The sequence below is a fragment of the Porites lutea genome, chromosome 12, assembly GCF_958299795.1.
Source record: "Porites lutea chromosome 12, jaPorLute2.1, whole genome shotgun sequence".
Lineage (NCBI taxonomy): Eukaryota > Metazoa > Cnidaria > Anthozoa > Scleractinia > Poritidae > Porites > Porites lutea.
The window spans coordinates 13,913,100-13,970,599 of record NC_133212.1 but is presented as its reverse complement, the minus strand read 5'-3'; the positions used below and the strand labels follow the sequence as shown (position 1 = coordinate 13,970,599).

Here is a 57,500-nt window from a genome sequence, read left to right as displayed (position 1 = left end):
TATTCAGTGTACCCGATGCTCGTTTTGTGTTTTGTGAATTTTTGTCCTGAGTAGATGGATTCGGTTTGATTGAAATACATACATTTTCAGTTTGCATTTGGTGTTAATATCCTAACACAAGCTTATATACAAATAAATAGGTTCCTCCTGTCTTTTTTCAAGCCTTCCTCGTCTTCTGAATCCTTGTACATGTCCTCCTCAATCCTCCTCCTTCCCCAGGTAGTTATTCAGTTTGCAGTGCTGGGTGCAGTGCAGGTGCAGGTTTTTGCCTTGTAGTAAAGGCGTAGAGTAAAGCTTATAAATTTGCGCTTGCCGTTCGGCAACTTTTCCACAAATTGCATAGCTAGCACATTCGAATTACAAACGCAGCAGTTTAACATTTAGCTTGTATTTTTGCCTCCTACCGTTCAGTTTTTAGTCAGAAGTTCAGCTATTTCGACTTCAGATAGTTGTGAACGCCCTTTTTTATTTTATTTTTTACTATTTTCTTTTTCAGTTCACTCGTGAATAAACAGGTAAGGAGCCACGCCTGGAAACGACGTTGATCGATAGTCTATTACACATGCTGCCTCTTTTCCAATCAAACATACAATCGATCAACCTCGTTTCTTATCAAATATACCTTCGAATCGATAGTATATTGCTCGCATCTTCTAAGTTGGTAAGCACCAGTTGCTTATGAAGAATTAATTGGGGGATTAAAGCCAATCAGAAACTGCGAAATATTTTGAATGAATAAAAAAGAAATTAGAGGCCAGGCCCCGGTTGTTCAAACGTTGGATAGCGCTATCCACTGGATAAATCACTATCCAGTGGATAAGTACTAGGGAAACCAATTGCGTTATCCACTGGATAGACTTTTATCCGGTGGATAGCGCTATCCAGCGTTTGAACAACCGGGGCCAGATGGTCGATTTTCTAAGGTTGATTATTTTGTTACAATAGTTTGATCATTTATTTTCGCTGTTTTTCTGATACCGCTTTAACTCTTACAGTCCTTTTAAACGTCATATTAATTTTACCTGACGGAGCAATGCTTCCAAGGCGTGGATGTAATATTTCAGGCGGCTGAAACAAATAAAAGACACCAAGGGAGGTTTTGACAAATTAAATTCCTTTCATGAAAAAGTAATGATCAAAAATGTTATGAGCTAAAGTGGTTCTAAAATTTAAGAAACTATTAACTTTACACGTAGGTCTTAAGAAACATAATTCATATCTTCTTTGATGGGGCCATAAAAACAATTTCTTGGCAAACTGTAGTCGATATTTAGAGAGAACAAAGGACAAAATTCGGCAAATTTCCCCTGGGGGGGGGGTACTCCCTTGTATAAGCCATATAGGTATGTGCCGTCCCATCAGGTAGGGTTTTTGCGCCTTTTTGGTCTGAAAACGGGTATACACTTTTTCCATTTTGGTCTGGAATCGGGTTGGGTTTTCGAAGGAAATACGGGAGTGTATGAACATTCTTATCGTTTCAATTCCAAATGAGTAAGAACGAGAGAAATATGCGAATTCCAGGTTTGCGCCCTAATCTAAGTAATGATAACATAATTATGGATAATTATATTTTTTGGTCTGAAATCGGGTCAGGATTTGAAGAACCGGGCGGCACACCCCCACCAAGAATTCCCAAGAATTCGCTCTCATTTCCTTTTCACAGTACTGTAGGTCTTAACACAGGGAGCCCGAACGCTGTATTAGCTAATAGAAAAATCAGTTGTTATTTGTTATTTACCTGTGTTTCCTGAGCCTTTATGAGAAGTTTAAATTTTGGAAGAGGATTTCAATTCGATCATAGACGGTTAACATTGCCGGTATCAAATGTTTGCTTGTTTGGCGCATCGTAAATAGGACGCGACTGTTACGTCCCAAGTTAACTATTACATTCTCCTTAATAGTTTACTAGAAATACGTGAATCGCAGAGCCTTGCGAAGCAGAGGATAAGGGCCAGAAGTGGAAAGAAACGGAAAGAAGCCAATACGGGAAATAAACTATATTTATAAAAAAATACAAATAAGCCAACAAAACAAAACAACCGGAGGAAAACAAAAAAGAAAAAAAAAAGAAAGGATAGGCAATAGGGTTCGAAGCCCGAACCTTCGTCTAAACGCCGCTTCCCTATACCACTGGACTAATGAGGATGATTACCGATGTCAGGTGAAAATTTTTTAATTTAAAGCATTTTCCATGGAACTTCCGCCGGCAAATGCCCTTTAAAGCTGATCAAGCCATATTAAGCAGGAATTCAAAGGTATATTCATGAAAATAACCGGGCTACTTGACAGTAAAAAACCAATATAAGAAATATAAACGCATCTCATGGCAATGAAAGTACATATACCCAACAAAGCCGATTTAACTCGTCTTCTCTAAAACAGCTTTAACCTACTGATGCGTAGAGATAAAAATAAATTTGGTTTTCATTTGTATTTTTTTTTTTTATTTCACTCATCACCAGCTAAAGCTCATGCTTCGTGAAAACACTAGTTCGCTTACCTCTGAGGGTCTGGCCCTGGTGGTCCAGCAGTAGGAAAACCAGAGGGTTCTGGCCCACTGGTGGGGTATCCTGTAGGTAGTGGTCCCCGAGTGGGATATCCGGTAGGAAGTGGTCCACCCGTGGGGTATCTGGTAGGAAGTGGTCCACCCGTGGGATATTCTGTAGGTCCTGGTAAAAGGCAGGACATGCATGCAGTACAGTTGGAAAACGCAGTATAGTTGATAAGAGCGTCTAATCTAAATAGTTTTTCTCGACATAGACTGATAGGAGTGCTTCGATTTATAATCGTGTTTATCTGGAAATTATTTAAGGGAGGACCGTTTTTTATGTTATTTTTTTTTGCTTGTCCCTTCGTGTGTCTGTGAGTAGTCTGAATTGACAAGAAAGGCCTTGCCCCTTTTAGCACCATATGTATTAGAAGTTAGTTTGTGAACGGTCCCATATATTACGTGCAGTTTGCAAGGTCGATAGCTGAGTTGAAGACAATTATGTTGAAATTATGAACACACTAGACTAGCTCACCTCCTCCATTGCAGAGATCACTATCGCAGCAGTTTACTGAGCATGAGAACATGGTTCCATTTGATTGAGAAATGGAGCTGTTCACTTGGTTACAAATAAGGTTCGAGTCACACGTACTAGATATCGAGCAGTCCTTGACAGTTGTCGAGTACTGGTAGCCGTGCACCTCCCCTGTAACGATCGTAGTCATGCAAGAGTCCTAAAAGGAGTCGCATGAAATTATGGAGAGGCTGCTACATGTCTCGCTCGAACCTGGACATTCTGCGCATGAATAGCAGCTTATACCCAAAGTTGTTGGAAGACAGGCAACGAAACTGTACAGAACCTGCAACGTAATAAGATGAAGTCAGAGAGTTTCAAGTTAATCCCAACAAACAGCAACAAACACAGATCTTGCATTTGAGGTTAAGCACCAATTCCGCGAACCCTTATTTGCTTGACCTTTCATGTTATACAACTTATATACTCACTCCGACCAGAGCATTATTGATGTTAGGGCATGAAAGCTCTCGGAGTTCTCTACTTAGCAAAATATATCTGTAAAACTTGTACCCCATAAAAAAACCTCTGCCCCGTGTGTCCCGTTATAACGCTCGATGGTTACCTGATAATTATCTTAAAGCCGCTGACAAAACGGATGAACTGATGCAGGCTTTGAATGGATTAAGACCCTATATCCAGTGGCATTAACCAAGACAACTCCGGTAAGCCAAAAAATGCCTGGTCTGAATAGGGTTTAAAAAACGCCCTCGTCCGTATTAATCAGGTCATGTTATTTAAGTTAAAAAACATACCTTTATTTGAACAAAATACTACACATTTAAAATAAGACGTCGATCAACATCGCCAAGATTAAACATCTCTAACGTCCACAAAATCCGTCATTCCGAGGACTATATATGTCCATGGAAACACCACAAAGTTAGCCTGCGGAGCAGGCGCTTGGAAGTAGTGGGCGAAAGAGAGAACGGGCGCGCGCGAGGGAGACACGCGTGTCTTCTTCTCGCGCGCCCGTTTTTTCTTGTACTCACTACTTCCAAGCGCCTGCTACGCAGGCTGCCACAAAGTCGCCAATTTATACGTTACTCATCAATCAATAACCCAACTCTGCATACTTTGCTCATTAACTTAGCGTTTAGTGCCAAAATAGAGCGGTTTTCACTTGACTGTCGTAAAACCAAAACCAAAGTAAATACACTAGCCAACCAAAGGGCGTAGTAAAACCAAAACCGATCCCTTTCGACAGTCAAGTGAAAACCGCTCTAAACTGAGATTGACGTACCAGTAAAATTGATCCTATCCGGTGTGCTGCAACATTTGGAACTTCCGACATGTTGTCACCTAAAGCTTTTTTTTTTTTTAACTTCAAAAAGGAAATTTTATCGCAGCACACAGTTGCCAATGAAGTGTCCGTATTTAAGTGAGGTTGACTTTCTCTGACAAGTTGTTGATTGGACGAGAAACAAGAGTTCGTTTGTCCGTATTAACAGATCTCCACTTTAAGCGGGTTGAATTTAGAGAAAAAGCGTGAAGGTTTTACCAAGGGACAAGGAAAACTTTCTGTCATAACGAGTGTGATCAGACCCGTATTGAACAGGCGTCCATAAAGCGGGGTTCGACAGTGTGCTTCAATAGGCCAGTTGCACTAAGAGGTCACGTGACCAATGCTTCCTTTAAACGATGAGTTGAAATCTTGCTGATGCCAAGAATTGACAGAGCACATAAAAATTATCTTACACCCGAAATTTGAGAGGAAACGCATTTAAGGGAGATATTATATGGCACTTTGATTTTTCAACAAATTAGTATGATTTGTATTGGCCGCCATGTTGGAGGGCAAGAGTATGCCCTCCAACATGGCGGCCAAAACTACTTTTTGCTTATATCTTGTTAAACGTTTGATAATTACTCTCAGTTGTGCTGTAAATGATACCACATCATCTTTTCAACATTTCTCTTGATTGGCTTTAAGTGCAAAATTTGTGTTCAGAAAGAGGTAATTCATAATCTTAAAATCACATTTGGTCACGTGACCAGCTACGAACTTACTTATTTTAAGGAAATGGTGCGGGTTTGAAAAACCAAATCACTATTATTAAATTTGTTTAAGATATGACCCCCTAATCGTTTTTTGAAGGCAAAATCATATAAGTTTCATTTTCATAAAAACAATGTCCCATGACCTCTTAGTGCAAATGGCCTATTACAAAAATATGATGAACTTTCTTTTAAAAGATTTACGTTTCAGAGGCAAATAAGCATAAGTTATATAATCTGTTACCCACCAAAACTTGTATCATCTTCAGCGTTATTTAGCAGCGCTACGCTTTGCTCTGGTGAACAGTTTGTAAGAAATAAAGCTGAATCACTGATCACTAAGATATTACACAATTTATAGGGAACTTAATGACAATTTAGCCTTTGTATTTATTGAAAAGTGCAAATAATAAAGAAACATTCATTTTATGCTTAATTTTCAAAGTTTGTATTTGCTTCTCAAAAAAGATTAACCGTTGAACCAGATTAACGGAACATTACTTTCGCAAGAAATAATTAACAATTATTCCTCGAGCCCGAATGCGCTCTGAGTCAATAGCCCATGAGGCCGAATAAAATCCAACTAGTTGCAACCTCGTCCCCAGGGCGCTTTTCCCTGACTTTGGGGGCGTTTTAGCTAGGTAAAAGCTACTAGACTTTAATCCTTTTTTGTCGCCAAAATTCCCGCGTTTTTCGCCACTAGTGGGCTATAACATATAGCCTAGTAGTAGCTCAACCAATCAGAACGTAGCATTGATAATAGACCAGGCCACTAGTTGGATTTTACTAAAAGATAATGGGCTCCTCTTTGCATGAGTTGATCACGTTGTCAACTTTCGGTAAACACGAAAACAGTTCACTTAAAAAAAAAACTTGTTAGCACAAGCGAACTGTTTTCGAAAGTTTGACCACAGTCATGCAAAGAGCCTAAGTATTTGATTGTTCCTTATAATGCGAGAGGTAACCACTCCAGTTAAATTTTCTATTACCGTAAGTTAATAGAAAATAGGCAAAAAGCTAAAGATTCGGCATTTTTATTAACATTTATTTATTGGCTTTCCCTTTCTTATTTCGGCAAACTAACAAAAAGCTGAATAAATGAAGCTCACGGGTAATTATGTGCACTTGCTTGCCATTCAAATAAATACATGCCTGATTATCAACAACTAAAAAGTTATTACAGGTGCTGGTTAAAAAGTTGTTTAAATATAAAAGAAATTGCAATAACATTTGTCAACCACCGTAATTATGACTTGTTAATAGACGATATTCGTATTCCCCGACGCGTACGGCCCTGGGACGAGAGACTTCGCAGCATGATTGCGCGACTAAAGCAGGGAACTTTTTGTTAAAAACGCAAACAAACATTGGTTAGTCGCGGCTCAATCGCTGAAAAACGATAGAAATCAGCAAAAAACTGCAAGATTTAAGAGCTGAAACCTTACGGGTAAGCTAAAGGGATATCTGTTTCAAAAAACAAAACTGTGGGAAGAGCTGGTCGTACTAACAGCAAATGTTAAAAAGCCACCGAAGCCAAAAGAAGAAACAACTAAGTACTCAAGAAAATGGTGTATTGTGTCAAAATGTTAATACTCGAATCCTTTTTATATAATTTTATTCTTCTTATTATTCTTTTTCTCTTGTGTGTATCTGTAGTGTGGAGTTTAAACTGCTCAGTATTATCGTCTGCACCAAACTCTGTGTTCAACTACGTGCACGTTTTTGTACCCTCGCACAGTTGTTATCGAAGATAATGTAACTTAAATTTAAAAATAAACTTTACCTAGTCATCTTTGTTTAAACCGGTTTAACTTCACATGGACTGTGTGCAGAACGCTAAGTCCCGTCCTCATAAGTAATTATCCGCTGAATGAGTCGTTTGCTTTACTTCAAATACACATTCAAGATTTTGCATCCGCTCAGTTAGAAAATTTCAACTGCAAAGTAGGTGTGATAACATCACCGTTAACTTTATCGCAGGTTTTCGATAATTACGTCCATGTCAATGAAATATATTCTTCAAAAAGTTTAAAGGACACTGAAAATAACAATTAAAATGGTTTTGCGGATTTTAAGAACATCTCTGTTTATATTAAATTGAAACTCGCTCACAAAGCACTCTTCTCATCAATATAATTATGGTTAGGATCGCTGTTTTTCTTAGTAATGATGAGCAGATCCTACTTTTGTTGTTTGAAATAATGATCTCTCAAGTATGTAAGCCCTTAGGAACTTTACAATGTTAAATATTTTTCCTTAAATTCGGCAAACTCAGCCGCAGTTTTTTCATATTTGTTTCACGGTCCTCTTGGCGGGAAGGTCCCCGCATGAGCCTCGCATTCATGATGAAGGCTCACTCGTCCCAGGACTGTCGGAGAATACGAATTCTGTCTATTGAATTTCGATAATAAAGGGGAATTGATCATATGAAATTTTTTATAAGGGACCCCACGGCATAATCAACATTCACCATATATCACAAGGACCACAAGGTTGGACAATGTGTTCCAGATTTTAGGAATTTTCCTCTTGTATAAGCTCCCTTAAATGCAAAAAGGACTTTTAGATAGCGGATGTAAAAGTAAAACGTTGCGCCAATTTTCGTTTTGGGGTCCAAATCGACATCAACAACAAAAACAGACAACAACCACGACAACAAAAATACGTCCATGCATATTATATATACTAAAGTTAATGTTCATATAGTCCGTAGTCCCAAAGCATACTGAATCAGTGACGGGGTCAGGGCAGGCACGATTTGCACTAAGATGTATCGTCATAGTTCAATCCGTCTTTCTTGATAACTAAGGCAACTTGAAAAAAATAAATAAATAAAAAAATAAGGCCAAACTGATAATAAAAATATAATAATAGATAATAATAATCTTAACTCTAAACATAAATTGTCGGGGCAATTCATGAAAGATTTATTACTATATATATCTTTCTGGATTTGCTAAAAACGTGGCAAAAGAAATTTCAAGTGCATTCTTACAGTTTAACACCTAAGTTGAATGGAAACTTTGCCAATCGTGAGACATGTTCCTTCATGCCTTCCGGGAAACTTTGCTCAAGGCGGCCGAAAAAACTCTACAAGAGCCAAGTTCAGTCGAATACGCGCGCTGGTTTCAAACTGACTTACAGAGAGAATTATGGAAAGTTATAAAAAGTGCATTTTTTGGGGGGGGGGGGGGTGGGGATTTGGTTAATAGCCAGTTAGAAACTCATGATAGTCTATCTACTACAGCGTATTCAGTAAATATTCATTAAAAGAAATAATAAGAAGAAAGGAAAACAAACAAACAAACAAAATGCTCAACAAGACTCGGCAAAAGAATATGACAAAAGTTTCAATAGCCATGTTTTGCTAGCAAATTCAGTCAGACATTTATACCGAGAAATACTCACTAACAAACTGTTTCGTTGATTTTCATAATGTCGCAAAAGATGAGTTCTCGCCAACTAATCAATTAGGGCCTGTTTACCAGGAGGGAGGGTAAACCTGGTGCTAGGGTAGGGTTACCATGATACCACACAAAACCTCTATGCTGTGGTAAGAGTACAGTCGTCATCGGTAAATTTCCACAAAACGTGTTTTTCGGGTGAGAGTTTTTTGACTTCTCTAGCCCTGCCAATGGATACTCTCAGTGGAAAAATGTCTCCGCTACCTTGAACCATGCCTTTCCATCCTTTTGGGGGCGTTTCTGTCGCTTATTTTAACCTCAGTGAGAACTGGTTTTGGACTCGTTACCGTTCGTCATCCATTCTAGGACTGTCGGTCTCAACCGTGGTAAAAAAATGGGTTTACGGAATTTTTTTTTAATCCGCAAGGGGAGTTTTCTTTCTCTTTTGCTCGAAAGAGGGATTCTTTAAATACCACTTTATAAAAGGCACTAATACTGATGACTTGGAGATTGACACATATTTCGGAAAGAAACATTTTCTATGAAAGTTGGAAATTAATGGCGCCAATTCTAGAAGCGGACGGGCGTGTTTTACCATCATTTTTACAGCCTTGTCATTTATGCGTTGAATTGAATAAAGTTAAAAAGGGAAAAATATAGTTTAGTTTCCTTTCCTGGTTTTATTTTTGCATAGTAAAGCGTCAGCCCAGAACAGTCTTGTCTAGTATACTTTGTTTTTGAACATAGCTTATTTAAGCGGGCAATTCACTCAAATTTATTCATTTTCCGGAGAAAATGCAGATTCAGAACAAAAAATTAAAATTACTGGTAATTTCTGTATTACCTCATATCCTTGTACTCGTAGCTTCAAGCCCTAGTTCTCGGAAGGCGACGCTATTTTCTTTCATTTCATTTCAAGGTCATGTGCAACAGCACATGTTTTTGATCGTGTTTTTATTACCTGAAAGGGCATCACTCTCGAGTTGCAAGAACCGGAGTTAGAGTTGTAGGAGTAATTTTTGACGGCAGGAAACGAAATTCGGTTCGAGTTAGCTTGGAATTCGAATTATCGGAGTTGGAATTACCGGGGCTCTTCTGAGAGTTTCATTGAACATTGTCCTAAAGAAACTAGGACGGGTCTCGGAAGCTCTTCCATAACGAAAGCCAGGTCAAAACGGGTCAAGTCCCGTTTCCCTAGGTATAATAGTGTGTTTATCGCGGGAAATTGTGTTAGTGTGTGTGACTTGACTTTCCCCATGTTAATTATCCATGGATACTTAAAAAAAAAGAACATTAAAAAGAAAGCGTCCATGACATTTAATGTGGTAATTAGCAAGGGTTTTTTGCTGCCCACGGTAAGATAGCCAAACACGAATCTCAAGTTGACAAATAATTTTGTTCATCATCAAGGGCTTAATTAGCGCCTTTCTTTCCAACAACACCAGGGCCCAGCTGCTCGAAGCGTGGTTAGCGTTAACCACCGTTTAATACCTTGACAACGTATTGGTTTTGATACTGCTAAACCAATGGTTAAAGCTAACCATGCTTTGAGCAACTCAGCCCTGAAGAATAACTCTTTGCGATCTGTTTTGATGGCCGGATTTCGCACTATTCGGTAAGTTACTATTTCAAAATTGTCTTCAGAGAAACATTTGAAATCGTCGGCTTACACCCAGATAATTTGAGCAAACGTTGGTGTTATTATTACTTTTTTTGCAGGGCATTCACTCGCTTGTTCATCACTTGATTTTGAAATGTCAGAAATTCAACCTGGACAATCTGGGTTATGCTTTTATGATTATGATTATGATTATGATTATGATCAATATGATCATGATTATGATTATGATTATGATCAATATGATCATGATTATGATTATTATTCTTAATAATAATTTTTATCCTGGATATCAACCGTTTCAGTTGAAACCGAAAATCCAGTTGGCTCTGAATTCCTTCAAGTGTTTCAAAGGAAAATAATTGCGTGAAAACGGAAATCAACCGTGGTAAATAAATTTACGTGTAACCGCAAGTCACCTTGGTAAAATTTACCCAAATAAAAATTTACGGCGGCAAATTAACCACGGGAAAGACCTTTTATCATGGTGTGTGTAACGGCACCTATTGTTATGCATTTATTTATGTTATGTACCATTTTTGATAGGAAAACCGCTTGCAACCTTTTTCAAATCCTTTTCGCCCCCCTCCCCCGCCCCCCCCAAAAAAACCCACTCAGATTGAGATTTTTAAAAACCCGGATTTGGATTTGATTCGAAGAATCCGCCAAGAGAGTGGATTTTATGGATTCATGATCGGTTTTTGGATTTGCTCAAAAAGGCGAAAAATCCAGCTTTGGATTCGGAAATCCTGATTTTGATTTTCCCCCAAAAAAGTGCACACTAAGTATAGAAGATTCCGAGAAGGAAGTTTTGCTGCTCACAGTCAGTTTTATGTTTGATTTCCTCGTTTATTTGACTGTAACATTACAGTGGGTGCTGCTACCCCGCTTACATCTAAAAACAGTTTAGTCACCAAAAACGTTCACTGTTTTGGTGTTCTCCTTTCGCTATTTTGGTTAACAGAATCTAATGCTTCTATTACTGATTGGTCTCAATGCCTGTTCCATTCCGGTCCATGTTGTATTCTTCATCTTTTGCTGCAGTAAAAAATAAAAATCATAAATGAGATAGAAAGAAGGTAAAATCAATAATATCGGAATGATAAGTTATAATTATAATAACCTTTATTTATCCGTCTTTTAAAAATATATACAATGGATTCACACAGGATCAAGCCTATTCACAATACTATGAAATCAAGTGATTATTCTGATAAAAAGTAAGAAAATTAAGTAAGTAAGTAAGTAAAAATAACAGATCATTAAAGGAGTCTTGCAGCCCTTGCTATAAATGAATTTGCATGTCTTTGCGTCCCTGACTTTGGTACTGCTACTGAAACTGGTTTGGATCTTAAGTTATAGCCGTGGCTTTGATTTGACTGGTTAATATCATTCACAGTTCTTTCTGATTCGCTAGAATCTTTAATTTCTAATTCTAAGTTCGCTTTTTGTAGATCTCACTTTTAATTCGCGCCATGTATGGCAATCTGGATTCCGGAATATCCAGGAAACTTTTGTTCGTGGAATCTGGAATTCAGTTCGAGGAATCGGAAATCCCGCTGATGATTGGCATCCGGAATCCAAGTTTCACTCACAAGAAATCCAGAATCCAGTAACTACAATACGTAATCCTCAGCGTGAAATCCAGGAACCAAAACCATCTTTTATTACCTTAAATGGGTCGATTCAATGAAAATCTGTAAGCAGAATCAAAACTCCGTGAACGCGAACAAAACCAATTTAGAAAGAATGGAGTAAAATGAGGAAAAAGAAAAGAAACAGTCCTCTGTTTGCTTTGGAAGGAAAAAATTAAGATTCCAATTTAATCAAGGGTACTTTACTGACTGATAACTAATAGCTGTCGTCATTACCTAATGGATCTATTGTTTGTTTCTCGCCATTTTGCCGAAGGACTTGCTGACGATATCCATTGTATTCTTCATGATTAGCTGGCGTTTCTTCATCTGTTTCTTGGCTCCTCGTTTCTCTTGCAATTTTTTCAGAGAACGCTTTTTAATTTGGCCTAAAAGTGATGAAATAAAATGAGCTATTATCAGTGTTTGTTATTGACTGTTGACAAACTTCATCAGTTCATGGCACTTTGAATTGAGTGGAGTGCAGTGAAGGTCTGAATGTAGTTAGTTGAGGGGACTGGTTAGGAAAACCGGCAAACAATATAGTTGAAAACAACGGTGCTGTAGCTTATGTTAGAAGCTCCCTGACCGTGCACAATTCTTTGTTTTTCGTTTACAGATTGTGACTGAATAAATTAATGTGATGTTTCTATAGATGGCTTTCACTGTCACGCAACAAAGAAATAAATTGGAAACCGTCCAATGGAAGAGGCCAAGAAAATGAAATGTTATAAAAGAAGACTGATATGTAAATAACAATAATATAAATAATATAATATAAAATAATATATAAAAAATTTTTCCCAGTCTTTGTGGCTCACAGTTTTTGAGTTATTTGCCGAAACGTTTCACGCACCTTTGTAGAGCTTTGTATGGAGACGCCATACTGGTGTACCGTTTTGGTGCACCAATATGGCCGCCGGAAATCAACAAAAACAGCTGGAGTTCACTTTTTCTATAAAAACCTCATTCTTTTCACTCGAGAACTAACTTACGTGCGCATAAACATATCTTCTAATAGTTGAAATGATTATACTCCTGAAAATCAGGAGGGGCCTGACTTTTTTTCAACGAGACAGCATTCCTATTTTGGTGTCACGCACTGTGAAAACTCGGTAGTTCATATTGCTATATTTTCGAAATGAAACATGCTACGGGAATGGAAACTTGTAGAAAGATTTACTTTTTGTTTATCTTCAACCTAGTGTACATAAGAATCCTCACTTTTCAATTTGATGACGTCACTGTGAAAACGATCAATTGGTCAGTAAGTTCAAAACGATAGGGATGCTATTGAACGTTGTGCACACCGAGGCCCAAAAAAGCTGACAAAGACATATAACAAAAAATCTAACGGGTTTCATAACCATTCTACTTAAATAACTATGGCTACGGATTTCATATCTGTGCTAAATCAAACGCCAACACGAGTTCCATTTGAAATCATATCAAAATTATGATCGACCAAATCGAATTCGAGACTAAGTCCGAAACAAACAATTTGAAAACGCATAATGTAATCGCCCAAAACATCGGTAAAAATGGCGAAACTGAAAAAAATAAATTCATTATTATTACCATGATTATATTATTATCCGTGATCAGAAAGGCGAAACTTAAAATCACTCTCATTATCATTATTTTCATCCGTGTTAATTTTATCATCAGCATTATTACATCATTATTTTATCACGTTATGCTTTGTTCTGTTGCTGTTGTTTTTTGCGCGCAATTTGAAAATAATTTTTCCTTATTACTTACTTTTTTTGTTTTCCATTTTGCCCAACAATTCATTGGCCTTCTTTTTCAACTGATCAACGATCTTTGTCTTCATAACGTCTCGCTTTTGCCGTCCAAAACTTTTCATTGCCGCATCGACGTTATAGATAGCTTTCCTGACCAGATCTGTCAAGGCAAAATTAAAGTAAACACACATTTAAGCGTATGGCTGATGGACAGGTATGGTAAAATCAGTGTCTAGAGCCGATATTTGGCCCAAATTTTATTTATAATCACCCTCAAATTCCTGGGTTTATGCAGTGCCGTAGCAAGGTTAGATTTATTGTGGGAGCCAATCACGAGCGCCGAAGCCGCAAGCTGCTAGGGGGGTTCGGAGGCATGCTCCCCCTAAAGTTTTTTAAATATAGGGTCTCTGAAATAGCATTTTCAGCCTTCCGAGAGTATTCATTTTCAGCAATTTTTAAGTGACTAAAATCATTGAAGTCATAAATAGATAATTTTCACGCTTTATCGAACCGAAATGAACTCATTGAACCGAAGAGCAGCGTGAAGAACGTGGCCGCTGAACGTGCCTGTCAAAATTATTGGAAGGGCTCAGTCCCCCTCCGGCCCCTCCCCATGCTACGGCACTGTTATGTTTTCCTTGTAACTGCTTGTAAAGGTACAATTTGTCGGTAATGGATTCATGATAACCGTCATGAATATAGAGATATTCCATGCCCACTTAGCCCACTACAGTTGCTGCACTGAGTCGCTGTAGTTGGTAAAGTTGGTGTAGTTGCTGTAGTTAATGTAGTAACTGTAGTTAGCGTAGTTGGTGTACTTCGTTTGGTTGGTGTAGTTACTGTAGTTACCGTTACAGTAGTTGATGTAGTTGGTGTAGTTGGTGTAGTTACTGTAGTTGGTGTAGTTGATGTAGTTGGTGTAGTTGGTGTAGTTACTGTTGTTGGTGTAGTCCGTGTAGTTGCTGTAGTTGCTGTAGTTGCTGTAGTTGTTGTAGTTGGTCTAGTTGGTGTAGTTGGTGTAGTTACTGTAGCTAATATAGTTAGTGTAGCTGTTGTAGTTGGTGTAGTTACTGTAGCTAATGTAGTTAATGTTGTTGTTGTAGTTGCTGTAGTTACTGTAGCTAATGTAGTTAGTGTAGCTGTTGTAGTTGGTGTAGTTGGTGTAGTTATTGTAGTTTGTGTAGTGGTGTAGGGAAAAAATGCAAGAACAAATTTGATTACCTCAGTAACGAAATGCCTGACATCAAAAAACTAAGACTGTTTTTGAAGGTGCAAACGGATTTAATTCGTTAAATCTCTGTCTAATAGCTCTTTCAATCATGCAAATTTAGAGTACTTAATTTAAGGTGGCTCGATACAGTTTTTCAGTGTCCCAAGTTTGAGCATAAACTACGGCGCCATAAACAAAGATTTGTAAAAAAAATGCAACCACAATTGTATGAGACAATTTGTTATTATTAGGGTTGCAATGACATCAGGGTTGTCTTAGCAACGAAATGACGCCATCACCTATTATACTTGCAGCAGTTTTTCTCGGCACTGGGAGCTGCTCTTCCAAAATCGTTCACGGGAGCTTTTTCCTCCAAAACCCGCCTCGATATTTGTGCAGTTTAAGCGGAATCTGTGAGAGCGTCATCGAGATATTTTGTGATGAAGTTTTTTTTTTTAATTTTGATGTTCGGCTGTTATCTGTAGAAAACGAAGGTCTTTTGACATGCAATTTCACGTCATAGTAGTTTCAATCTTTTTACAAACTTGTGCGAAAGATCATGGAGATAGCTCCAGCCAATGGCTAGAAAGAAGAATTTGATTAGTATCTATCGAGACGCTCCTGTTAGCAGTACATTCCTTTTGAACTTGCATTTTTGATGTTTTTTTCCATGCCTTGATAATGGCGTCATTTCGCCGAAACGTGGGAACATTATTTCGTTATTTTTTACATGTTTATGTTTCTCTAAATCATTATTGACTGTGTTTATTTTATTATTTTTTTGAAATATATGAACATTGTGTTCAACTTTCGCTACATTACCTTTGTGTTCCCGTACACTGATATTACCGGAGAGATCATTATCCACAATATATTCCATCTACAAACAAAGAACACAAGTTGAAAAAAATGACTTTGGAAAATTAGTCTTTTTTTTACTTCCTTTGTTTCTAACTGTTCGTTTGTTATACATTTACACATAAGTTCTCGGTAAAGTCTAATGAATATCACCCACGAAATATACACACTTAAAAAAAATAACGAAAACAGAAAGTAAATATCTGCTCGTCAATCCTTGGGCTTAAATTACAAGAATTCAAAAAAGAAGCTTTCGACTAAGGTGTTGTAGAAATTCTTCCAGAATTGGAAGAAAAGGCTGAGAAAATCCACTGACACCACACTCAGGTAGTTATCATCCCGGCTTAATTAGACCCCCTTTACTCGTACGTAGCCTCTGATACATTTCAGATAGGAAAAGGGCAGTTTTTGCACGCCAGAACGTTTTTTGGGGGGAGACACATTTTTCAAGCTCAGAATTGTTAATAAGTAACTTCAAGCTAGGACCAAAATACAAATTTATAATTATCTCCGTACCATATGAGTGTCTCAATTGATCGACCCTGTTTTCTTTATCATGCTACTAATCAAACCGACTAGGATGGTATTAGCTATTGGAACAAGAACGGGGTGTCTTCGTTTTCTGTACACGTTCAACTGTGACAGTGTACATTTTTTTTTTTATTAGCGATGTACGCAGTGAGCATGTCCACCTTTAGGATGTTAGAGCTTCGGGCGAAGTATTACCAAGTATACGATCTTTAGTTCATGATCAATATAATTTATCTTAGACCAAACTATCGGACTTTGCCTGGTGAGCCTGTTTATCACTAGCAAACAGGAGCTGGTAATGGGGGGAAATGAAACCAGTATTAACTACAATGTAAATCAACCGCCATATGGATTCTAATCAGGGAACTGATCCGAGCGACGTTTGCGGGGGGAGGGGTCGAGTGCTGTCGCCAATAAACCATTGCACCATCCCTGCTGCCCCAAATCAGTACAATAAATAATTTTCAGTTAAGGCTATTACGTGACACTTGTTGTTTGTATTATTCATTTACCTGGTCGAGTAAGGCTCGGAAAACATTAATGTAGTATCTGAGGCGGCTGAAATAAAATATTAGACAGGTTATGGAAAGTAATGACAGCAAGAGTTGTGTACTATAAACAAAAAAAAAACGGAAACTAAAATCGAAGGCAGTTCTGTAATTGAATACCTTAGTTTACTTAAACCAAACTACGATTTAAGTAATATATTAAGTGATGTATTCCGCGCCGACCAAAATGGTGGGCGCGGAAAGATCGAAATTGTCTCTGTCAGTTAAAGGCCTCTTTTAGCGGCAAAAAATACAGTAGGAGAGAAAAGCATTTTTCTATGTAAATAAACTTCTTTTGGGTACTTTCAGTCTGTCTAAATTAATTTAATATTGGGGTTTCTCTTTAAGGAATCCAGTGTGAATAAAGTTTTAAAAGTAAAGGAAAATGGATGACTTGTGTAGAAACACCACCTTCCCCTCCCACCACCCTTACTTAGTCTAGCTTCATTCTCCGAATCTTCTATCTTTCTCCCACAAGACACAATGAAAAGCCCTGTTTGGGCTGGTCACGTTACTCCCCAAACCTTTAAGCGAAAAGTGATTAACTCGGGGTAGGAGGAGTAAAGTTTCATATTGTCGCTGTTGTGGGTGAGAATGACGAATATCGCACTGGAGGGAATTGAAGTATAATCGGTTATCAAATTTAATTTACAGTTAAGGTTTTGCAAACAGTACCCTCAACCAATTGCAATGCAAGTTGTTTTTGACTCGATGGTAAGTGTATTCATGACATATCGTTTGAATTGTAACGAAACAGTGCTACGGCTTACCTCTGGGTGCTTGGTCCTGGTGTTCCAAAAGTTGGTCTCACTGTCAGCACTGGTATGCCCGTTGGGTAAACAGTGGCTTAATTTGATAAATACAGGCAAATATGTTCATACACAGCAATAGCGCTCTTTTATTGTTTAAAGCAGCGGTATTACACGAATTCAAAATGTCTGAAGTTGTTTAAGTTAACGGAATCTCATATCTACAGTCAGAGGAAGTCTTTCAACTCGGGTTAAGCTCACTAGTGAGGCAGGGGCATTTTACCTTTTGTTATTTATTTTATTATTATTTATTTTTTTCATTCTTACTGGGTGTGCCTTTAGCTCAATGTTGCTGTTGAACTGACAATTAAACATTCAAATAAAAACTAAAAGTATAAAAACTAAAAAAAAAAAAGTATGAATGTAAGAAGCGCCTTGGCTAATGCTAAAGAATCTGTGTTGTCTTGCTGCGTTGGTGAACATGGAACGGTAAAACTTGCAAATTCCAGAACAAGACGTTCCTTCACCAAATTGACCAGTCGCAGCTAAAGAAAAACAGCTTATTTATTTGCCTGTCTAGGTGTTTATCTACCTATCAATTTGATTATAAACTAAATATCTTTTTATTTTTATTCATTCATTCATAAGTTTTTGTCCTTACTCATTTATTAAAATGCAACTTCTGAAAACAATGATATTAATTAACCATTAAATTAATACTTGACCCTATGTTATACAAAATAATATTACAAAACGTAGTAAAGCTTTATGGATACTCTCTAACTGTATGGTGGATTGTAATGTATTGTGTCTTGCTGTTTACTTACGATAAGGTGGATAAGAAGTTGTAAATGAAGGTGGAGCTGATGTGGAGTTACCTGTGGCGGAAACATGATAATGCAAACTGACAGTTAAACAAATATCAACTTTGGGATCACATTGGAACTTAACCCTTTAAACCCTAAGATCAAAATTTGAATTCTCATTTGTTGCCCCTAGTCATTTCCTACAGAAGTGGGGGAGAAGTTGATAAAGTATCAAACAAATTCATCTTGTGTGATCATGTCTGTAGTTCTCGTGACCACTCTGTTTCACAAAGCATTGGTATCACAAGAAGAAATTTGATCGTGATCACTCTTAGGGCTTAAAGGGTTAAGTTAACCTGCACTCAAACCCACAGGTCAGATTAGACAGCCCTGTTGTACCAGCTCAAAAGGTTTCCTTCCCACTGTTGTGGACAATATAGCATAATGTAAGCTAGTTTATTTCATGTTTTTCTCAAAAGGACTTTGTAAAACAAATCATGTGCAAGGCAGACAGGAAACAAGTAAATACCGGTTAACGTAAGTGTTAGTCATGAGGGAAGTATATCATTATTTAATACCCGTATCACGAGAGTTTTATTTGTTAAAGCTTGTTTGTAGAAATTTATACGCTTTATTTTCACATGTGAGAAAAGCTTATACAGCCAATCAGACTACGGTGTACAGCTGTTTTCACATGCGGAAGTATAACCAATCAACGACCGCGTAGATGATTTTGATCCAATCAGAGTCTTTCATCTTTGGCATTCAATTGTTTTCTAGATTTGGCGGCTTTTTTGGGGCGCTTCCAAATTTTTCTTCAGAAAATAGTGGGAACGAAGGAAAAAATAACAGGTCTGTGTCGGGTGGTTGCTCCTTAGAAGAGTTTGTGCAGCATCAAGAAAACAAGAGCGCATCAAGCAAAACACAGAGCGATCGTTATTAAAAAGGTTTTAGTTTCAAGGAACGAGCGGAGAGAGTTGGAAAATATTGATGAAAGAGATCCCGACGTGTTAATCGCCATTTTTTTTCTACTTCAAGTTCGGAAGAACGACGGAGAATAATAATACAGCACACATCACTTAGGTCTGTTTTTTGTAACGTACTTACTAGATTAAACTTTTGCAAGTAAATTTTCTGTTCAGCACGATGAGGATATAGGATGTGCTGCGAGATTTGCAATTACTGTTAAATTTGCATCTGGTTCTACTCTTTGTGATTTGCTCTTAGTAATATGTGTTACATTGAGAAAACTATTTCAGAGAAAATTCTCGTGATATGTGTAATATTAATCTGAAAGTGCTTTGTACGGGGTAATAGATGATTTTCACAGTGACGTCATCAAATTGTAAAGTCAAAATAACGAGGTTTTACGAATTGGTATTTACACCAGGTTAAAGATAAACAAAAAGTAAATCTTTGTCGAAGTTTCCATTCCCGTAGCACGTTTCATTTCAAAAATACAGCAATTTGAACTTCCGAGTTTTCACAGTGCGTGACACCAAAATAGGAATGCTGTCTCTTATTCTCTTGGTTTTCAGCAGTATAACAATTTCAAGTATTAGAAGATATGTTTATCCGCACGTATGCTAGTTCTCGAGTGAAAAGAAAGAGCTTTTATAAAAAAAGTGAACTCCAGATGTTTTTATGAATTACGAGAGGCCATATTGGTGCACCAAAACGGTACACCAATATAGCGTCTCTATACAATTAGCTCTCCAAAGGTGCGTGGGATTTTTCTGCAAATAACTCAGAAACTGTGGGCCACAAAGACCTGAGACGTCGACAAATTGTTCATTAGTCTATTATAACATTTCATTTTCTTGGCCTCTTCCACTGGACGATTTCCAATTTATTTTTTTGTTCCGTGACAGTGAAAACAATCTATATTCACGAGTTGTTTTAACGAGCGAGGTACGAGCGAGAGAGGGCTTTTGACACAAACAACTCCGTGAATATAACGCCGTACAAAGCACTTTCTATGAGGTAAACTATATATACTTCGCAAAGCTTTGCCTGGTAAATTTAAGATAAGGGTAGTGAAATTCAGAACGTGGTAGTAGATGGGAACGAACTGCATGACCCTTGAGCCGTACTGCAGAATCATTAAACCATATTTCACAACCATTGTGTCGTCTTTTCTATGCCCCATTCACACCAACTAAACATGTTTAATTAAACCAGGTTTTAAAAAATGAAAAACAGACACGGAAAACTGGAACACAGCTGGGTTTCACACAGGATTTAAATAAAATTCATCATGTTTTGTAATTTGCACTAAATTTGGAGTCAACTTAAGTCAGTAAATAGACGGATCGAAACGCACCAATTACTGATTACGAGTCTTCATAGCCAATAACATCACGGCTTAACTGACAGACGACCATTAACATCGCGACGTAATTGACCAATCATATCAATAACCAGAGTATAATACCATCAACTGACGTGATACAAACCACGTTGATGACTACCGCACAGGTTGTCGAAACGTCAGTCACTGTCAAAAACAACAGTCCTATTCAGGACTACGTTCTCCCGGATGATAAAACTCAACCTACTTTTGAAATGACTCCTGGGTTCAAACCTTTCACAGTTTTAAGTCAGTAAGCAGCTTTTATAAAAGAAAAAAAATTAAAACGTGTTTAGCTAAACAGCTTTAAGTGTTTAAGCTGTGGTGTGAACGGGACTTTTGACGGGCGTACGATCTACCGTAACAATCAAACTAAGGAAACCACCAGCCCTCACATGCTCAATCTGCCACAACTTGCGCCACCAGGACGTTCATAACTTGATACACAATCGACGCGTCTAAAGCTACTGGTTCTGGCGGGATTCCCACAATAGCATTAAAGATCGCTGCACCCCACATCAGCCAGGTCGTCACTCATTTTTATCAATGAGTCTGTCAATCAAGGAATATATCCCACCTCTTGGAAACCCGCGAAAGTAACTAAAGTGTATAAGGGTGACAAGAGATCAGAGAGCGACAACTATAAACCTATGTCAGTCCTGTCTTACATCTCGAAAATCCAAGAGCTACAAGCTTAAAGAAGCAGATCTAATTCAACAGCACCAGTTTGCCTTCGTCAAAGAATCTTCTACTAGCTACAACTGCATTGATCAGAACAGTCGATTCATGGAAATTGGCTATGGACAAACGGGAAAGCGTCATATGTGCTTTCTTTTTCTTGCATTCGACGAGATTGCTCACGCTACTCTTCTGGACAAACTGCAAGCATACGGTGTACGCGCCACAGCCGTGGAGTGGATGAGGCCTATCTTTCTAATATAACTCAGTTTCTCTCGTGTTGTGGTTGTGGCTCTTCTAATAGGCGTCTCTCAAGGGGTCAATACTTTGACCGACCCTTTTTAACGTTCAAATAAATGAAATAACCAATGTCCGTTAATACAGTTACGCTGCTTTATATGCTGAAGATTCTGAAGTTCACACAAGTTCAAAGGGGAAGAACACATCTTAATTAATTCATTGCCATGATCTTTGAAAGCCAACGCTTATACTGGACGAAAAGTTATCAATACTTTTTTTCAGCATTTAAAGGCTTGATACGTTGTGGTTGAATAATCTGAAGGTTCATGTAATATGTGACTTTTCTTGCCAATTTGCCAAAATGTTTCTGACCTTCCTTCGGAGGTTTTTGTACTTCAGATACAGGTATAGGTTGTTTTGGGCGTGGCGAAATGTGAGATAGTCTAACGTATAACAAAAGGAGGCATATTTTGTCTCTTAGAATTTTCTCAATAAAAAATCACATCCGGGGATTATTGATAGCGATTTTACTTAAGCAGAACAGCAACCCCCAAAAATAAATGTCCTGTCATAGTGTCTCACTATGTACTTCACTATATACCTGTCCATAGCGTATACGCGTTTAGGTTCGAAAACCGTTAAAAATACTCTTTACTTCGGGTTAAAAGTAGGTAAACGTTAAAAAAATATACCCACTGATATATGAAAAATTTAGCAGATATCCACTAAATGCACGACTTCCGTCGGAGTGAAATGATATCAGAGCAAAGCGCCCAGTGACGTAAACATTTCGTCCAGTTTTTACTCCGCAGTACTTTCCAACGGTCTGATTGTGCTCATTAGTAATCTTTAAGTAGTCATATCTGCAAAAAAATAATCAAAACAGTCGGCGTCTTTTCGGAAAAGGCGAAAGTAGGAAAGAATGCTTGCAACGAAACATACAAACAAAGTATCTTTGTCTAATTTTGTTTTGTTTTGTTTTTTCTTTGTATACCATTCGAAAGAAAACTACAAATAGGAGCAAGTAATCTCGAATGGTGGTGGCTCCAAGCGCCTTTATTTCAAGCACTGAAAATTAAGTAAGCAGACACAATCTTTATTTGATGAGTCTTTTGAAAAGAGAGGAGATTTCGTGACCCTAATGTAATTAAAATTTTATTGATTTGTTTAGTTGTATTTGTTGATGTTGTTGTTTGTTTGTTTTGCTTGTTTTATCGTTGTTTTCTGTTCATTTTTATTTAATTGTTGTAAAGATCTATTTCTTGATATATTTCATATTTTTAATATTATCAGTTTTAAATCCAAGCCTATATACAATTAGTAAAATCCAAAGAGTGGTCTATTATCAATGCTGCATTCTGATTAACTAGGCTATATGTTATAGCCCATTAGTAGCGAAAAGCGCCGGCTTTTAGGCGGCAAAAAAGGATTAAAGTCTAGCTTTAACTAGCTAAAGTTGTTTTGTCTCGATATTTTTGACCAACTAGTTGGATTTTACTAAAACAATTATTCCTCTCGCCCTCGTGGAGTTTGAGTCAATAGCCCATTCGGCCTTCGGCCTCATTGGCTATTGACTCAGAGCCCATTCGGGCTCGAGGAATAATTGTTAAGTACACACAATTGTACACGCTAGAGCGGATAGGTTATTGTGCCGTCACGAAAAGCTATAGCGTGAACACCTTTCCGATATGTTGCTCTCCACTTCAGAGATCAGTGCGGCGCAGCTTTCTTCCGGCATAGAAATCGTGCTGAAATCACCGTTTTCATTGTTATTTGAACAGAAACCCCATCCAATGTGGTTTTCGTGCCCACGCAAAAGCCATCCGATATGATGTGAAATTAAGCGCCTAAAGCTAGGTAGCCTCAGTGCAAGTGTATTTTGGGTGGGGGAAAGCTTGTTCATGTTCGTATTGTTGTAGCCGCCATCTTTGATTTTATGACAGAGGAGGATTGGGAGAGTAGTTTCAACATGGCGCTTTCGCGAGAAAAAAAATTCGCGCGCCCGAAGAAAACGCCTGCGCTGCAGGCTAAAAGCCAGGGTAAAACGCGCAACAAGAACGAGCAACAAATTTTGTAACATTGCTGCAAAACGAGTTAAATAGGCCTCTTTGGAAAACCACCATTGAATATAAAAGGGAAAACGAAATAATTTTTTTAGTGGTAGTGTTAAATTGACGCCACCTTGCAAATGGCTGTTGAAAAGCGAAGTTGTGCGAGCCTGTACTGTCTTGCAACAAATCAGGTTGTTATCATCATAATAATATTTTCTGTTTTTTCTAATGTTGATGGTGATAATTCAAAACTAGTCTTTACCTGCAGGACCATGAATATTCCAGCTCAAAAGAGCTAAAGGAAATGTTCAGCACATAACCGAGTGGAATAAGCACCCAGTAGTTACAATCCATGTTGTTTGGGTAGTTCAGGGGATATCTAGGACTCTTGAGGACGTTGTTAACAACACCACCACACCCTGCCAAACAGGAAAAGAAAAATATTGACTGTGGACGGACGAAAAAGGAAGTTGTAAACACGCAATGATGTCATACATCATAACATACTAGCACTGCGCGTGCTCCGTAAGTGATGCTATCGCATTTCCATCGTTTTAGTGGGCGAAAACGATTCGAATAGGCTACGTGTGGAACCGTATTTTTCTTTCTCGAAAACAGGGGTGGGGGGGGGAGGGGGAGGGGAGGGAATTTGGTGTACAAAAAAGCCGGATACGTGAGGACTGGGCCTAAAGAAAGTTATACTAGAGGTTCCGTATTGAAAGCGAAGGGTTACCCCAAGTTCTTGATGCATGAGGTTTTAAAAGGCGAAATAGTTTGAATTAAACACAGACAGAGGAGAACATTAAATGCAAACAAAATGTGACATCAGCCTTAATTTCCCTTTCTTAAATTTTAAATCTAGAGTTAACACTTTTAACTACCGATTGGCTAATTCAGTTTATATGTGTATCCAGCGTTAAACGCAGTCTATAGTACTTATTGTGACTAGGTATGATTGGGGAGGCCTCGTTATCCCTTATCCGTTGCTGCATCTGTATATCGCTGACATTTTCAAGGTCAATGTATACAAGGTAGCTTGACTTTCCTTAAATCTAAGTGTGAGTGAATCAGTGTGAGTAAGGATGAATGGATGAAGGGCCGTTTAGTTGTTCTAGTTACATGAAGAGAGGAAGATCATTTTTGCTTTTGTGCAGTTAGGGCTGGACGGAAATAATTTAAAAAAAAACAATAAAACGTAAGGTCTCAAAAAGACGATCTCACTGATTAACCTGAAAATTTCGGAAACTTAACAATAATAATAATAATAATAATAATAATAATGATAATTAAGATGATGATGATGATAAGTGTAAGAAGACTGAATACTATTTGAATCCAGGATAACTGCCTCATTTATAGGGAAACGTATTATCAAGTGAATGTAAGTCCTGCATTAGTTATTTTTATGCTTATTTTCATTACCTGACGGGTTCTGGGTTGTCAGCGGTGGATAATATGTAGTTGGCGGTGGGTTTGTGGCATTTCCTTTGGGATAGACAGAAAAAAAAATGAACAGTGGAAGATGCATGCACCCTACCTGAGTGTATGTTTTTGTTTTTGTTGTTGTTGTTGTTGTTGTTGTTGTTTTTTTTTTTGTTATCGTTGTTGTGGCCAGTGGAATAGACATCCAGCTGTAAAAAAAAAAAGTGAAAAAAAAACGCCATCTGAAGAGCAAAAGACGCACTGGGAAAAAGAATACAAAGAGAATTATCACTTTTTATGATGTGAGTTAATTGTTTGTCTTCTCCCAGTGCGTCCGTAGGTCTACAGCATGGTGGTTTTGTGAAACGCCAATGCCCAGATTCAAAGAACCTACATTTGTATTTGATGGGGACGAATGTCGGATGTGTTCATAAATTGCTGAACTCTTGAGGCTATAACTTTCTTTCCCCAAAAGATATTTCTCGGAAAATTTTAACAAGAACTATTGTGTTTAATTATGATAATTTATGGCTTGATTGCTTCCATGGTTACTGGTCACGTGATTTCTATTGGCTTTTTGGAGATTGTAATATTTTTGTGTATAAATATATATACATATATATGTGTGTGTGTACATTTAAACTTATCACAAGCATGCACTCTTCCAGCCCTTCATAAAAATCATATAAATTGAACACAATTGAAGACGAAACATTTCCTTTTTGTATGACACCCGTTGTTTTTTTAGACCAGGTTTTATCTGCTCTATTTTGATATAGATGTTATTTGCACTACTTCAGACTTCTGTTACACAGTTTCTAGAGTGAAAAATGCTAAGTCATTTTTAACTATGCATAATAATGTTATATTATATTTTATTTTACTTTTAGCTTTAAATATTATACCTTTTAAGCAAACAACACAAACAAAATGCATATAAATAGTTATAAATAGCTGAAGAAAGACGTTGTAAATGCACTAACTGTAAAAAAAGAATCTCAGCAGAAACCCTCTATATCCCACACTTCCGTCAGATTGAAAAGACAACACGGCATAACGTCCAGTAACGTCAACAATTTTTCCTGACTGCCCACCAGTGTATCTTCCAAAGTTCTGATTGTTTTCGTTCTTTATCGTCAGGTAGTCATATCTAGAACAACATTTAAAGAAGAAGTTACATTGTTATTGAAATATAGTCAATTTTCCTTAAAAGTCGTATAAATCAAGCCAATCATGATGTAAAATTCAATTTGTGTATAAAAAGATGCTTAATGAGGTAATTGTTTGTAAAAAAAAAAAATTAAAAAATTAAAAAATTAAAAAAAAAATCCCAGAGAAATGAAAACTTTTGAAAAAAGTACCCATCATCTGCCATTTGCTCATTTTTTAAATTCTTTTTTTATTCCTTATTTTCCACTTCAAATAAGGACTTTAAAATGTCTGGATCACATTAACAGTTATAATAAATTTGATTGAATAATGCTAAATTAAGTGTACTATAATAATTATATTTAATCAGTGAAAAATGAGAATAAAACCCCTCATAAGAAAAATGCACATTTTTAAAAACATGGTTGTTAAAATTAGGTTACCACGGCAAGCGTAGAACGTTAATCGGGACCTTAAGCAAGGACGATGACGAAGGCAGAGAAAACGTCGCTAAAAAATGAATTTGCGTTCTTTCAAACCAAGAGACTTTAAAGGGGACAGAGAGGGCATCCCCGATATACACCCTATTCCATAGGTAATTCGTCTCGAGCTCGTCTCTGTCCCCTCTATAGTCTCTTGTTCAAACTTAATCGCATCTATTTGGACCCGCTCAATATGTCAAACGCAGGCGACTTTTCCTGGGTTTGAATTCTTAAGAATTTTATTCAGGTTCAAAAAGATGAAGGAAAATCCGTCGTCGTATATCCAAGTCCTCCATAAAACGTCAAATTAGGAGGTTTCACGTCGTAGTGCGGTAGACGTCAAAGAAATGTAGTAAAAAGCGTGACGCGTGCAGAGCTGTTGTTTTGATCATTAAAGCTATTGTTTTTTTGAAGTCGTCGTTGTGGTTGTTGTCGTAGTTGCTTAAGCTCCCTAATGTTAACGTTATGACGACTTTACAACGTTCTCATTTTAGTTTTAGGAAAATTCGCCATGACTGGCGGTCAAAGCTTAAACGGTTTTGAAGTTATTCAACTTTAACGTTTTGAGGGCCTTATAAAACCAGTACTCCCCCTAGTCTGAATAGCTTTAAGCTTGTTAGTTTCCTAAACGATTACCGATCTCCAGAATCGACTGAGGTATACCTACCTCGCTTGTAAGAAAACTATAATAACATTATAGTGTTACAGATTAAGATTTCCGATGGCAAAAAGCTGGTTATTAATTTCTGTAAAACAAGTCCTTACCCAGATTCCAGGAGAAAAGAACTGAAGTTGATTCTCATTACCATTCCGTGAGGAATTTGTACCCGATAGACGCAATTCATGTAATTTGGATATCTGCTAGGATATCTTGGACTTTTGAGGGTGTTGTTTACAACAGCGCCACACCCTGTTATTATAAACACGAATGACAGATAACGACTTGTGAGTGGATTCTATAAATCAGTTAATATTATCTCAATAAAAACGAACACTATTGTTTCTAAAAAAAAGGATGCTTAGTTTTGAAAGTCAAGTAACTTCTCTCAATGTACGACCGCATTAGTTATTTTCATGCTTATTTTCATTACCTGACGGGTTCTGGGTTGTCAGCGGTGGATAATATGTAGTGGGCGGTGGGTTTGTGGCATTTCCTATGGGATAGCAGAAAAAAAAATGATCAGGGGTTAATGCAATACAACAATAACAACAACAACAACAACTAACCATTTTATTTTTTCATTTTAAAACATTTACAAGAAAAGCATAAATTGAAATAGATGAAGCAAAAATTTATAGGGTTGCAACACACGATAATAAAAAGGAAAAATATCATAAATTTAGGAGATAGTGTGATAGAAAAAATGTGATAAAAATAAGTTAATTAATTAATTAATTAAATTAAGCTACAATATAGCAACATAAAAGAAAAACAAACAAAAACGCAAACAAAAACGGTAGCAGAGAATTATTAAGTTTACATTAATAAGGGTAGGTTATTCCACACTGGCCAGCATCAACAGTAAGTTGATAAAATATCTGCCTTCTCGTTTGTTTCAATAGCGTCAAAGAACTGCTTTTTAAATTTCCATCCAGATTATTCCAAACAGAAGCACCAGAGAAGTGAAAATTAAATTTATGTGATTAGTTCTGACCTGATCAATATAATAAGTTGACTTTGACGCTAGCCTAGTACTATACCCATGCTTAGATGATACAAGTAAAAATAAGTTGTTAAAAGCTGTATTTAGTAGATTGTGATGGAATTGAAACATAAAAAGGGCAGTATGAATAGTTACAAGATCCATAAGCTTCATTAAACCTAGCTGTGAAAACAGTGGACTAGAATGAGCATCACGATGAGAATATGTAATTATTCGCACTTCCTTTTTCTGTAAAACTACAACAGGCCGGGTTTAGAGTTGTACCATAAGTATTACCTCAGACAATTAAGCCATAAGTTAGGAAAGGGAACACTAAGGAGTGATACAATTGGATGAGAATATCATTAGTGACCATTTTGCCTGATCTTTCTCGGAACAGACTTTAAATGGGGCGCTGGTATCATTCTTACGAAGAAAAATGTTCCCATAAAAAGACCAGATATGTCGAAGTTTGCATTTCTTCTTTAGCTCATTATATTTGTACAATAGCTCCCTCCTTACTGGAGTAAGACTTTCTTTAATAAAAATCTTGTTATCACCTTGACTGCCCATTAGCCAATGTCTTCGATTGTCAAATTCTTTAACCTCGACTTTGCTTTGTAAAGAGCATCCCCGACACAACGACAAGTAAACTTGACAATTATGGGAGGAACCGCATTTTCACCTTAATTTCATTCTGTGGGATATGGAGATGTCGCTATCTTCAATAGAAACATCAAGGATTGAGCCAACATTTTTAATCATCATTCGATGCAAACGTTTCTTCCTTTTCATTGGCCAAGAGCCCACCCTTGACCTGCAAAAAACTGCCTACAAATAATGGTGTGCTCATGCGCAATGCCGTCCAACTGTGTTTGGCTGCAAATAATATTCTGTACATGCGTAAAGGAAACCGTGCTTTTCTCCTTCTTGCGATCGCTCTTGCGTGAAAATGGCAGATAGCTTAGCTTCCCGAGGATATTCATTAAAAAAAAACAAACTCGGTGATCGAATGATAAAACAATTATATCGTGATTTGTCAGTGTCTCGCAGATCAATTATTTTGTTCAACCTTGTCCAATAATTGCTAACAATTTGATTTGAATCCTCTTGTGCTGAAAGTTATTTTCATGCTTATTTTCATTACCTAACGGCCCTTGGATGTAAAAAAAAATTGAAAATACAAAAATACAAAAAAACAGAAACGCCATCCGAAGAGCAAAAGACGCAATGGGAAATAGAATACAAAGGGAATTATCATTTTATATGATGTGAGGTCTTTGTTTGTCTTCTCCCAGTGCGTCCGTAGGTCTACAGCATGGTGGTTTCGTGAACCGCCAATGGCCAGATTCAAAGAACCTACATTTGTATTTGGTGGAGACGTATTTCGGATGTGTACATAAATTGCTGAAATCTTGAGGCTATAACTTTCTTTCCCTAGAAGATATTTGTCGCAAAATTTTAACAAGAAATAATGTGTTTAATTATGATAATTTATTGCTTGATTGCTTCCATGGTTACTGGTCACGTGATTTCTATTGGCCTTTTGGAGAATATATATATATATATATGTACATTTAAACTTATCACAAGCATGCACTCTTCCAGCCCTTCTTAAAAATCATATAAATTGAACACAATTGAAGACAAAACATTTCCTTTTTCGATGACACCCGTTTTTTTCTAGACCAGGTTTTGTCTACTCTATTTTGATATAGATGTTATTTGCACTAGTTCAGACTTATCTTAAACAGTTTCTAGGGTGAAAAAAGCGAAGTCAGCTATAACTATGCATAATAATGTTATATTATATTTTATTTTACTTTTAACTTTAAATATTATACCGTTTAAGCAAACAACACAAACAAAATGCATGTAAATGGTTGAACTAATAATTGAAGAAAGGCGTTGTAAATGCACTAACTGTAAAAAAAGAATCTCAGCAGAAACCCTCTATATCCCACACTTCCGTCAGAATGAAAAGACAACACGGCATAACGTCCAGTAACGTCAACAATTTGTCCAGACTGCCCACCACTGTATCTTCCAAAGTTCTGATTGTTTTCGTTTTTTATCGTCAGGTAATCAAATCTAGAACAACATTTAAAGAAGAAGTTATATTGTTATTGAAATATAGTCAATTTTTACTCAAAGCTCGTATAAATCAAGGTAATCGTGATGTAAAATTCAATTTGTGTATAAAAGGATGCTTAAGAAGCTAATTATTTGTAAAAAAAAAAAAAATCCCAGAGAAATGAAAACTTTTGAAAATTGTACCCATCATCTGTCATTTGGTAATTTTTTAATTTTTTTTTTAATTTTTCCTTTTTTTCCCGCTTCAAATAAGGACCTTAAAATGTCTGGATCACATTAGCAGTTATAATAAATTTGATTGAATAATGCTAAATTAAGTGTACTATCATAATTATATTTAATCAGTGAAAAATGGTAATAAAACCCCTCATAAGAAAAATGCAAATTTTGAAAAACATGGTCGTTAAAATTAGGTTGCCACGGTAAGTGGAGAACGTTAATGTTAACGTTACGACGACGTTACAAAGTTCTCACATAAGTTTTAGGAAAATTCGCCATGACTGGCGGTCAAAGCTTAAACGGTTTTTTAAGTTATTCAACTTTAACGTTTTGAGGGCCCTATAAAACCAGTACTCCCCCTAGTCTGAATAGCTTTAAGCTTGTAAGTTTCCTAAACGATTACCGATCTCCAGAATCGACTAAGGTATACCCACCTGGCTTATGTAAGAAAAATATAATGACATTATAGTGTTACAGATTAAGATTTGTGGTGGCAAAAAGCTGGTTATTAATTTCTGTAAAACAAGTCCTTACCCAGATTCCAGGAGAAAAGAACTGAAGTTGATTCTCATTACCATTCCGTGAGGAATTTGTACCCGATAGACGCAATTCATGTTATTTGGATATCTGCTAGGATATCTTGGACTTTTGAGGGTGTTGTTTACAACAGCTCCACACCCTGTTATTATAAACACGAATGACAGATTACGACTTGTGAGTGAATTCTATAAATCAGTTAATATTATCTCAATAAAAACGAACACTATTGTTTCTAAAAAAGGATGCTTAGTTTTGAAAGTCGAGTAACTTCTATCAATGTACGGCCGCATTAGTTATTTTCATGCTTATTTTCATTACCTGACGGGCCCTGGGTTGTCAGCGGTGGATAATATGTAGTTGGCGGTGGGTTTGTGGCATTTCCTGTGGGACAGCAGAAAAAAAATGATCAGGGGTTAATGCAATACAACAATAACAACAACAACAACAACAACTAACCATTTTATTTTTTCATCTTAAAACATTTACAAGAAAAGCATAAATTAAAATAGATAAAGCAAAAAACTACTCAGAATGGCAAAAATTTTATGGTTACAACACACGATAATAAAAAGGATAAATATCATAAATTTAGGAGATACTGTGATAAAAAAAGTGTGATAAACATAAGTTAATTAATTAATTAATTAATGTAATTAAGATAAAATAGAACAACATAAAAGAAAAATAAACAAAAACGCAAACAAAAACGGTACCAGAGAATTATTAAGTTTACATTAATAAGGATAAGTTATTCCACATTGGTCAGCAACAACAGTAAGTTGATAAAATATCTGCCTTCCCGTTTGCTTCAATACTGTCAAAGAACTGCTTTTTAAATTTCCATCCAGATTATTCCAAACAGAAGCACCAGAGAAGTGAAAATTAAATTTATGTGATTAGTTCTGACCTGATCAATATAATAAGTTGACTTTGACGCTAGCCTAGTACTATACCCATGCTTAGATGATACAAGTAAAAATAAGTTGTTTAAAGCTGTATTTAGTAGATTGTGATGGAATTGAAACATAAAAAGGGCAGTATGAATAGTTACAAGATCCATAAGCTTCATTAAAGCTAGCTGTGAAAACAGTGGACTAGAATGAGCATCACGATGAGAATATGAAATTATTGGCACTGCCTACAACAGGTTTTAGAGTTGTACCATAAGTATTACCTCAGACAATTAAGCCATAAGTTAGGAAAGGGTACACTAAGGAGTAATACAATTGGATGAGGATATCACTGGTGACCATTTTGCATGATCTTTCTCGGAGCAGACTTTAAATGGGGCGCTGGTATCATTCTTACGAAGACAAATGTTCCCATAGAAAGACCAAATATATCGAAGTTTGCATTTCTTCTTTAACTCATTATATTTGTGAAATAGCTCCCTTCTTGCTGGAGTAAGACTTTCTTGAATAAAAATCTTGTTATCACCTTGACTGCCCATTAGCCAGTATCTTCGATTGTCAAATTCTTTAACCTCGACTTTCCTTTGTAAAGAGCATCCCCGACACAACGATGAGTAAACTTGACAATTATGGGAGGAACCGCATTTTCACTTTTCATTCAGTCTGAGGGATATGGAGATGTCGCTATCTTCAATAGAAACATCAGCGTTCGAGCCAACATTTTTAATATTTCGATTTGAATCCTCTTGCGCTGAAAGTTATTTTTATGCTTATTTTTATTACCTGACGGGTTCTGGGTTGTCAGCGGTGGATAATATGTAGTTGGCGGTGGGTTTGTGGTATTTCCTGTGGGAAAGCAGAAAAAAAAAAATGAACAGTGCTAGATGCATGCACCCTACCTGAGTGTAGGTTTTTTTTTTTTTTTTTCTTGCTTGCCTGCCTCTCCTAGGATTTTCGTACATCTAAAAACTGATATAATTGCCCCTTTTTAACGGATTTTATACCCTGTAATAAATAATAATAGTAATTATAATAATAATAATAATAATGAAAACGGCCATTTGGAGAGCAAACTACGCACCGGCAAATAGAATACAAAGGGAATTATCATTTTATATGATGTGAGTTTATTGTTTGTCTTCTCCAAGTGCGTCTGTAGGTCTACAGCATGGTGGTTTTGTGAAACGCCAATGGCCAGATTCAAAGAACCCACATTTGTGTTTGGTGGGGATGATGTCGGTTACGTGCATATATTGCTGAACTCTTAATGGGGCTAGCTGTAAATTTCTTACTTTCCCTAAAAGATATTTCCCGGAAAGTCTTAACAAATACTAGTGTGTTTAATTATGGCAATTTCTGGCTTGATTGCTTCCCTGGTTACTGGTCACGTGATTTCTATTGACCTTTAAAGAGAGAGAGAGAGATAAAAAACAAAAACAAACTTAAAAATCATCTAGAAATTGCAAAAAAATATATGTATCGAGGAGATAGAAATAAAAACGGAAAGTTTTACTTCATCTCCTAGGATTTACATAGCGATGTCTGAAGACATCGACGCAGCACTGGCCACTCAGGTCCGACAGCTTTTTTAGGCCCGGTTTTATCTACTCTACTTCGATAAAGATGTTATTTTCACTAGTTTAGATTTATCTTATACTGTTTCTGATCAAGAGCAAAAAAAAGGGACGTCAGTTTTAACTGTGTATAATTATGTTCTATTTTTAACTATCTGATTTTATTTTTGGCCTTTAATATTATATTAAGCATACCACACAAAAAATGAATATCAATCAGTTGAACTAATGTTTAAGGTAGGCATTGTTTCAACCTCGTTCCCAGGGTTCTCTCCTACACTTCCCTGCAGAGCAAGCTAACATGGGTAGGAGAGAGAACCTGGGAACGAGGTTTGGCGTTGTTTGTGATAAAAATGATTAAAACAAAAAAAACAAAAACAAAAAACAATTGTAAATGCACTAACTGTAAAAATAGAATCTCAGCACATATCCAGGCTTTGTAATACTTCCGTCCGATTGAAAAGACAACACAGCATATTGTCCAGTAACGTCAACAAATTTTCCATACAGCAAACCAGTGTATCTTCCAAAGGTCTGATTGTTTTCGTTTTTGATCGTCAAATAGTCATATCTAGAACAAGAAGTTATATTCTTACTGGAATATATTCAATTTTACTTAAAACTCGTATGAATAATCGAGGAAATCAGTTTTGAAGCTCTTTAACTTCAGAGTTTTGGGGGCCCAGTGAAACCAGTACTCTCCCTCCCCAAGTCTAAATAGCTCTTAACTTATTATAAAAAATGATCTTCGACACCTGAAGCTTTTTAGTATCCCAAATGATTACCGATCTCTAGAATCGACTAAGGTAAACCTTCCTAGCTTATGTAAGAAAACTATAATGACATTATTAAGAAATCATGTAGATAAAGCAAGTCCTTACCTAGATTCCAGGTAAAAAGATCTGAAGACGATTCTCAATATCATTCCGAGAGGAATTTGTACCCGATAGACGCAATCCATGTTATTTGGATATCTGCTAGGATATCCTGGACTTTTGAGGGTGTTGTTTACAACAGCTCCACACCCTGTTATTATAAACACGAATGACAGATAACGACTTGTGAGATGATTCTATAAATCGCTTAAATAGTATCTCATTAAAACGAACACGATTATTAAAAAAGGATATTTAGCTTTGACAGTCAAGTACGTAATATCCGAACAAAATATAAAAGGAGATATTCTCCTCTTATGCTTCTACGCTCTTTTTTTACTCTTATATTTTACGAGGAAAACTTATATTCAGTTGATGATCAGATATGATACATGCGTAGAAATGAAAGCTAGGGCAACACATCAACTCCATGAGGTGTAACCCTCTCGGTATAATGGAACCTGGTCGTCAAATGTCTTAAATGCAAAGAGACGTAATAATAGGCGGGATCTCCAGTTATGTATTATTTAAGCGAAAACGTTTTCCATTTTTATGTAACCTGATATAAACGGGAGAGGGGTTGGGAGAATTCGAGACAGTTATTCAAACCCGAGAGGAAGTCGAGGGTATTCATAACTATCGAGAATTTTGCCAACCGCATGTTACTAAAATGGAGAACAGGGAACCGGGAGCGGGGAACGGGGAACGTAAGTCTGGAAACGAGTAGTCAGCGGTAAGCCCCACAAAAATCCTAAATGGCCCGTTAAGGATCAAGAAACCGATAAGATCGATGATAGAGAAGCGTGGCTATTTTACTTGAACTATCTGCTCTTGAAGTGCTTAAAATAATATGCGGAGGCAATAATTTCATGTCGACATTTTCTACCTTTTGCGTTTTACTTAACATATCCAGGGGTGTGGGCCCGCCTCGAAACAACAACAACAACAACAAAAGACAAACCCGTAGGAAAAAAATATGCTCCAAAAGCAGTTGAAAGAATATGTAGTCGGGAGAAAAACTCGCAAAGCACAGCCACATATCTTGAACTCAAGCGAATATATACTGTCTAGCCCACCAAAGAATGAACGACTTTTCCTTGATAGGTAACATACATCGAAGCAGCGAGGTATCCCGTGTGCAGACGTCTCCTATTTCCTTAGACAGAGATTACTGGTTTGAAAAATCTTATTGATCATTTTATCACCAAATTTCCAAAACTACTTTAACAATCTGGTTCTGCTATTACTATTATTAGATCTACTACACTGCAAGAATTCACGATTTTCATCGAAGTGTTTCACTACTAATACATGAAAATCAAACAATTTCAGTTTATTTTGTGAAACAATTGTTTCAGGTCAATTTGCCAGTATGACCCAAAATGGAACCTGATTCACTCAGTTTCCTAACTCTAATCACTAAACCTCAGAGTCATTCGGCGGCCATTTGTAGTTCTGCAAAAAAAACCCACGACCCTTTCCTGCATTAAAACCATTGGATTGCATTGCATGCACTAATTCTCACTCACCGCAAATCCTCAGTTACCTCCTCCCCCCCCCCCCCCCATAAGGGGGGAATCTGTCATCTGTTTCAGCGATTTATTCATATTGTAAAGAGGGTGTATTTAAAAGTTAAAAGAGATGCAGCATTCTTACTTGTGAAAGGGGTACTATTTTTCACTAGAGGGTTTACATGCAAATAATACAACTTGCACTTACTTCTCACCATAGGTTTGTTGATATACTATTATTAGATTTACAGTTTTTATCTCATCGCCAACATGTCTTAATTTGGGCTTGAGAAAAAGGACATGTTTAGTAAAACATAGGTGAAAAATGTCGTGAAGTTAAGCTTATCTGACCTCCTCATTATTCAAGCACCTCATGAGCATATAGTTCAAGTAAAATAGCGACGTTGATCCTTGATCCTTATCGGCCATTTTTGATTTTTACGGACTACCTCTGACTACTCGTTCCCAGACTTCTGTTCCCGCCCCCGGCTCCCGGCTCCCGACGTTTCCAAACCTTTTCAACATCTTTAAAATGAAAAAGCGCTTGCCAGTTTTCGCGCTTAAAGTCAGGTGGTTTCCCGATAGACGGGGCGTACAATCACTTTTCACTAGTGAAAATTTACCGTCGCTGATTGGCTGTGTCTAAAAACAGTACAATTTTTTCATCACTGTCATTCTGTGAGTAAATCTTAGTACTTATAATAGACTACGAGTAGTCCCCTATTTTCCCTCAGGGAAAGTAGAGCGAGCGAAACGCGAGCGCGCGTGAAAATCACCCCACGCGAGAAAAGGCGACATGCGGCGGGGAGAGAGAAAAATGAGGGACTACAGACAAAGCCCAAACTTTTGAACTTATGCGTTGCTCTCACAACGCAAAACTCTGATTGGCTCTTCCATGGAAATCTGTCAACATATGTCAAAAAAGCGCTAGCCGCTATCAACACTCGACATAATCACAATTTACACAACAAATACCTAGAGCAGAACAAATAACTAGAGTTGCTCTTGTAGAAGCAACTAAGAAGAAAGCCAACCCGGCAACTGATGAGGTTCGCATGGAGAACCGAAACCATGGTCTTGCCTGATCACAAGGTGAGAATAACAGAACAGTCGCAAGGCTGTTAAGCTTATTCAAAAGTTATCACCGAGGGAGGAACTACGCACTCCAGTCCAAAGACTCACGTTATCTCCAGAAAAACAAGCGGCAGTCAAAACTCATGAGCAGTCATGACTGAGTCACATCCCAATTCTCCATAGTTGATGTAGTTTTAGTTTACGCTGCAATCCATTCTTTGAGATTTGGATATCACTATCCTTCTTACTCTACGTGACAAAAAATCGCAGGAAACCTTCACATTCACGGCCAAAAAGAAAATCGCTTAAAATTATTCAGATCCAGGAGGCAATCTCCGAAGAAATTAGGCAACCCAAGACCCATATTTAGCCGCATTGAAGAGCCTTACTTCTCAAAAGAGGTCAAAGAAAATGCTCTTGCATGGGAGGGCAAATCATGCCATAAACAATAACCGCAGAAAATTAATATGCGTGTCACGACCTCTCAGTATGAAATAAGCGGCAAAAATCACATTTGCTCAGTCAAAAAGTTTTTCTCCAGAGCATAATCTACCCGTCAGAAAAAAAATTCATAGGAACAAGCAGCAGTTTGGCATCAGTAAGAGTCGTGTGTTGCCTACCCTCTCAAGTTCTTCACACGAAACAGCCGTTTTCTTTTGCTTGCAATAAATATCCCCGCAGTTTACCGATGACAAGAGCAATGATAGCTCAGTGAGGGAAGGAATCCCATTGGATGCGCTTAATTAATTTTGAAGGGGATACGAAATCAGTCGGCCGCGAAGGGTCAAAAGCTTGGGCTTCGCCTGTAGTCCCTCATTTTTCTCTCTCTCCGCCGCGTGTCGTATTTTCTCGTGTGGGGTGATTTTCACGCGCGCTCGAGTTTCGCTCGCTCTACTATCCCTGAGGAAAAATGGGGGACTACTCGTAGTCTATACTTATAATTATAATAAATTAAAATATCTTTCACCTGAAGGGCTCTGAGTGGTGAACGGTGGATGATAAGTTGTCGGCGGTGGGTTTGTCCATGGAGGCAAGGTTACGTTTCCTATAAAGCACGACAAGTGCAAAATGCAAGTTATAAGAAATTTCCCCTGATATTTAATCAGATTTAGAGTAAATTTCATTTACTTGTATATTTAGAGAAATGGATGCAAAAGCCTTAAAATACAATGTTAACTTCCACAACTGTTGTTTTGATAAAGTTGTGCGAATCAAGTAATGGTTTACATCGGCTATATGACTGAAAATACACAAATAAATGAATAAATAAGTAAATAAAGATATCCCTGGTAAATAAATAAAATTAACTGTCATATGCTTGTAAAACCCTTAAGTAAAGTTATTTTGATTTTGTAGTTGTTAGTAACTTCCTCAGGGATGTATTCGGGATATACTACGCCTGTCGCTTATACCCCCTTGAAAGGCCTCTATATTGAGGACATTTTAAATGATGAGATTGTGAGTAGTGATAAGGCTATATTACGTACCTATTTTACTAGCCAAAGCCCGGAACCTAAATTTCTGACCTCAATATCGTAAAACCAAGTTTTCTCGGCTCTGACATATGAGAAAGTACCCTTACCCTGCCGACGCGTAAAGGCAACAATGAAAGTGTATCAAATTAAAGTAGTGAAGAGATCACGGCCCGAATGCTAGGCAATTATATTTATAACATAACAAAAGTAAATCGCGCTCTCTGATTGGTCAGTTAGCCAGTACCATTTGACCGTGGGTGCACGCCAAGTAACTGAGCTAGCGCGGTAAAATTTAGGTAAATTCAACAAATCTCCTCTCCTGACGGTAAAATACACCGATAAAATGCACAGATGAGAAGTGGAAGTCGGAGAACATACTAAGCTGTCGTTTTGAAGGAAAAAAGACAAAAGATCAAGCGACAAATTTGCCCTGGATGAATTAATCACTGTTTTCCTCGGGCCTAGAATCGGCTGAATATAAAATCGAGCGAGTTAAGATTTAAGGTTCATTTTGTGTGTTTTTTTTATGGAAGAGAAAGTCTGTTTGAAATGTAAATTTAGCAATTAGCATTGTGTTATTGACTTTTTGGCCAAGCTGATGCTAAATATTATGTAATAGCAAATATTTTAGGAAACAAGCTCAAATTCGAGACAGCTTTGTTGTGAAGTTTTTATCGCATCGATGAAAAATTTTAGTTGAGTTTAAACGGGCACATTACGCTGGAATAAGCGAATTTCATTTGAGTACAGAAACATTTGGGTTTTCAAATAAATGTTTCAAAAAATAACTTCTGTGTGTATTATTTTGTTCCTCAGTGTTCATTCATAACAGTCGTTCAGAGAACGGTCGAAAAACAACAGCTTCAGCGCCGGGTGTGTGTCGGCGAATTTCAGTTTCAACTTTGACTTTCATAGATGGATTTCCCCAGACAGATCTCGATACAAAGCTAGTTAATTTCTTTTTAAAATTAGTGTTACCTGTTATTCTAAAGGAATTACAGTCAAATTTTCCTATTTCTCCTTTACGTTTATTTCAAAAATTGTCGCATAAATAAGCTCGATAATTATTTCATTTATTTAGTTTTAGCTTATTTTTAGAGTCTTTTTAGTTGGTGTTTATAGTTGCATCTATAGTTTTCCCTGAAAATTTTTACCCTAATATTAAGAGCGAGTAGACAGATGCCATTTAGAATAACAACGAAAAACGTTTTGCAATTTACCTGACGACGGAGAACGATTGATTCAGCGAAACAAAAACTCAAAGGCAAGTTTTTGAAAAACATAGAACATGATTTGTTTACGCGCGGGAAGATGGTAGCATACATGAACTCGTACCGATGACTCAACCGAAGGCAAATGGAAGATAATGTTTTTCTCTTTTGATTATGTTATAAAAGAAATGGTAAACGTTGCAGCTGTGCAACCATGGAGTTATGGATGCACTTGGGAGGTTTGCTAAGTACTCAAGAAGCTAGAGTCGCACTCGGCTATCGCCTCGTAAGACTCTTACGCTTCTTTCGTGCTTAGCAACCTCCCGCGTGCATCCATAACTCCATGGTTGCAAGCTGCACGTTTACCATTTCTTAAATATCTTTCATTACTTTTTTTTTTTCATTGTATGCCGCTATTAGCGGAGCTCTGGCGCGCGAAGCACGCCTGCGAGCACCATGGGTAAGTACAGTAAATCTACCCATCCCAGAAAATTTGGTAATCACGTGACCGTACACCACCCGCCCGCCCGTCGGCCCGCCCGCTGCCCGTCCGTCCGCACCACAGGTATACCAATGTTTACTCTCACACTTTCTAGCTACTTTGGGAGCCCAGGAAAAGCTCATTGCACATCAATGTTGTCATCAATTGACAGCTGTCAAAACAGGGTATCCGCTGACCACCATGGTCACGTGTTGGTCACGCTCCACGTCCAATTTTTATGCTCTGATTGGTTAAAATTTGACATGTGAGTTCATGCGTAAAATTTATGCAGCATCTTGAAAGTTGTTTACTTTGACAGCTGAAGCTGACAGAGTTTTGAGTCAACTTGTGATGTGATGTGTTTAACTGTTATTTTCCACCAAATACAGCTGCTATCAAGCGTGTTCTCTTATTCGTGGCTGGTTTGTTTATTGGGTTTTTGGTTGAGAAATGCGTCGCTTGTCAAAGCCGATAATCCGATTTCGGATGGCATCGTTTTTGTTTTTCACCTTGCTTGATGCGTACGAGAATTATAAAGGTTCAAGCGATCCTTGCCTTACTTGATAGCTTTCAGCAGCTGAATCTCGAAATATGGTAAGCCTGATTAATTATTGTATTTATAGCGGAGCTGCTTGCGCGCGCAAAACGCGCGCGAGCGGAGCACCATAACTAAGATAATTTGGTAAACTATCCATCCGAGAAAGTTTGGTTATGACGTCAGCGTACGTCCGTCCGTATGGACTTTCCGGGTAGTGGAAAGTAGTCCGCATGGACCCTTGGGGTAGGGGAAAGTAGAGATTTTTTGGCGGGAAATCGCGTGGCGCAACGTCGCGCAATTATTTCGCTCAACTGGTTTTGAAAAAATAAATTTCAAAGCAACTTAGGAAAAAGATTTTTTGACAAAGCGTTTATAACTTTCTATTACAACTTACGAAAGAAACAACAGCAGAGAGATTTTAGCGTGTAGACGACAGGTTTTAACCAAAGAGCAAAGAGAAGATGAACGGCAGAGAGCAAGAGTCAACACGCGTAGAGCAAGCGAAGACGATCGCCAAAGAGAGGGCGTTAGAAGTAGAAGAAGAAGAAAAAATTTTAGCGAAGAAGGTCGGCAAGTAGAAAGAGTCAGGGTGAGAAGAACGAGAGAAAACTATAGTGAAAAACGCCGGCAAGCACAACTAGAGAGCTAGAATGAATAGACAAAGGCAACGCGAAAGAGAAATACAAAGGCAAAGAGAACGGCAGCAAAATAATGATATGATGACAGAAAGTGTTGTGTTAATGTCACTATGGCCCCGCACTATTAACATTTTGAATTCAAACTGATCTCGGACGCGAAAATTCAGCCAGTCATTTAAAAATACAAGCAAGGGAGACAGAAGCTTTTCACTTTTCTCACCATAGTCACGCGTTCATCACGCTCTAAGACCGTCCAATTTTTATGCTCTGATTGGTCAAAATTTGACAGGTGTGTTCATGCAGAAAATTTATACAGCATCTTGAAACTTGTTCACTTTGACAGCTGAAGCTGACAGAGTTTTTTGTCATCTTGTGATATTTTTTTACTGTCTTTTTTCACTGGATGCGCAAAATGAAATACAGCTGCTATCAACAGTCTTCTGTTATTCATGGCTGGTTTGTTTATTGAATTTTTGGTTGAGAAATGTGCCGCTTGTCAAAGTTGGAAATCCGATTTCGGATGACATCGTTTTCGTTTTGCTGGATGCGGGTTGAAAAGTCCCTCAAGCGATTCTGGCCTTACTTGATAGCTTTCAGGAGCTGCATCTCGAATGGTAAGCCTCAGTATTATTGTATTCGGTGTATGTGTCTGTTGTTTAACATCTAATTTCATGAAGTCGAGCGCAGTTTATGAGGCTAGTTTATGCACGTTTGTATTAAGATCTGAGACAATGATCTAATCTAGTATGAGGTTTGATATAAGCTTACAGACCTTTAAAAAGCCTTTAGTCGATATTTTCTCTCCGCAAATAGAAAGAAAAAACGATCCGAAGAGTAATTAGTTATAATTTTGATCTAATCTAGTATGAGGTTTGATATAAGCTTACAGACCTTTAAAAAGCCTTTAGTCGATATTTTCTCTCCGCAAATAGAAAGAAAAAACGATCCGAAGAGTAATTAGTTATAATTTTGGCTGTAGAAAGAAAACTTTGAGCAATTTTCTTGCCTCCAGTTCATCTTTGAAAACAATAAACACCAGGAAGCCGGCTAAAAGCTTTATAAGCTTAAGCTTGAAGACTCAGGATTTTTAGAGACGCTTTAATACTAGTCTTCGTGAATGAAAATTGTTGTCTCTGTAAGTGTTTCACCGAATTACATTTCTTTTATTGATTGTTAGGAGTCTCTTGCAATTTTAATCGCTTTGCCGTTTGTTTTCAGTCGTTCATAAACATCGCTTGCAGGAGTACTCAAAATGCCGCGCGTATCAAACGCTTTTTAAGATTACACACCGCCGGTTATAAAACCATTAAATAAAAAAAAAATAAACACGATAAATTCTTTATTATGTTGAAGCGTAACTCTTTTAATGTTCATTGAAAATTTGGCGCTTGTCAAAAGTGAGAACCGGCTGGCCGTATAGGTGATTTTGTAAATTTTTTGAACGGTTTTGCTAAAAGCCCACGCGTACTTCGTGCGGTTCTGAATATTGAATGAGTGCAATTTGTCTTGAAAAATTGTGAAATACTGCATTTTGTCTGAGGTCTGTATGATAAAAAGAGCGCCTCATATTACTGTTTCACATCAGATGTGATGTATAAAAAGTATGAAATGTTGGTTTACACGCACCCAGAGTTGTTGGCAAGATTTTGTTAAGTAAACTTGTCGAACGCAAAAAAATCGGCCTGATTTCTTTTCCAAGAATTCGTTTTCCAGGCCTAATCTACTGTGATCAAGAGCCATTATGGCTCTTAAACGTGATCGAAGATGATTGCTATTTTTTGGGTGTATATATACGGCTATCAATTCGATGTAAGATTTTTTTTCACTCTAAAATCACTCAGCCTTAGCTTTCCCTAAAAAGTCACATGTGCCCTTAAGTTAACTGATTTGTGGATTACAATTTTATTGTTTGATTTAAATTATAAATTTATTAATGGGAGCTTCGCTTTTAGCCCTAGCTAAATCTATATATTATCTAATTTCATGAAGTCCAGCGGCGCAGATTATGAAGCTAGTTTATACACGTTTGTATTAAGATTTGACTGAGACACTGATCTGACCTAGTATGAGGTTTGACATATGCTTAAGCTTACAAAACTTTAAAAAGCCTTTAGTCGATATTAATTCACCGTAAATAGAAAGAAAAAACTTTCCGAATAATATTTAGTTATAATTTTGGCTGTAGAAAGAAAGCTTTGAGCGATTTTCTTGTCTTGAGTTCATCTTTAAAAAAAGCAAACACCGGGAAACCGGCGGCTTAAAACATAAACTTAATCTTTAAGCTTACTAGTAAAGACTTGAGGATTCTTAGAGACACTTAAATACTCATTTGCTTTCGTGAATGAAAATTGTTGTCTCTGTAAATGTTCTACCGAATTATATTTCGTTATTGATTGTTGGTAGTCTCAAAAGTGTAATTTTCATCGCTTTGCCGTTTGTTTTCAGGCGTTCATAAACATCGCTTGCAGGAGTACTCAAAATGCCGAGCGTATCAAACGCTTTTTAAAATTACACATCGTTATAAAACCATTAAGAAAAAAAAGACTCAATAAATTCTTTATCACGTTGAAGCGTAACTCTTCTAAAATTTCTTCGCAAATTTGGCGCTTGTCAAAAGTTAGAACCGGCTGGCCGTATATTTGATTTTGGACATTTTTTGAACGGCTTCGCTGATTAAAAGTCCACGCGTGCTTCGATGGTCCTGAGTATTGAATGCATGCAATTTGTCTTGAAAAATTGTGAAATACTGCATTTTGTACGAGGACTGTATGATAAAAAAAGCGCTTAATAGTACTCTTTCTCTCAGATGTGGTGTATAAAAATAAATAAATAATTAAAAGAATGGTTTTCACGCACCCAGATTTATTGGCAAGAATTTGTAAACTTGTCGAACGCAAAAAAATTCGGCCTGATTTGTTTTCCAAGAATTTGTTTTCCACGCCTTATCTACTGTGATCAAGAGCCATTATTGCTCATGAATGTGACCGAAAAATTGTTTTTTTTGGCTGTACATATAAGGCTATATCAACTCGATGCAAGGTTTGTTTCACTCCAAAATCACTTAGCTTTTCCCTCAAAAGTCACATGAATGTGCCCTTAAGTTAACTGATTTGTGGAATACAAAATTACTGTTTGATTTAAGTTATAAATTTATCAATGGGAGCTTCGCTTTTAGCTGTGGCTAAATCTATATATTATACCACGACATTACGAAAAATGATAAAAAAAGAGAGAGAGATAGGATACCTCCTCCACCTTGCCCATTGCAAAGATCTCCATAGCAACAGTTCAATGAGCATGAGAGTAGGGTTCCATTTGATTGAGATATGGAGCTGTTCACTAGGCCACAGACATAGCTTGCGTTGCACTGATGGTTACATATCGAGCAGTTTTTCAAGGCTGCTGAAGAATGAATCCCCATTATGTTGGATGTAACGTTCATAGCTACACAAGAGTCGTAATAGGGTCCGCATTGAATTATGGAAGGGTTGCTGCATGTTTGGCTCGAGCCTGGATACTCTAGGCATGAATAACAGCTTATACCCTCAGCTGGTGGAAGGCTGGCAAGGAAACTGCACAGAATCTGCAGTGCAACAACATGACGTTCTGATAGTTTAGTTACAAAGAAAGAAGGAAAGACCCTTTTCCTTTTTTGGCGGCCAAAGGGGCAAATAGTAAGAAAATTTGGTCAAACTTCATGTACCGGACACAGATAAAAAATATATATATATCAATTGTATAGACTTAGAAGGAAATCTGCGTCAAGAATGCTGACTAAAAATGTTCAGATAATTGGAATTCATTGAAAATCAGCAGGAGAGAAGAAGAGAGGGTTATAAACTACAGGATCAGTTACTCTGTACCCACCAAGGCCAATATCATCTTGAGGGCCATGGAGTATACTCTTGTTATTACCTGGTGAAAAGTCCAAGTGATTAACCCAATACAAAGCGGGTGATTTATAGAATACTTGATAGTAGCAGGGGATTTAATTTGCGGAGTTAAAAGGCAAACAAAAAGTTTAATTAACTTTTAAATGGGAAATTTTTTGTTATTTTTGCTGAGATGATTAAAAAGGAACGCCGTTTCCAAGCAATTAACATGGTTCTTAAAATCTCAGACAAGTCGTCGTCAGAACATAAGTCATGAAAACTAAGCAATTGCTGTAATTTTGGTCAATAATAAGGGATTTCGTAACCTGAAACAGTTCTAATTCAGCCCTCTGTTTTAGCTTTATTTCATATAAACTAAAATATTCCCAAATAATGCAGAGGAAATTAATAAAAATATTTGTCGTCATTTGAATGTACGTATTTGCTAATCCTGTGTATTTATGTGGGCAAGTGCGATGAAAGTAAATAATTATAACTGGAAAATTTACTTTAACTGAAATAATTTGAAACAATAAAATAAAGCATCATTATGCTGCAAGAATTTCAACCATTGCTAAAGTCTTCTTAATTCAGTTAAAAGTGTTGCCGATTTATTTGACAAGAAAAACGCCTCAACATCACAGACGTGCACCTGAGGGTGGCAACCATCTATTGAGCCATTACATCATTCTGATCGAGAAAAAAAGAACGCTGAATGTTCCTTCATTAAAGAGGGGGACATTGACAATTGAGGGACAAGGTTGACTGTTAAAATTTGTTTGTTAATCTAGGGTGAAAGCAAACGGAAAATGTAATTACCTTAAATTAACTGAAAAATGGTTTGTAGTCACTTAAAAATCATTTGGAAACGATTTTTATTCTGATTAAGTTAGGGTTTTTCTGATTTTTTTTTCCTACACGATAAAACATCAGAACCTGAAGTTTTCTGCAGGTGTTCGTTTATCCTTCCCGTGCATTTTCAGACAAGTTTAGTGATGGCCAGTTACTATGGTTATGAGATATGACGGCGTAATAAGTAGTAGGTGGTCAAGCCATTTTTGAGTGAAAATGCATGTTTTCTCAATTTTTTCAGGAATAATGGTAAAGCTTGTGGATAAAATGATGCAAAGTAATTAAATATGTGTTATTTTACTATAAGTGAAAAAAAATATAAATTCTACAATAACAGTCTGAGGGAATTTATTATATTTTCCATAACATATACATTCTAAACGTTACCCTATATACACTGATTTGAAGCTAAAAGACTTATAGACCAAACCGCCCAATTACTAGGGGTAACAGCGTGCAGATCTGAAGCGAAAGGCAGATCGAACAATGAAAAATGTTGGCTTGATCACAAAAAAGGGAAGGGGAATATAAGTTCAGCTGTTTTGCAACTGCTTGTGTCAATAGCAATCATTTTAATTTCATGTCTTTACTTGATGAGATCACAAATTATTCCCATTACTATTTTCTGAACCTTTCCGTGCGGAATGTTTCCCAAGAATTCTCGGGAGTAGAGTAAATCTCAATAACTCCCAGGATTTCTTGAGAATTCTTGAGAAAGCTTGCGACTTCATAACATTCTCGGAAATTGCCGAGAATTTTCAACGGCTCGTCTAAGTATTTCACGCGTTCTCGGTTTTCTAGGGAATTTCCAAGAATTCTCGAGAATAATGTGAGTTTCAATTTGGCAAGGTCATTCAAAATGCAGTTCCTGAAAATTCTCAGGTATTATCAGGGATATCTCGCTCGCTGATATGCGCCCTGATACATGTACTTTACAGTGTGACTATGATATTCACCTGACACTCTCTGCGCAGCTCTGGCTCATTTGGTTATCACATGGAGCTCTCTACATTAATATCGTGAACCATTTACATGTAAAATGTTAAGTTACTTTTATTAAGGTGACTCGACCCAGTTTTTTTTTTTGGCGGGGGGGAGGGGTAACATCCTACTTTAAAGCTCTCTGGTATTCCCACCTTTACTTTTATCGTAAGTCTAACACATAGAATGGATAACATATCGATTAATGTACAATATAACATAAAATTTTTGGCGATCAGAGTAAATGTCACGTGGTTATAATGCCACGCCCCTTTGAGGTCTGAATCGAAAATCTGCTGTTGCCGGCATTTTTTCGTGAAAATCTGTCGGCTACACATAGTGCGCATTAGTGCCTTGCGCTGAACAGAGTTTCACCAAAATCGCAAAGACCCAATTCGAGAAATTCCAAATTTAGGTCATAATTTATGCGAAAATGATAAGCAAACTTTACACTTTACACACAAGGGTATCATGTAAACAAATGTAAAGCCATGTGAGAGGGAACCGGATCGGAGTGAACTCGCGCCGGCGCGAAAGTCGCCCCCAGTGTCATGTAAACACCCTAAGATTTCAAGCTAAGATTTCACTTCACCTCCTTTTTGTTGCATGAAAATCAGCGCTCAAACATTTTTGCCAAATCGTTATCTTCCCTTCATACATCTGTTTATATAAAATGGATTTCCCGTATTCATTATCCCTGGGATACCACAATTCTAACACGCATGACTACGTTGGGAAAGAGGGCTGCGGATACGTGGTGAGGCCAAACTATTGTGTAGTTGACACTCCTACCGGTCGCTACAGTAGCTGCGAGCGCCCCATAAAAGGTTCAAGTACGCTGATTAATATTACGCTCTAAAGATACAATATACATGTCACATCTGCGGACTGTCTGGAAACGTACGTAGATTATGTTTTCACCCCGAAACAAAACGTCTTTGGATCGTTATTGCCTGGGATAACTTCAAGCGGCGTTAAGCAAAAGGGATCTGCAAATCGCAGGTCAAGCAGTTACAGGATACAGGACCTTATAGAGACATCACTGAGCGACTAGCAAATGTGAGGTTTGCTTCCAATCAATTTTAAGTAGGGCACTAAAATTCTTTCTTTTAGTATAATTTGTAATGGCTGAAATGTTAAAGCATTCGCTCGAAACTTGGGTTCATACATTATTTTAAAAATTGATAACTGAGTCGGTTGTCGATAGTGCGTCAGTCACTTCTTGAATTTAAATTTACTACAAATAGCAAAAGTCCAATTCAAGCCTTGCACCCTTCATAGCTTTATAACTGGAATTAATCTAAACAATGTTCCAAAGAAGCGAAAGTTGAAGAAGTACAAGTAGAAAGGAATTTCCAAACACTGATGACGAAACGTAATAATGTACTAGTACTTCAAGTTCAACGAGAAATCGAAAGACGGGTGCCCGTGGTTGTCAGCTGAGGATGGAAAGATATTCTGTTCTTACTGCAAAGAGCTTGATGAGACAAGCAGAAACAAATCTGTCTCAGGCTGTTAGTCGATGCGCATAGAGAATGTCCTGTCACATGAAGCAAGCAATTCTCATAAAACTAGCCTCTCGGCATTCTTAAACAGTAAAACCCAGGAGACTAGTGGATGCCCATGGGCCAAACCAAAGGCCCAAACAGGCTGAGACAATAAATTGGCGACAGAGTGTCATTGCTTTCTATCGGTTTATTACTAAAACGCATGAAGATTCATGGGATATGACAGATGCCCCCTCTTGAAGCAAACGAAAAGAAAAACTGAACCTGGTAAAAATAGAATGTATTGTACTAATAGGAACAAGTTCTGTCACGTAAACAGTTTCCACTTAATTTTTCTAAAGACTAGTAGAACCTCTGAGGCTGTTTACGCTCTCTGAGAAGGTATCTACGCTCTGGTTGCTCAGGTGTTGATGCTTGAGGCTCTGAATCTCGCACAGATGAGTCCTGCAATGTGAAAGATGCATCAGCTATGCTGTCCATGGCTGGAGTGTCAAGTAGGGAAGTAGCCTCTTTAGGCTGTGAAAGGGTTGGTGTTGTAACAGGCCTTTACCCCATTTTATTTTCTGGGTCAGCCCTTCAGTTTGCTCAGGTAGCTGGGGTTCACGAGCTAACTATAATTACTCTGACCTTTAGCTATGTGTGGGAGGTATGAACCGTGAACTTAATTGTTCTTGATGTCGCTTCCAGATAATGTCTCCGACCTGAACCTCAAAATTCCGGGGACTGACTGTTGCAACAGTGGTTCCTAGGATCCATTTTGCTCCTTTTCCAAAATTACGCACAATAACTGCTTGGTTTAGTGCAAACTGGGGTGGTTATCAAAGTTTTCTTGAAAAACCTTAACTTCCTGTTTTGAACTTTTGGCTTTTGGCCTAATTCTAGGCTGTCTGTTCATAAGTAATTCGGGGGTGACTTTCCTAATGCGGTAGGTGTAGCCCTGTAACTAAACAAAAACCTGTCTTATTTTGTTTGCACAGACTCGCCTGTATCTCCGATCTTGCACAGTTTATTCTAGCCTGCGGAAGCATCCGTTTCTCCTCGCTCTTCGCCGCTGGGGACGTTTCGCGCGGAGGAACGTCTGCGACTCAGCGACATAAATTCCATACTGATGACGCAAATCAGCGTTTACATAATAAATCCGGTAGTCATGGGGTTTCAAATATAAATTTGTCCAATTTTACGTGTCTTCTGGTCGATCAGTTTTAGTAAAGTGTTGTGTTCATCTGCCAAAGTGCTCCAGCGAAAAACTCAAATGCTTCTTCTTGAGAAGACTATATTCCATAAATATTGACTGTTTTGTTAGAGATTCTTCGCGTTTACATTTGATCTTTGTGGCCTTTTGTCTTTTGTCTGTCATTCATTTTGTCTGTCAATCAGCGCTTCTGACCGGATTCCGGCCACATTTTACGTGATCAGTATGGAATTTCTGTCCCTGAGTCGCAGACGTTCCTCCGCGCGAGAGAAGTAACAGCATTTTCCTGGACTTGATTCTCTAACGTTTTACTCCGGCTGCTTCCTACTCTTTCTATTGTCCTTGCTAATTCTTCGTCAGCTACGCTGTCATGTACATGTTTCTGAATTTTTCTACCCAGTGGAATTCAATGGGGCGAAGAAACCGACGTTGGAAGGCAGCGCTTGAAGTGGGCACTTGAATCTCTCTTCACGTTTTCAGAACTAAACAAGGCACTTGACACAAACGAATACAACTCATGAAGGCTTCTGATTTTCCTTAATTCCACAAGAACTACAAACTCGGTCCGACTTATCCTCGGCTCGCTCGCAAAAAGACAACAATTTCACACGTAAAGCTTTGCGAGAATTACATCAAACGAGCACGTTTGCTTTGAGGGCTGAAACAAGTCCTCGTTCCAGTATAATCCCCTGGAAACCAAATTTAACACACAGACGACAGTTATCTCTCATAGAAGGAGAAAGCAGTTTTCTTCCTCTGCCGGTCATCTTTTTCGGAGTGAGTTCAGCGATTACCGACAAAACACGGGTTTTGGCGATAAGAGCATGGTGTCTCTACATTTCCCGCGAACATTTAGGGCAGGCCAGCTAGGTCTGTTATCAATCAACTTTGATTTCCGGAACGTCATTTTTCAGCCAATGGTATTTCCCCTCGTCTGAGGGAAGTACAAATGAAAATTTATGAGTGATCGTTACAAGCTCTCCTTTCCTCGGCCCCTCGCGGCTTCGCCGCCGCTCACCCGTTCTCGCGCAGCTCGCTTCGCTCGCCCAAGTAAGAGAACTGGCTCGCAGGAAAGGAAACAAGGCACGCTGGGAAGATGGAAATGTCCTCCTTTGGCCGAAGGCGAGTGATTTAAGACCAGATAAAAAAAAAAAAAACACAAACGACTTCAAAGACATTCCTGGAAAAGCGTGTATCAATGGAGTTGATAACAATGACGCTTTTGTGAACGTTAGAAATTAGCATACAGAATAAAAAAAAATCATTACGTATGAAATTATTATGCAAGAAAATCAAATCTCACGTCACGTGTTTAGAAATTTTCCAGTCTACGGAACGACACCAACCGAAGAGGACATGGCGTCTTGTTCCAGAACTTTTCGGAAGCATAAAAATCCCGAGGAAGAGAGGAAGTTCATCGCAAATGGAACGCCAAAGTCAAAAACTAGTATTTGAAAATATTGTTTAAAGCCTGGAGTGCAACGCTTGGACCCTGCGGAAGCCAATCTTACTACTGAGTTACTGAACTTTTAGATGATTATATTGGTGAAAGAACAAATTTAATTCTGTGACGTGCAGTGAAATCAGTATATCTGATTATCGACCATTTGATAGGTCAATGGGCTTATGAGAGTTTTAATTTGAATCTCTTTTAACTACTGGTTCGGACAAAAATTGAACGACCTTTAGACTTGCTTCTTAATATTTAGAGCAAAAGCAAATCTGATTTGGATTTTGACCCACCTCTACTCTTATATAATGAATGCAGCAACAAACAACAAACCCAAGCCGAAGCCTTTTTGTCATTTCACGTATTTAACTTTACAGGGGTAAGACTAATCTGAGGAGCTGCAGACCGCGGAATCGCGGAACCTGCGGAACCTAAAGAAATGACTGTTTTATTACAACTGCCTAACATTGATAACTGATAGAATTTTCACAGTCCCTTTTTTCCGTAAGATCGTCGAGATCGAGCGCTCACTTCAATTTCAATGGAAGCCATTTTGTAATTGGCTTCAAATGTACCGAGAGAGCCCGGGCCTCGGGGTTCCCAAACCGTCCCCGCCCTTTGAGGCGATTAATGGCTCGCGTTTAATATGTCACGTTTAAAATACACAAAGCTTTTACAAAGTTTTCTGCGGTTGTAAATGAAAAGAATAAGTTCTAAAGAAAACGGAGTTGTCGGTATTAGTTGTAAAAAAAGGAAGGAAGCGAGGCATGCTCATGTCTCCTCTTATTCGCCTTCCAAACGCGAGGAAAAAACACAAGGAAAAACACAAGGAAAAAATCACACTACTTTCTCCATTGAATGAAAAGTGCTTTTTTTTACCTCTTTCATTGAGTTTTTATCAATGTTTTGATTGTCAGTCGAAAATTCTGCATCGTGCTTGCGGCTTTTGTTTCTTTCGTGGAGTGCGGGATATTCCAGTGAAATTGACGGATTTTTTCCAAACTTGTTGAATATCCATGACCAAGGTTGAAAAAAAAAAAAACAACAAACAAACAAACCAACAAAAACAAAAAAAGCGTGGAAAGGAAATTTTTTTTACATAGCTTGTAATTTACGTCTATTTGCACATTCTTCATCTTCACCGAAAAGAAAGTACTAAAAGGAGTTATCGACTACGGACAGACTCGTGTAACTCTCCTGGCAATCAATTTAATTTCAACTTTCTGCACTCAGTTTCAACTTTTTGCACTAAAAAACTTTCATCTTTCTGAAATAAAACAAAACTCAACAACGGGGAACGATGTTCAAGGGAATGTGGCTAAGGGCGGGCCTGAAATCGCCAAGTTTGTAAATTAACAGTGTTGATCTTCAAACGTTTTGATTTTCTCTGCTCAGTTTACTATTTGAAAGAAGCTGGAAAATGTTTGCACTTGTGATTCCTGGATATTTTTGTAAATTTCACACCATAGTGTTCAATAATTATGCCACGGATGACACTATGATGCAGAAACATCATTATCAAGACAAAGAACGTCATGAGAATGCGATCAATCGGCAACAAGAAAAGTTTTCCGGAGATCTCGCTTATGTGTTATGTCATTACCAAGACAAATAATTGAAAAAAAAAAAACAAAACAAAACAAAAGAAGGTAACACATGGGAAAACACATGTGATATATGAATTAATTTAGTTAACGATTAATGTGGACATGTGCTTGTGCACTAGTGAAAATTCGCGACTTTGAAAAGGACCGGAGTCCCCTGAGTATTGTCACGTGTGTTGGAGATTAGGGCAATAAAATGCGGAGCGAACGCTTATTGTATTTAGTGTTTGGCTTTCACGCTGACGTTAACCAAGCAAAAAGAGCGCTTTTAATTTCCATTGTCATGGACAAAAATCACCTACGAATTGCTGTTCTTATGGTGCTATCAATAACAGTTAAAGGTAATTAGTATTTAAATCTTCTTTGTTTTTCAGTCAATTCGAAGTTTGCTTAATTTTGTTCGGATTAAATGGTGTTGGCTGACCAAAGTCATTCTTGAGCATTCGGAAAGGAATTCATAATTCGGTACGGGTCCCCCTATATTTTATTCACTCAGTTGTCAATATTTTCGGGAGGAACATGGTCGAGTGCGGTTCTTGAAGCCAAGTAGAACTATTTAATTATTAAAGCCATCGGAAAGAAAGGCCATTAAGCGTTCATGTGTCAGTGCAAAGTAAAAGCTGGACAACTTGGCTATTATGCTGGTTTCTTGGTAAGAGTAAAGTCATTAGTTGAGGGACTCTAACTGCTGAAAAATTCAAATTGGCTTTCATTCCGAAATTAGCAGTGGTGGCGCAACCGAAAATGAGCACGATTTTTCGAGTTTTCTTCACGAACGCCTATAACTTGCTGATAACAATCCAAAAGACTAGGCCATTAAGCCATTATGAAAGGATTGCGATAACATTTTAAAGCAATTAAACTACGATTAAGTTGCAATTTAGATGCAAGAAGCAAACTGCTAAACTCGAACAAAAGCTCTTTTGGCCAACCTGGACGTCTCATACATTCTCTCTTGCCACCCGTTTTACAAGGTAAAATCTTGGATAGCAAGTCATGCAAAAACTGTATTACAAAATGGTGCCAGTCATATTTTGATAAAACCTACTCACTCGCGTGGCCAGCAGCTATGCGAATTCCTTATTGATACTGTTATTGTTATTTTAATTATTATTATTATTATTATTATTATTATTATTATTATTATTATCATTATTTTACTTTATTTTATTTTTTATTTCAATAAAAAAGGGAAACTACTTTAGGGTTGTTTTGGGGCTTGTAGGTAAAAAACACGGGTCACAGGTGAAGGTCAATGCTCTATTCATAAACTTGTTATAGCTAACGCTAAGTGTCAATGAGCAAAGACTTTACCTATACGTGTGTACTGTTTAATTTGTTTAGAAATGTCATGAATTATCGTAACAATAAAACATTTCAGCGGGCAAATGTGACAGCTATTCGTGTATGTTGCAAATGAATCCACCCGACGATTGGTTAAAGACGGAATGAGCACGGGACTCTCAAACACGCACGTAGAGTGTAGCTAAATGTCGTGGGTAAAAAAAATGTTTTCCAAAAAAAATTAAATTAAAATTAAAAACTTAATTAGCAAAGCAAATACGCGAATCTCTTATGGTACAAACGGACACTAAAAAGGAATTTAGGCGTAAAATAAAAGAAACTCTGTACACTATGTAAACCTGAAGCAGGCTAAAGAAAAACTGGAGACTGAACTGCTTTTTACTCAAAGATGTCAAACTTCGTGACTGAAACGTCCTGGTTTTCATTTTAAGGAATGATATTCAGAATAGTTACAGTAAAGATTTTGTAATCAAAACAAAACAAAAAAGAATAGAGAAAATTATAATTATTTCCTTTCGGTAATAAAATTTACATACAGTCTAGCCTTGACTTGAAAGGTTGAACATGAAGGTGGTTCCTTCGTAAGCTAATAGACCTAAAACTTCTTTATGAAAGACTTCTATCCAAAAATATGAATAGCTCAAAATTATCCTTTGTTCTCCTCACTTCCCCTCCCCTATCCCACGGTGATCGCATTCCATCGTGTTCAAAAATCTCCGCTGATCATTGGAATTGTAGATCAAATAAAGATTAAAGATTAAGCAGCTATTTCCATTCAGCGAGTCAGAGCCGTCCCATACCTTCTGCAAATTGCACGTTTCGACCTATTTTTCGTCTGTTTCGTTCATTTCGCGGCGATCGCTCAGGTATGGATAAATCTTCATCGGCAACATGTCTTTTATACAGTGTTGTGAAAGGGGAACCAACTCCCACGTGGCTAAGGAAAAAACAGGAAGAGGACGAAGAAGGAGCAGTGAAAAGGGCAATCAAGGAGTCGGAGATTTTCGTTTCGTAACTTTTTTCTATTTACTTTTTTCTTTCAATTACTATACTTTATCATTTTGTCTAGTAGACACTTTTTTCTACCCACGACATTCACCCACACCCACGCGCTTCCCACAACAACCCTTATACCCTACCCAATCCCCCCTCTTCCAATAAACGTATTTATTTTTAGTATACACTAAAACAGTGGATAGCGTTTTTTGCGCGCTCTGATTGGCTACTCAATCAGTGAATATCCTGCACTATTCACTGATTCACCTCCAGTTCCTCCGAGCGAGCGACGCCAAACTCGCGTAAGTTGCAAGCAAAATGCCTTCCCGGTTTGCTGCCGTAAACAAACAAAGAAATTTCACAACTAATCAAGCAAGCTGTTTTCGAAATACACGAAGAAGGTGACGAGGTTCGGATTGGAAGTTTTAACAGGTAAAGCTTTGTCTTTTTGACACGAATTTATCGATAAAACAGGTGAAAAAAAATTAATTTAAAAATGCAAATTAAGTTTAGTCTTGCGTTACTTTATTTAGTTGAGTTGTTCATAAATAAGCTTAAAACTAAATTTAATAATCATTTTTTAAAGAATGATTTTAAATACAAAAAGAATTCACAACTCCTTTTGAAGAAATTTCCTCGCAAGAGCTAAACAAATGCCTTCAAAAGTTTTAATTGTCGGTAAGAAGAAGCGACGGCCGCGGCCGCCTGGTCATTACGCGCCAAAATTGTAATCGTTGGCAACAGTATTGAGTTAAAAATCGTCATTTTTGTGCTCAATTATCTCACTGTTTTAGTATATACTAAAACAATTATTCACCTCAGTGTCGGTGGCTAGTCGTGGATATTTACCTCACTGCTTCGCAGTTCGGTAAATATGCAGGACTAGCCACCTCCACTTCGGTGAATAATTGTTATTTACTCACCAAAACGACCCCAGTTCTAGGGCTAGATCGTCACTTATATATTTAGGGCAGGTTCTCTTATCTGATCCAAGATAATCTAATTAGCATAATCATGACAGCGTGCAGAAAAAAAATTGTAGAAAATTTCTAGTCGCTCCATATTTTAGAACGATTTTCGGGTTTTTTTGCTTAGATATTGATGAAAAAAAAATTCTTATTACCATATCACCCAAAATAAAGAAGTTTCCTAGCTAAATGAAGTTCTTTAAAAAATTTTAAAAACTTTTTATGCAAAATATGCTTTTTAAATTTTTTTGTGGCGGAATATCATGGGTTTCCTACGACCGAAATATTTTTTTTTTTCGAAAGGGTACTCTTTTCCCTTTCCAATGAGGAATAGCTTGATATTGAACTGTAAATAACACCAGAGATATGATTTTTGAAAGTTACATGGCAAAATGCATAAAAATAATTAGGTGAAGACAATGAGTTTTAAGGACTTCTGTTTTCATACTCCTTAAAAGCCAGCATGTTGGGTGTCTCCAATTATTTCGTACGTTACACAGAAAGGGGTAACAAATAATCAGTTTTTGGAATTGTCAAGAGTGGCCTTCTCTCAAATAATAAAAAGTTTAGATGGTTATTTTTTGTTTCAGTTTTAGTTTTAAATTTTAGTTATTGCAAAAGCTTTTTAGCTTGTTATTTCAGTTTAGTCTTGTTCCTTAAACAGAATCAGAAAGGAAACCATTAAAAAACGATTAGTTTGATTGACGCGTGAATTCATGCGCGAACACGAAGCCGTAAATACTGGATGCACAAAAGTTAGATCTTTACAGCATCTTCAAACATGGAAAATGATAGTTTTAATCTTTTGTATCGAGTTTTGTAAGCTGTAGCATCAAGGGTTTAAAAGAAAATGCCAGAAATTTAAATTACAAGCAAATTTTGAGAAGAAAAGTAGAGCTTTATTTGTTTCTGTCAACTCACCGTGAATGAGAAAGTTTTCTTTGTCGCTTCTTGAAAATGCTGTCAGCAGCGGCTACGATCAAGGTGAGCGTTGTTTATCTCCAAAGTTCTTTGCCTTGTTAACTTGCTGGCATGACAATTTTCGAAAATATTTGCCTTCCTCTTTTCTCCAAAAATTAACTTCTAGTTATAGCCAAAATCGGTCTTGCGAGAAAAACCCGAAATCACAAAACAGTGACAAAGCGACCACGTTTTCCTCTCTAGTGGTAAACATAGCTTCGAGCGTACAAAACGTCAGCTACAGTAAACCACTTCACAATAAATCACGCTGTTTAAACACCATGAAGTCTTTTCTTTGCTTCAAAGTCATCAGCACTTGGATATTCGTGTATTTTCAAAAAGGCTTTACTATGAAACTTTGGCAAAACACCCAATTCACGACAGCGATTTTGTTCTGCTTTATATTCACCGCCTAGCGCGGTGAATATAACGTCATAGTCCGAGATAGCTAACCAATCAGATTGCTTGAATTACCAAGATCACTGAGTGTGTA

At 37.4% G+C, this 57,500-nt stretch overlaps 3 protein-coding genes across 3 annotated transcripts in view; 1 reads left to right on the top strand and 2 right to left on the bottom strand.

Annotated features, from left to right (window-relative positions):
- LOC140953737 (uncharacterized) overlaps positions 1 to 5,379 on the bottom strand; it is a 6,922-nt gene extending 1,543 nt beyond the window's left edge. Inside the window, exons 1-4 of the mRNA XM_073403136.1 lie at positions 5,309 to 5,379; positions 3,024 to 3,348; positions 2,501 to 2,669; positions 1,023 to 1,068 (exon numbers count right to left, since the gene is read on the bottom strand). Of these exons, the coding sequence (XP_073259237.1) occupies positions 1,023 to 1,068; positions 2,501 to 2,669; positions 3,024 to 3,213 (405 nt within the window). The 5' untranslated portion in view covers positions 3,214 to 3,348; positions 5,309 to 5,379. The remainder of the gene's footprint in view (positions 1 to 1,022; positions 1,069 to 2,500; positions 2,670 to 3,023; positions 3,349 to 5,308) is intronic.
- A 5,531-nt stretch (positions 5,380 to 10,910) lies between these two features.
- LOC140954084 (scavenger receptor cysteine-rich domain-containing protein DMBT1-like) lies at positions 10,911 to 45,237 on the bottom strand. The gene is made up of 22 exons (XM_073403485.1): positions 45,187 to 45,237; positions 44,566 to 44,902; positions 37,944 to 38,021; positions 34,398 to 34,542; positions 33,921 to 34,087; positions 32,726 to 32,788; positions 31,350 to 31,412; positions 31,026 to 31,170; positions 30,103 to 30,269; positions 27,627 to 27,689; positions 27,301 to 27,445; positions 25,888 to 26,054; positions 24,905 to 24,967; positions 23,745 to 23,901; positions 22,128 to 22,294; positions 18,185 to 18,235; positions 17,379 to 17,454; positions 16,573 to 16,618; positions 15,494 to 15,551; positions 13,478 to 13,621; positions 11,954 to 12,105; positions 10,911 to 11,120 (listed from the first exon to the last, which is right to left on the bottom strand). The coding sequence occupies exons 1-21, from the start codon at positions 45,211 to 45,213 to the stop codon at positions 11,963 to 11,965; spliced, it is 2,472 nt and encodes an 823-aa protein (XP_073259586.1). The 5' UTR covers positions 45,214 to 45,237; the 3' UTR covers positions 10,911 to 11,120; positions 11,954 to 11,962.
- A 7,824-nt stretch (positions 45,238 to 53,061) lies between these two features.
- LOC140953736 (uncharacterized) overlaps positions 53,062 to 57,500 on the top strand; it is a 24,581-nt gene continuing 20,142 nt past the window's right edge. Inside the window, exon 1 of the mRNA XM_073403134.1 lies at positions 53,062 to 53,119. Coding sequence (XP_073259235.1) covers positions 53,062 to 53,119 — 58 coding nt within the window. The remainder of the gene's footprint in view (positions 53,120 to 57,500) is intronic.

Coding starts and splice junctions, on each gene's coding strand:
- LOC140954084 (XM_073403485.1), bottom strand. CDS start 45,213: ATGGCCCTCAAGATGATATTGGCCTTG. Junction 26,055..27,300: donor TCTTTTCTCCTGGAATCTGG/GTAAGGACTTGT, acceptor ATGTTGTTCTAG/ATATGACTACCTGACGATAA. Junction 22,295..23,744: donor GAATATTCATGGTCCTGCAG/GTAAAGACTAGT, acceptor ATTTTTTTGCAG/ATATGACTACTTAAAGATTA.